At 42.6% G+C, this 72,089-nt stretch overlaps 2 protein-coding genes across 2 annotated transcripts; both read right to left on the bottom strand.

Moving 5' to 3' along the window:
• Nucleotides 1-970: 970 nt before the first annotated feature.
• On the bottom strand, nucleotides 971-11,696 carry LOC145342599 (uncharacterized). Its single transcript, XM_080188145.1, has 3 exons — nucleotides 11,404-11,696; nucleotides 9,749-9,868; nucleotides 971-2,135 (listed from the first exon to the last, which is right to left on the bottom strand). The coding sequence occupies exons 1-3, from the start codon at nucleotides 11,669-11,671 to the stop codon at nucleotides 1,933-1,935; spliced, it is 591 nt and encodes a 196-aa protein (XP_080044271.1). The 5' UTR covers nucleotides 11,672-11,696; the 3' UTR covers nucleotides 971-1,932.
• An 18,771-nt stretch (nucleotides 11,697-30,467) lies between these two features.
• ogfod1 (2-oxoglutarate and iron-dependent oxygenase domain containing 1) lies at nucleotides 30,468-64,719 on the bottom strand. Its single transcript, XM_080187203.1, has 13 exons — nucleotides 64,512-64,719; nucleotides 62,634-62,782; nucleotides 61,529-61,575; nucleotides 59,810-59,910; nucleotides 55,808-55,924; nucleotides 54,903-54,994; nucleotides 54,521-54,649; nucleotides 51,611-51,724; nucleotides 47,303-47,382; nucleotides 45,646-45,956; nucleotides 42,015-42,143; nucleotides 33,323-33,381; nucleotides 30,468-30,973 (listed from the first exon to the last, which is right to left on the bottom strand). Exons 1-13 carry the CDS (start codon nucleotides 64,663-64,665, stop codon nucleotides 30,812-30,814), a joined length of 1,644 nt encoding a protein of 547 aa, XP_080043329.1. The 5' UTR covers nucleotides 64,666-64,719; the 3' UTR covers nucleotides 30,468-30,811.
• Between the last annotated feature and the right edge of the window lie 7,370 nt (nucleotides 64,720-72,089).

Genomic DNA, 72,089 nt, shown 5'->3' with positions numbered 1-72,089 from the left:
TTCCAATGGCATGAGATAAAATGGAAATAGCAGGCAGGATTTTTCACCCTCACTGCCCATGTGACGCACCCCCCCCCCCCAACCACCACCCCACCCCACCCCACAAGGCATGTTTTCTAGTGGCAGAGATGAGTCACCATTGGCCACCAGTGGAATTGTTTTGCATGGCTCCCCCTTCCTGTTGCTGGGGAACCTGTCGTGGGGGTTGCCTTCAATGGAACCAGTAGATCTCACCAGCAGGAAGAGTTGGAAAATCCAGCCAACTAAAAATAGTGCTTAATATAGGTTTTCATCGGGCATGTTTCAAATTTGAAGGCGGCTTTTCTTTTTGTATAAATTATAGGTTGATAAGTTATTGATGGACTCTTAGTACCAGGCCAATATTCCAAAATAAATAGTGGCAAAAGCTTCTAGGGATACTTAATGCAATCAATAAACTAGTGTGACCTTTTGTACTGTACTTCACCATTTGTACATTTTTAAAACAAAGAAGTAAGTTGTATTTTTATTATATTTTAGCTCAATTATCATAACAGTATCTGACAGGTGCAACACAATCCTTTATAACAAATGATATATAGTGCAGGATAATAGTATAAATAACTTACTACTGATAGTCACTGAAATATGAAATTAACAAAATAGAATCACAGAAAATGTACAGCACAGAAGGAGGTCATTCAGCCTATTTTGCCTATGTCAGTCACTGAAGACATATTTAACCTAATCTCACCTTCCTGCATTTGTCCTGTATCCCTGCAGGTCACATCTCTTCAAGTAGACATTCAAATAATTTTTAAATGTGGTGTTAGTTTTTGCCTCTATCACCCTTTCAGGCAGTGATTGTCACACTCCTAGAACACTCTGGGTTAAAAAATACTTCCTGATCTCCCTCCTAATCTTTCTACCAATTACTTTATATCCATGCTCCCTGGTTTTTGATCCCTTTTTTTAATCTATATCCATTCAAAGTCTCAACCAATGAGACATTACAGATCCAAGCTGACAAGACAGGCAAGCCTCTCCCTATCTTGGCCTTGATCTACATGATCCAAGCTGATAGGAGCAGGCATTGCACCCCCTCCAGTGCTTGATCTCATTTGCACTTAGCCAAAAGGCCGAGATGCCATTTTTTAAAAATTGCTTCAAATGAAGCCTCAGTGTAACCTCATTGACTTCTATCAAGTGCAGGACTGCCAATACTACGCTTGATTTTAGCCAAAAGGTGGTTTTTGATCCCTATGCTGAAGTAAATATGTTGCCTCTACTTACTCCAACTAGGCCTCTTGTGGTTTTAAAATGTACTTAGTTCCTCCTCAACTGCTACTACTTTTAAGTTAGTATGCTTTTATAACTTGATTTGCATAACAATATAAGCACATGTATATTGTAAATTTAGAATGTAATTAATGTGGTGAAGTATTGATAGTAATTATAATGGAAATTAGATATAAATATATATATGTTATATATACACATATAAACTGGCTGTCAATGGTGAACTCAAATTCCGTAGGTATATGAATGGGGCAATTTATTTTATAAACTGTAAGTGAACAGATGCGAAAATTCCAGAGTGGCTGGAGGACTGGAATTGGGTTAAATTTGTGCATATCACATTTTCCTACTATGGGAATCGTTCAGAAATTAATTCACTCACAACAATCCTCAGTGAAATATGAACATCCTTCCAAAGACCCTGCCAGAACTGTCAAAAGCACTCAGAGATAAGCATATTGTTGATTCAGAAACATTAATTCACAGAAATAATGATTTAGTGAGTTAACAAATACAGTTAAATACAATCATTTTATGATGCCAAGTCTTGTTGGAATTCTCCAGTTGGCTCATTTACAAAGTATGTAATGACGGTATTCTTTAAAGACAACCTATGGTTGTTACAAAATACTCTTCAGATTTGTTTTCCCACCATCAGGCACATGTGGGGTTCCGATCTCGTTTGTGGTGTTTCTTGCGCTTTGGTGAGGTTTCATTAGCTTTTTCAGCTTTGCTCACGTTCCTCTGTGGTGTCTGAGTATTGTCTTTGTTCACTCCTTGTTCATTGCATTTAAGATTTTTTGTTACTGGCTCAGAGCAGCGAACACAACGCCTCATTTGAATGTTGCCTTCATGAGCTGTGAGAAAAACAACATGAAAACTAAGAGATAGAAAATGTTAGACACCGCAGATGAGTCAGCAACTTTATTACTTGACAACATTGACCAGGAAGTTTCCACTTGTCAAATTATTGAGTTAATCTATTGTCTAAGAAGAAGGCAGCATGTTTATGGAATACTTTTCATAAAATCCCAAAGCATTTCACACAAATATATTATGAATTGTATCTTAAGAAACAGTCAATTTGCCAACAGCATTGCTTCCTGAACAACAATGAGATAATGATCAGTTTATCTGTTTTAGTGATGTTGCTCAAGTCTCTTTCTACTTGATCATGATACAACATGTGAAAACTGGATTATTATAAAGCTATACATTAGGGAATCACATATTACAATAAAGCATATTTGATGCATAATATGAAATTGAAATAATGTTGCAAGAGGAATGCCATAAACCCACAATAGGCTGATACAGTATATTGTAAATCAGAAAATCTGGCCAATTCATTCCTTAGTCTACAAACCAGATATCAATACTTAGGCTGTAAAAGGGGGGGACATTTTTATTTTACATTCAGACTTGGGCAAATAAGTGGCAAGTAACATTGATGCCAGGCAATGACCATTACAAGAAAGAGTGTAGCCATGTCCCTTTGACATTCAACATTTCAGCATTAGCATTTCTGGATGCCCCACCATCCTCGGGGTTATGATTGACGAGAAACTGAACTGGACCAGCACTATACATACTATCGCTGCAAGTAACAGAACAGAGGTAAGGAAATCTGTGGCAAGTAACTCACCTCCTATCTCCTCAAAGCCTGTTCAGCATCTACAAGGTACAAGACAGGAGTGCGATGGAATACCCTCATCTTGCTTGGACGAGTGCAGTTCCATCTTCACTCAAAAAGTCTAACATCATCCAGGACAAATAATTCCACTTGATCGGTTGCCATCCAACACCTTAAACAGTAACTCCCTCCTGTACTGACACACACTGACAGCAATGTGTACCATTTAGAAGATGCACTGCAGAAGCTCAATAGCACCTTCCAAACCTGCAATTTCTACAATTTCTAAGGACAAGGGCAGCAAAGGCATGAACATCACCAACAGGGAGTTCTCCTCCAATCTACACACCATCCTGACGTGTAACTACATTGCTGTCACTGGGTCAAAATCCTGGAATTCTTTTCTTAACAATACTGTGGGTGTACCTACAACAGATGGACTGCAGTGGTACAAGAAGGCAACCCACAACCATTTCTCAATGGCAACTACAGATGAACAAGAAAGACTGATCTTGCCAGTGATGGTTGCATCCCATGGAAAAATTTTAGGCAATAATGTTACGTGTATTTAAAATAATCTATTATTTAAAAGTTTGTACTTTTGCTTCTAATGTATTTTAGAGCAATAAAATGTCCATAAATTTGAATCAAGGATAACGGGGTTAACTCCTCTGAGGTTCACCATTACAACTGCTATTTTGTGTGATAGGATAGGTTTGACATGTGATATCTAATCTGATTATCTATTTGGTGGCCTCCTGAGATGTCAGATGGTGAACACACCAAAGTGGGAAGGTTGATGTCTCATGTTCCATAAGCTGTGATGCATGGACACAATTGAACTTTGAGTCAACCTCCTGGTCCACTTTCAAACCAGGTAGCTGGATCATCCATGCCCAGTGCAGTCACTTGATCCCCATGAAGAAAATAAACACCAGGGACATCTTGATGACTATCTACATGTGGTCTTCCTGTGCTAGTTCATTGATAACTTACCAATCAATTTCATCATGAAGACTAAAGAGAATGACCTCCCAGTTTGAAAAGCATGAAAATAACAAAATGTTCTCTCACTTAGCCACTGTAACTTCAGCAGAAGAGCAGTGGCAACTCTGGCAAAACTTTTTAACCAGCATTTCCATGGTAATGCAATGCATGCTACAGCTACACATGGGGAAAAACACACAGAAATGTTTCCCTCCCCCGTCAACTTAATCAGGTAGCTCTTAGTTTAAGACTAGTTTAAACTGCTAAAATGTAACAGAACATTAATTCTATTCACTGATAACATGCCATAATTCCTTCATTAGCAACAACCATAACTCCAAAATGAAGTCCTGGAAGGTGCAATAGAATCAAAAGTAAAAAATGCAAAAATCATACTTAAACACTGAATCAGCACTTCTGAATAAAATTGAGACTTTTGAGGCTATTGGCCAAAGACACGTGGAATATCGGATATTTGTGATGTGACCAGATGCTGACTGAAATGAATTTACAGCTGCAGTGATAGACAACCTCGGGATCTGTTTTCCATTTTTACTCACTTTAGACAAATGCCTACAAAGCAATTTTTGTTTCAAATATGGAAAATATAAAATATAATTCATAACTATATTCTGAGACTAGGCAGACCTCTTTACAAATTGAGGAAACTAAATTATAGACCAGGGCTGAGCTTGAAGAGAACAGAAGGGAAAATGTGTATTCAAAGAAGTAGTAATCAGCAAATGACAAGATTGGCTTCCAGTTACCCACAGATTTTTAGAGGGAATGGGGACTGACAGATATAGGGAGTTCTGCAATTAGTGGCTCTCATGAGTCTTTGTTTCAATAAAGTGGGGTTATAAGAGGAAGTACAATGTGTATGATGACTTATTTGGAACATTGTTAAAATAAGAGTGGAAAATTCACTCGATAAATGACCTTGTGATATTTTTAAGATAAAGAGAGATGACACAAGGTGAGAAATGTTGCAGACTAGAAAAAACAGAAGGCTGCATTAAGAGGTAGGACTTTAAGATTGGTCATAGCAAACATAGAAAACAGAAGCAGGAGTAGGCCATTCAACCCTTCAGCCTGCTCCATCATTCAACATGATCATGGCTAATCTTCTATCACGACACCATACATCCACTATTCTCCCCATACCTCTTGATGCCTTTAAAATCACGTAGATGAAGACACAGAGTAATGTATCTAAATTTGCTGATGATACGAAGCAGGGTGGAAAGGTAATCAATGGTGACTGCAAAGATATAGAGTGAGTGAGCAAAAGATGGCAGATGGAGTATATGTGGAGAAGTTTGGCCATAAGAACAGAAAAGCAGGATACTTTCTGAAGGGTAAAAAAACACAAGTGTTTTTTTGAGAGATTTGGCTGTGCTCGTCAAAGGATTGCAGAAAGTTAGCGCATCTTAAACTCTATGAAAACTCATAGCATCAGGAGAAACCCGAACAAGTAAACCTACTGCCGATTATCACATACTGCATCCCTTCAGCTAATAAATCTATACTTCTCCATGTTAAATACAACTTGGAGAAAGCACAGAGGGTGGAAAGGGTTCAGACGGTACTCTTCGTGGGGAACTTTAATATCAAACACCAAGAATGAGTTGGTAGCACTGCTGCTTTTCAGGCTGGTTGAGTCCTAAAGGACACAGCGACTAGACTGAGCAGGTGGAGAGTGAATCAAGAAGGAAATATGTACTTAACTTCATCCTCATCAACTTACTTACCACAGATGTATCTGTCCATGAAAGGAGTGGTAGGGATGATGAGCTATCTTGTTCTTTTGGAGACAAAGTTGAATCTTCACATTAAGGAAAAGCTCCTTGTATTGTGTGACTCTACCACCATGCTAAATGGGATAAATTTTGAACGGATCTAGCATCTCAAGACCAGGCAACCATGGGCCATCAGCAGCAGCAGAATTGTATTCAAACACAATCAGTGACTTCATTGCCCAGCATATCCCCAATTCTACATTATCACCAAGCCAGGGGATCAACCTCGGGTCACTGAAGAGTGCGGGGAGGCATGCCACGAGCAACAGCAGGCATACCTTAAAATAACTTTCCAATGTGGTGAAGCTACAACACAGGACTACATCCATGCCAAACAGCATAAACAGCAAGTGATAGATAGAGCTAAGTAATTGCACAACCAATAGATCCTGCAGTGAACAAGTCATCTCTTGACTCCACAAAGCCTGTCCATAATCTACAAGGCACAAGTCAGGAATAGTTTCCCCCAGCCTCAAGATAAAGGGGGGGCGGTTTAGAACGGAGTTGAGGAGGAACTTCTTCACTCAAAGGGTGGTGAATCTCTGGAATTCTCTGCCCGTTGAAGTGGTGGAGGCTACCTCGCTAAATATTTTTAAGAAGCGGGTTGATGGGTTCTTGATAAGAGAGGGGATTAAGGGTTATGGGGAGAGGGCGGGAAAGTGGAACTGAGCCGCGACAGATCAGCCATGATCTTGTTGAATGGCGGGGCAGGCTCGAAGGGCCAGATGGCCTACTCCTGCTCCTATTTCTTATGTTCTTATGTTCTTATGTTCTTACCTGGATAGGTGCAACTCTAACAAAATAAAGGGCAAATTAAACAGAAATTCCAAAGTGTTTTATAAATATATTAAGGGCAGAGGGTAACCAGGGAAAACATAGGACCAAAGTGGTAATATATATATGGAACCAAAACATGTAGATGAGGTATTAAATTAGTATTTTGAATTTGTGTTCAGTATAGAGAAGGATATTGTACATTTAGAAAGCAGAGATGGGGACTGTGATATAATTGAACAGATTAGCAATGAGAGGGAGGTGGTAGCAGACTTAAAATGAATAAATCTCCAGGCCCATATAAGATGTATGCTATGCTACTTGTGAGGCAAGAAAGGAGATTGCACAGGCTCCTTGGCTAATTTTCAGATCCTCTCTGGCTGCAGAAAAGGTAGTAAAAAGTCTGACAACACCAGGTTTTAGTCCAACCTATTTATTTGATAATATTCTCACAAGCTTTCGAGGGGTTACCCTCTTCGTCAGGTGAAAGAGGGTAACCCCTCGAAAGCTTGTGAGAATATTATCAAATAAATAGGTTGGACTAAAACCTGGTGTTGTCAGACTTTTTACTGTGTTTACGCCAGTCCAACGCCAGCATACCCACATGCAGAAAAGGTGCCACAGTACAGGAGGACAGCCCATGTGGTAGCACAGGTAATTACAGGCCAATGTCTCTAAAATCAGTGGCAGGGAAATAATTGAAAAAAACTGAAAGACAGAATTAATTGCCACTTGGAGATGCAAAGATTATCAAGGGTATTCTGCAGTTTTGATCTCCATTTAGGAAGATTTGGAGACGTTACAAGGAATGTTCACAAAATTGGTCCCTGAAAATAAAGGAGCATACTAAGGGGGTGAGTGATTTAGGCCTATCTTCTCTGACGCATGGAAGAATGCAAGATGATTCATTGTAATATACAAAAACTGAAGGGGTTTGATAGGATAGATGCATCAAGATTGTTTCTACTGCTTGGGGAATGTAAGACACTGCGACACAATCTCAGTATAAGAGAAAGGAGAAATTAATTCACACAAGTTAATTCACACAAAGTGTTATGACTCTTTGGAATTCTGTAATCCAGAGGATTGAGGCTGCTCCACCATTGAATACCTTTAAGGCTGGGATAGACAGATTTTTGGTCTCTAAGTGGATCAAGAGATATATGGAGCCGGCAAGAAAGTAAATTTGAAGCCCAAGATCAGGCACAATCATATTGAGTGATGGTGCAGACTCAAAGGGGTCGAAGGTCTACTCCTGCTCCTGTTCCCTGTTATCTTAATTGCTACCCTGCAGGGTGCCGGTTTCTCCCGCCCTCACCCTCACTTTGAATACTGGAACAAACTTGGGAGGATCTTAACGACTAACATGCCTGACCCCCACTCTCTGCCTCCTATTTGACAACCAATCCTCTATCCACGCTAACACCCTACCCCCAACTCCATGTCCCCTGACCTTCTGCAATAACCTCTTGTGAGGTACCTTGTCAAACGCCTTCTGAAAATCCAGAAAGACCACATCCACCGGCTCTCCTCTATCAACTGCCCTAGACACATCCTCATAGAACTCCAGTAAGTTTGTCAGACACAACTTCCCTTTAATGAAACCGTGTTGCGTCTGCTCTATCAAGCAATTCCCTTCAAGATGCCTCGCAATTTCCTCCTTAATGACGGATTCTAACATTTTACCTACCACAGACGTTAAACTAACCGGCCTATAATTCCCCACCTTTTGCCTGGCACCCTTCTTAAACAGCGGCGTAACATTAGCCGTTTTCCAATCTTCCGGCACTTCCCCGGAATCCAGCGACGTCTGTAAAATAACCACCAAGGCATCTACTATCACCTCCGCCATTTCTTTCAGAACCCTCGGATGCATTCCATCCGGTCCTGGGGACTTGTCCACAATCAGCCCCTCCAGTCTGTCGAGCACCGCCTCTCTAGTAACAGTAATGTCATTAAGACCCTCCAGTCCTACCACCTTTCCATCGCAAACACCCGGCAAATTATTCACGTCCTCCTCCGTGAAGACAGAAACAAAAAAGTTATTCAAGACCTTAGCCATATCCCCATCCCCTACCACTAGGTCCCCTTTCTCATCCTCTAAAGGACCAACGTTCACCCTAGCCAGCCTCTTCCTTTTTATATATTTATAAAAACTCTTGCTATCCTTTTTTATATTAAGCGCTAGCCCAGCTTCATAGCTTCTCCTACCCTCCTTTATCAACTTCTTTGTCAATCTTTGTTGACATTTAAACCTTTCCCAATCCTCTTCTCGCCCACTACTCTTAGCTACTCTAAATTCCTCCGCTTTTAATTTAACACTTTCCTTCACCTCCTTCATTATCCACAGCTTATTACCTCTCCTCCTACGGTCCTTTTTGACCATCGGAATAAATTTCTGCTGAGCACCAAGAAAGATCTCCTTAAAGATCCTCCACTGCTCCTCAGCAGACCTACCTTCCAACGTGCTCCCCCAGTCCACATTCGCCAATTCTTCTCTCATCCTACCATACTCCCCTCTATTCAAACAAAGGACGCGTGTCCGGGAACCCACTTTCTCCTCCTCCATCTGCAACAGAAACTCCACCATACAATGATCACTCTCTCCAAGAGGATCCTTCACCGCCAGGCCCTAATTCTCTGGAATTCTCTGCCTGTTGAAGTGGTGGAGGCTGCCTCGCTAAATATTTTTAAGAAGCGGGTTGATGGGTTTTTGATAAGAGAGGGGATTAAGGGTTATGGGGAGAGGGCGGGAAAGTGGAACTGAGCCACGACAGATCAGCCATGATCTTATTGAATGGCGGGGCAGGCTCGAAGGGCTAGATGGCCTACTCCTGCTCCTATTTCTTATGTTCTTATGTTAGAAGTATAATTTTCAAAGCGCATCCACACCCAATCTTGTTCCTCAGGGGAGATTGAAAATCCAATGCCCTGAAGTGTATTATATTTCTGTGCAGCATAGGAGGAACTTAACTCTGACTTTAAATATGCTGTACCGAATCTGGAAGATTTTAGTGCAGAGAAGGGAAGTGTTCCAAACTAAAAATTATCATACTTCACCTTGCTGAGCTCACAAATAAATTGCCTAAAATACTATATAAGAAGTGAATTAGTATTTTTCATCCTAATGTTTTGTTATTGCAGCTTAATAAGGTTAATTCACATGTCAATTCAATTTGTTATCATTTCTGTATTTTTATAATTGATGAATATTAAATCTATGATGAATATTAAATCTAGCAGTCCAACCATTAATGGAATAAGATTCTCCCCTTACCTTTAGGTTTTTTGCAACAACAGAATTTACAACAAAGCACCACTGCAATAATCAGAAGCAGTAAAGCTATGGCTCCAGAGAGGTAGACCCACCAAGGAAAAAGCCAGCTGGAATCAATGCCTGCAAGTTACATACAGAACGAAAAGTAACCTTTCATTTTCAGAAGAATGACAGTACAGGACAGATAATAATATGAATTTAAGCTTCCTGCACAAATATAAATACATAGTGTTCCAAACCCATAAAATTATAACTCATGAGCGTTACGATTAATGATTGTGTGAATTTCTGTCTCGTTCCGGCTTGGTGTGGGCCAAAACTGTCCAAGATTCAGTTCAGATTAGCAATAATAGTTTTTTTTTCATTTAAACTATCCAAAAGGAGTGAAAAAAAATGGTATCATTACAGTTGATGGATTTAAGAGCACTTACTGTGGATCTTAATTGGGTAAAATTAAAGTCCAAGATCAGTCTTGATCATTTTGAATAGGAACACAGGCTCAACAGGTTGTAATGTCTACTCTTGCCCCAATTTTATGTGTGTTTGTGTTTTTAATTGGACTTGAAAATATTTAAAGCTCAAACAAAGAAAATGTTCTGCACAGCACTTGCTTTGGTTCAGATCAAAATAAAACTCCCCAAAGCATAAATCAGAAATTAAACATGATCAAGATAAAGCAGCAATAAAAGTCTGATACACAGGGAAAATGCATTTACTATAATTTAGCAACAACTTCATAAACATTTAGAAACACTTTGTAAATATGATAGTAAAGAACACAACAGCGATTTCATTAATAGACCTTTTCCACACGCCTGACAAAGGAACAGCGATTCCAAAAGCTTGTGGGTTTACTGTCAAATAAACTTGTTGGACTTTAACTTGGTGTTGTGAGACTTCTTACTGTCCTTCAGAACAGGAACAGGAAAGGTCGGAAAAATGGAATGCTACTGCCAATGAAAATTCATTCCATTTTCTAACTCCTAGGTTATCTTCTCTAAGTTCCCTTTGTCCAGAAGCCGCTGTCAGCAAAGTATCATTGCTAATCGCTCATATAACTGTGATGCGTGAAAGGCAGATTTCTGCATTCATACTAAAACTCATAAAGGACCATCATCCATTAACATCTCTAACAAGTGACTTGGAAACAGCTGATGGCATTGTGTTTCTGAGTTACTCTCACTAGATAATTTAAGCCTTCATAATTAGAGAAGTAACCCAATGATGGCCTAATGATCCAGAGATGTAACACCACCACAGAAGCCGGAGAAAATAAATTCATTTAACTGATTAAATCTAAAATTAATGTATATGTGTGTGTGTGCATCCTGATTATACATGAAGGACATGCAATTAAGTAAGATTTAAGTCAGCACGACTCAATGCACTCTGGAAAGGAAAAAAAAGAGATAACAAGGGAAAACATTGAATAAAAGTAAGCTTCAAAAGTTGTGTAAAATGAAATCACTGAGGTCTGTAGCTGCAGCTTGTCCACTTCACCATCATTAACCAGCTCTGCTGAGTTCACAATTTCTGAAAAATCCCCAGCACTGCACTCATTTCCTTTCTGGCATTATTTTAGTGAAAATATTTCCATCAATTGCAGCGAATATACAATATACAACAATTCACAACTAAATAGGTTTTGTTCCTACCTGCAAATTGAACAGTGTAGTTGACCGAAGTTGGAACTTTAAGGGTCAAGTGAGATACCTCACAGATATAAACAGTGCCAGGTGGCCCTGCCTGTGGCTCTTTCAAATAACTGGTAACTTTATGCAGTCCTTTAGCATTCTTCTTCATGGATGTCTTAACTCCAGCCGTAACTTTGTTACCATTTTTACGCCAAACAATGGTGTACTTATCAGGATAGAACTCAGACGTTTCACACAAATATGTTAGAGAGCCATTCACAGAAAACATTGGCGAAATCTTCAGAGGAGCTGGAGAAACTATAAAAAAATTTAAAGAAACAAACACATTTCTTAATTTCCAAGTAGGTATGATTTCCTAATACATGACTTTGGGCATCATTTAACGATATTGAGGATCTACTTTATGAATATTGATTAGATTAAAGAAACTGCTTCCTAGTTGTTAATTATATTTTGAGACACTGACAGTCAAGTATAATCTTCCACAAGCAAAAAAAAAGGAGAAACTTGGTGTGTTCATGATGCATTGTTATGCAATAATGCTGCGTACAAAAATGTATATTATCCAAGTAATCACTGAGTGAATATGTTGTTTGTTGGTCCAACCTCTGACCTGCCCTAGATTAACCAGCGTCATCTTCATGATGGCTCAGCAGAGATAGGTAGTGAAAATTAAATCAAGTCATCTTTCAAATTGCAACTCAACAAACATCTGTGGAAATGACCACTGAGAACATGCATCCAGGATATAATTGGGCTTAATTACAATGTTTCATGAAACTCATTGTCCATTAAACTGGATATTTAATTAGGATTGCTGTTCAACTAATAAAGGAATCATAATGCTAAATGAAGTAAACTACTTGTGTACAATATGACATTTAACTTGTAAGAAATGAATACAGAGCTGCAAGAAAGAGCAGGGGAGTGGAAGTTGCTTTTGTAGAGAGCTGACAGAGACATGAAGGATTGAATGATGTCCTTTTGTGTCATAATAATTTTATGATTCCATTCTGTTGTTATAAACTTTAATTAGCTGAGATATTTCCAAAATATTGTTTCAACAAGGATAGTAGCTCAATTTCAAAATGTGGTGCATGTTGCTACAGGTAACATCCCAGTAGAAAACCCAATATTAGAAGGTACAACACAGAAACAGGTTATTCACCCAAACGAGTCAATGCTGATGCTTTTATGCCACACTTTCAACCTGCCTTACATCCCTCCATTTTCTTCTTCATGTGTGCATCGACCCTTCCTTAAAAGTTGACGATGCTTGCTTCTTCAAAGATAGATTTAACTGTTACAAGGCTATGGAGGAAGAAACTGCTTGCTGCTCTGTATAGCAACATTGTAATTGCATTAATTTGGAGCCATTTCAATTAAGTAATTTACACACTATCCAATAACATGGATTCAGTGGCCATAAGAAATAGGAGCAGGAGACAGATAGTTCTATTAATGGCAGAGCAAGCAGGAGAGACCAATGTTAACATGATTTCAATTCCACTTTCTAGACTGTTCCCTATGATCCTTGACTTCCTGTAGTTCATAAATTTGTCTGCCTCAGCCTTGAATATATCCAATAGGTGGGATTTTATGGCCTCGCTTGTCCCGAAACCATAAAATCCCACCTGAGGTCAACAGGCTTTGCCATATTCCGCCCTTTGCCCGTTCCAATTCCCGTGGCAGGCAGGGTGGAAAAATTTCAGCAAATGACTCAGCTTCCTTGGTTCTCTCATGTGGAAATTCCAACAGTTGGCAACTCTCTTAATAGAAATATGTGCCCTCATCTTTGTCTTAAATGGTCAACCTCTGTTAGGGAAACTCTACCTTTAAATCTAAATTCTCCTTTGAAGGGAAATACGTTTCTTGGCAAAAGTTTCTCATAAAATTCTAAGTATATAATTTCCTATTTCCCAAGAATTTAACAATGACAGGAAACCTTTATGAATCTGTTTATCTGGAACACAAAGAAAAAGTAATTTTCATTCCTGCCAATTGCTTTAGCAAATATTTGAGTATTTAAAATGGAACTCAGGCAGTTTTCCTGAGCTATTCCCTTATCATATTTATTTTATCTTTCAGCTTCACATCACGTTGTGTCCAAGGACATGCAAACATAATTAAAATACAAACATTTAAGTTCATTTTGATGTAAACACTTTCACAAACTGGTGATAAATAACCTTGTACCAGATCAAAAGATGGAATTTTAACTTCCACTGCCTAAGTGAAACTGCAGTTGGCTATCCTGCATTTGATCTGGGAGGTGCATCCCTCTCAGATGGAGATAGGCAAAGCTAACACTAGGTGCCTTAAATGGTAAGTTTTACATTCTGCAGATTTTTTTTAAAAATCACAAAAAAAGTGCTGTAATGTTACATATTATCAGGAGCTAATGCACTAACACATTTGCATCTGACCGTGTCCCTTTGTCAGATGAAATGCACATCACTATCAAAATTGAACTTCCATTTACTTAGCCTCTTTCACAATGCTCCAAAGCACTTTGCAGCCAACAAACTATACAGCAACCTGGCTGGCCACAGAAAGTTCCCATAAACAAGAAGATAATTTTTTAAATGACTTTGGTTGAAGTGTACAGTTGACCAGGACACTGGGACAACATGCTTGCTCTTCTTCCTGGAAATAGGTAGGAAATAGGCAGCAGGTGGTCAGGAAGGCGAATGGGATGCTGGCCTTCATAGCGAGGGGGATTGAATATAAAAGTAGGGAGGTCTTGCTGAGGCTATATAGGGCATTGGTGAGGCCGCAGCTGGAGTACTGTGTGCAGTTTTGGGCGCTGTACTTACGCAAGGATATTTTGGCCTTGGAGGGAGTGCAGAGGAGGTTTACTAGGCTGATGCCGGAGTTGAGGGGGTTGAGCTATGAGGAGAGGCTGAATAAACTAGGCTTGTACTCGTTAGAGTTTAGAAGAATGAGGGGAGATCTCATTGAGACGTATAAGATGATGAATGGGATGGATAGGATAGAGGTGGAGAGACTCTTCCCGCTCAGAAAGGACAGTAGGACTAGGGGGCACAGCCTCAAGATAAAGGGGGGGCAGTTTAGAACGGAGTTGAGGAAAAACTTCTTCACTCAAAGGGTGGTGAATCTCTGGAATTCTCTGCCCGTTGAAGTGGTGGAGGCTACCTCGCTAAATATTTTTAAGAAGCGGGTTGATGGGTTTTTGATAAGAGAGGGGATTAAGGGTTATGGGGAGAGGGCGGGAATGTGGAACTGAGCCACGACAGATCAGCCATGATCTTATTGAATGGCGGGGCAGGCTCGAAGGGCCAGATGGCCTACTCCTGCTCCTATTTCTTTTGTTCTTATGTTCTTATATTATATTTTCATCCAAGTAGACAGTCATGCACTTGGTTACTGTATTATCTGGATTCAAAATCAAGGGTGCGGCTACTGAACCACATCCATTAAATAACAATGCCCCAATCTACAATTAAAGCAAAAATATGAAATTAAAATAAATTAGTCTAGAACCAAGGAATAAAGATTCTTGATTGAATTAGAAAGGTTTAAAACAAAGGACAGAAAAAACAAATTCATAGGTTAGATTGAATAGCTATTAAAAAGATGTGATTAAGAAGTTGGCAACTAAATAGAGACGATGCTTCATTTTCAGGAGATAGGCAAACTGGAAAAGGAGGAAGGGTGACCCTGATAATAAAGGAAGAAGTGAAGTCAGTGGAAAAAATGGATCTTAGCTCCACCCAAATTGATTCTACCTCTTGATTTCTTCTGAGCTAAGAACATGAAATGCTCATCAAACAGGTTAATTATCAGCCTGCGAATTCTTCTGATATGTCTGAAAGTAGACAGTAAAACTGAGAGTTTCCCAGTTAGCCATACTGCTGAAAGAAACCATTGCAAAACTTTGCCAAGCAAAATCAAAGACCAAACCAATGCAAGTCCATGGTCACCACAAGCAGAGTATCTGAAGGAAGAACAGGAGCTAAGATACAACCAGGGGCATAAAATATTGTTGTGAGTTGTTTATAGGCCACCTTCATTTAGTTGTCGTGTACAACACAGTGTGTAAATCAGAAAAGTAGAGGTGTATGTAACAAAGATAATAGTGACGGGACGGGGGAGGGTCTTTAACCTTTATATGGGCTAGGCAAGTTAAAATGCAGTAATGGTGTGGAAAAGAAAGATCCTGGAATGTGTAGAAAATAGTTTTATAAATCAGAATGGTGTGCATTCAACCAGGGAGCAGGCTATTTTAGATATAGGTGGCATGGTGGCACTGGTGATCAGCACTGCTGCCTCACAGCACCAGGCACCCAGGTTCGATTCCCAGCTTGGTCACTGTCTGTGTGGAGTTTGCTCATTCTCCCCATGTCTATGTGGGTTTCCTCCGGGTGTTCCAGTTTCCTCCCATGGTCCAAATGTGCTAAATTGCCCCTTAATGTCAGGGACTGGCTAGGGTAAATGTATGGGGTTATTGGGATGGGGCCTGGGTGGGATTGCGGTCCATGCAGACTCCTTCTACACTGTAGGATTCTATGATTCTATATAGTATTGGGCAATAAGAAAGAGATAATAAACAAGCTTTTAGCAAAGGGGCCTTAGGGAAAAGATGGTTATTGAATTTGAAAGTTAACTCTGAATCTAGGGTCTTTAATCATAACATAAATTATGCATCATAGAACACCTAAAGTGCAAAAAGAGGCCCTTTGGCCCATCGAGTCTCCACTGACTCTCCAATAGAGTATTTTACCCAAGCCTTATCTCCCTAACCCCACATATTTACCCCTTAATCCCCCTAATTTATACATCCTGGGACCATTAAGGGGAAATTTAGCATGGCTAATCAACCTAATCTGCACAACATTGCAATATGAGAATGTGGAAGGAAACCAGAACATTTATAGGAAATCCATGCATCCACAGAGCGAACATGAAAATCCACAAAGACAACCAAGCATGTCTGTGATTGAATCCAGGTCCCTGGTGTTGTGAGGCAGCATTGTGTCACCATGCTGCCTATGTAGTTCTGGATAAATTGGGAAACTACATTTAAAGTTATGACAGTGGGCAAGCAATGCCTTATATTTCAGAGTTAAAACATGGGTTGCAACAACTATGAATTCCTTCACAGCACAAAAATCCAGAGAAAAAGTGCTCCAACTCTGGTGGACAACAGAAGTCAGAGATAATAAAGGATCAAAGGAAGAAACTTACAATGTTGTAAATGAGCAGAAAGCCTGAGAATGGGAAGAGTATTAGAATTCAGAAAAGAAGGGCCAGGAAAAGGAAAGAGAAAAGAGACTATTAAATTTATTTTAAAAGATTGTAAATTCTTCTATTACTTTGCAAATGGAATGTGATTAGTGAAAGTAAATTTGGGCCCATAAGAGGCAGAGAAAAGTGAAATTACAATGAAGAATATGGAAATGACAGGGACATTAAACAGATACCTTGGATCTATTTTCACAGTAGGAAACAGAAAAAAAATTTTGTAAATGATGGGCAAACAAATATTTTGCAAAAAGTGGAATTTGAAAATCAATATAAGTAAAAAAGAATTGGGGACATTAATGGGATGAAATGGCTACAAATCCCTTCCAGCCTGACAAACTGCATCCTCAGTTTTAAATGAGGTAGCCAGTGATAATTAATGCATTTTTGATTTTCCAGAATTCCTTATATTTTAAAACATTTCCTAAGGATTGGAAAGTAGCAAACATAAACTCTGTATTTAATAAATGAGGAAAAGATAAAACTGGAAAATTTGAGCCAATTATTCTAACAGTGGTAGGCAAAATAGAGAATCTGTTCTTGGGAGCATGGTAACAGGGCATTAGAAAATTGTAATATGATTAAGCAGAGGTAACATGGATTTATATAAGAACACAAAGTGGTGGAAAATGTCAGCAGGTATGATAGTGCCGGTGGAGAGAGAATAGAGCCAACATTTGAAGTCAGGATGACCCTTCATCAGAGCTGAAGACAAAGAAAATCATACAAAATTTATACTGAGAGTGAGGAGGGGTTTGGAGAGCTGTTATTGAGAGGAATGGCAAAGACAAAAAGGCCAAGGGAATGTAAATAGTGATGATGAAGGCTGAGAATTATGTTAGGAGCATCCATTAGGAGACGAGAATGTGTAAATGGCAGAACAAAGAACATAACAACATAAGAACATAAGAACATAAGAAATAGGAGCAGGAGTAGGCCATCCAGCCCTTCGAGCCTGCCCCGCCATTCAATAAGATCATGGCTGATCTGTCGCTGCTCAGTTCCACTTTCCCGCCCTCTCCCCATAACCCTTAATCCCCTCTCCTATCAAAAACCATCAACCCGTGTCTTAAAAATATTTAGCGAGGCAGCCTCCACCACTTCAACGGGCAGAGAATTCCAGAGATTCACCACCCTTTGAGTGAAGAAGTTCCTCCTCAACTCTGTTCTAAACCGCCCCCCTTTTATCTTGAGGCTGTGCCCCCTAGTCCTATTGTCTTTTTTGAGCGGGAAGAGTCTTTCCACCTCTATCCTATCCATCCCATTCATCATCTTATACGTCTCAATAAGATCTCCTCTCATTCTTCTAAACTCTAACGAGTACAAGCCCAGTTTATTCAGCCTCTCCTCATAGCTCAACCCCCTCAACTCCGGTATCAGCCTAGTAAACCTCCTCTGCACTCCCTCCAAGGCCAAAATATCTTTGCGCAGGTGCGGCGCCCAAAAATGCACACAGTACTCCAGTTGCGGCCTCACCAATGCCCTATACAGCTGCAGCAAGACCTCCCTACTTTTATATTCAATCCCCTTCGCTATGAAGGCCAGCATCCCATTCGCCTTCCTGACCACCTGCTGCACCTGCAAGCTGGGTTTTTGCGACTCATGCACAAGGACCCCGAGGTCCCTCTGCACCGTCGCCTGCTGCAGTTTTTCGCCTCGTAAGTAATAGTCCTTCCTATCATTTTTCCTACCAAAGTGGACCACCTCACACTTGCCAACATTAAATTCCATTTGCCATTTGCTGGCCCATTCGCCCAGCCTATCTAGATCCTTCTGCAGACTCTCCACACCCTCCGCACAATTTGCCGTTCCCCCAATCTTGGTGTCATCAGCAAATTTCGACACTCTACACTCGGTTCCCTCCTCCAGATCATCTATATAAATGATAAAAAGCTGAGGCCCCAGCACCGACCCCTGGGGCACTCCATTAGTCACCATCCGCCAATCCGAATAGCACCCGTTGACCCCCACTCTCTGCCTCCTATTTGACAACCAATCTTCTATCCACGCTAACACCTTACCCCCAACTCCATGTCCCTCGACCTTCTGCAATAACCTCTTGTGAGGCACTTTGTCAAACGCTTTCTGAAAATCTAGAAAGACCACATCCACCGGCTCTCCTCTATCCACTGCCCTAGACACATCCTCATAGAACTCCAGTAAATTTGTCAGACACGACTTCCCTTTAATGAAACCGTGCTGCGTCTGCTCTATCAAGCAATTCCCTTCAAGATGCCTCGCAATTTCCTCCTTGATGACAGATTCTAACATTTTACCTACCACAGATGTTAAACTAACCGGCCTATAATTCCCCGCCTTTTGCCTGGCACCCTTCTTAAACAACGGCGTAACATTAGCCGTTTTCCAATCATCCGGCACTTCCCCGGAATCCAGCGACATTTGGAGAATAACCACCAAGGCATCCACTATCACCTCCGCCATTTCTTTCAGAACCCTCGGATGCATTCCATCCGGTCCTGGGGACTTGTCCACAATCAGCCCCTCCAGTCTGTCGAGCACCGCCTTTCTAGTAACAGTAATGTCATTAAGACCCTCCAGTCCTACCACCTTTCTATCGCTAACACCCGGCAAATTATTCACGTCCTCCTCCGTGAAGACAGAAAAAAAAGATTATTCAATACCTTAGCCATATCCCCATCTCCTACCACTAGGTCCCCTTTCTCATCCTCTAAAGGGCCAACATTCACCCTAGCCAGCCTCTTCCTTTTTATATATTTATAAAAACTCTTGCTATCCTTTTTTATATTAAGCGCTAGCCCAGCTTCATAGTTTCTCCTACCCTTCCTTATCAACTTCTTTGTCAATCTTTGTTGACATTTAAACCTCTCCCAATCCTCTTCTCGCCCACTACTCTTAGCTACTCTAAATTCCTCCGCTTTTAGTTTAACACTTTCCTTCACCTCCTTTGTTGTCCACGGCTTATTACCTCTCCTCCTACTATCCTTTTTGACCATCGGAATAAATTTCCGTTGAGCACCAAGAAAGATCTCCTTAAAGATCCTCCACTGCTCCTTAACAGACCCTCCCTCCAACGTGCTCTCCCAGTCCACATTCGCCAATTCTTCTCTCATCCTACCGTATTTCCCTCTATTCAAACAAAGGACGCGTGTCCGGGAACCCACTTTCTCCTTTTTTTTTCTTTTTTTTCCTTTCACAAAGGTGCAGAGTGTCAAAGGAAAACCTGAGAAATGTGGCAGTGGACTGGATGGGTCAAACTACCTATTCTCCTAAGGAAACCCTATGCTGTAAATAATTTATTTTCAGTAAAATGGAGCATTGATTAAACAATAGCTTGGTCCTGAGGTCTAAATTGTTGGGTTGAAGCCTAGACTACTAATTATCATTGAAGCGAATTGTAGACTCCCTACAGTGCAGAAAGCGGCTGTTTGGCCTATCAAACCTGCACCAATGACAATCTCACCCAGGTCCTATCCCTTAACCCCATATACCGTAGACACCAAGGGGGAATTCAGCATGGTCAATGAACCTAACCCACACATCTTTGGAATGAGGGAAGAAACCAAAACACCCAAAGGAAACCCACAGAGACATAGGGAGAACATGCAAACTCCACAAACAGTGACCTGAGGCTGGTGTGGAGCCTGGATCCCTGGTGCTCTGAGGCAGCTTTGCTAACCATTGCGCCACCTTATCCATTTTAAACCTTGTCATAAATTCTTGCCAGGAGGAATTGTTTCTCAAAGGGTGGTGAATTTGTGGAATGCAGTACCCCAGAGAGTGGTGAATTCTGGGACATTGAGTAAATTTAAGGAAGAGGTGGACAGACTTTTAATTAGTAAGGGTTTGAAGGGCTATATTGAACGGGGAGGAGGTGGAGTTGAGACAGGGAAGAGATCAGCTATGATCGTGTTAAAAAGGAGGGGTGGTTCGAGGGAACAGTTGCCTCCTCCTGTTCCTAGTTTTTAGCAAAAACAGGAATGCTGAAGAATACGACTGGATAAAAGTGGTTACACTCTTTGCATTTACAATGACAGGCGTGTGGAAGAGCAGTCGAACTTTCGGCCGTGACAGTATTTTTAATCTATAACCAACATCCCAATTTCTATTGAGAGTGAGAAATTATTGCTGTTAGCCAAGTTAATAAATTACGGGGCATAGCGTGTGCCACAAATTAAATCCCAAGCATAGTCTTGGTTCAAAGAACGATTAAAGAAAGACTCGTCTCAGAATCAAACCTTTCGTTTTCTTCCTCAAATATTGCTTCGAGCACATCGTAGTTTCGGACGCCAAACGCGAAGTAAATGGTCGGGTTGAACTCACTGAATTGACAATTAACAACTTGAGAAGAACATACATTTGACACGAAGCTGAATAAATCTTAACATTTAACAAACGTTTGGGGTTGAATATTATTATTAATTTTCAGGGACAGAAAAAGTTTATGTAGATTTTCGATGAATCTACTGGGAATTTCCACTTAGACCAGAGGAACACACACTAGATAGGGGGGCTCAAATGCTGGAGGATTTTTTCTCGTGTGAAATTCGGTGATTTTAATTTGGAAATTTAACTGCGATTCTTTATATGTGACCCTTGAGTTTCAAGCAGAATGATCAGTTAACTCAGGGTTTGGACAGCTGGTGAGTTGCAGTTTGTTTTAATAACTGAGAACGATAGTTAAGGGTGACTCGGAGCGATTTGTCAACGTACTAAACGGGCGATATCAATAGGGAATAAAACTTGAAAGAGATATAATATCAAATCTCTTATTCCAGCGACGAACCTCTGACTACAGAAAGTAATTTAATTTTGCACTAATGTGTAAAATGGACGATGTTGGGTCGAGCGGATTTTATAACCGAATCAGAACATTTTTAAACACATTCAACAAAGACAAAGTACGCTCAAGAATCGATCAGTAACTCGGCTGAATACAACAATCCGGTTCGCTCTACCTCTAGGAACTTTCTGATCCCACTGGATCCGACTTTGGAAAAATCTACTGTTTGGATAACTGGAGCAAACTGGTTTTTGAAAAATAACCACTTCGCTCCAGATACCCATTGGGAGAAGATTTCCACTGGTGTCTAACGCCGATCTTGCAAGACAAATCCTACCAGACATCACTTAACGCGAATGATTATTCTCCCTGCCGTGAACAAGAATTTTCGTGTTATTCAGACCTGTTTTCATTCAGTTCCGCTGACAATGCCTCCAAATTATCCTGGCCAAGAACACTGGAGATCTCAGTAAACTTCCGAAGCAGAGCCATATTCCATTCTAATTCTGTTTCTCCCACCACAAACACTGCCGGACTTTCTGAATACTTTATGGTTGAAAGATTTCGACCCTCACTTTTGGCCGAGATTTACGTTTCTGTGTTGACAATTCTGCGATTTTCATTTCAGAAAAGGGGGTAACAAACAGTGAAAGGGTTTAAAACGCATTTAAACTAGTGGATTTCGTTCTAAACATAAACCATTCAAGACCGGAGGATAAATTAGCGATATTATTGGACAGGAGGTGATCGCTTATTGCCAACGCTTGTTACATTTCGCTTCTTGTAACTATTAGAGGAGATTGTGAAATGTATATTTTAAATGAATGTTATTTTCTGCAACAAATTATTTCGAAATAGCAGTTAAAGCGGGGGGCGCAATAAACAAATGCCGAGGTGGGATCCGAATTGTGCAATAGTCGGCATTCGGCTTTCTGCGCTGAAATTTCACCAACAAAAACTCCGACCTCCCGTGGCCGTGTTTCTCATTCTGTCAGCTTCTAATCGCCGGCGCAATGGTCGGCTGTGAATGTGCCATAATGAAGGGTGGCAAATGAGAAATTAATGTCGATTCGCTGCATCCGTCCCGGCCGTTTTCTCAAGCCATACCTCTGCCCTACATCACTGGGCCCGATTGCTATTATTGTAAATTTAATTGTTGTGTTTCCCACAATCGCTGTGAAGAATCACTCACCTTTTACACCCAGCTCTATGCCAGTTCCGTTTCCATTATATTCACCCTTCACTCCACAATAATAAACTCCGGCGTCTTCAAAACGCACCTTGGCAATGCGCAAAATGGCACTCGCTTTGGTCTCAATCATGAAACTTCTCCTGGAATCTTGCTGCTGTTGTAAGAATTCTCGTTCGCCGTCTCTCCACCAGTGCACTACGATCTTATGAATATCCCTGAACAGTGGGAATGTGCAGTGAAAAGTCACCGTCTGTCCCGCGACCGCATTTGTCACATCAAGCATTTGCTGTACTTTGCTGCCGGCTTCTATTACAAAAAACAAAAAAAATTTACTTATGAGAGGGAGAGGGTGAGTGGAATATTTCTAGCAGAAAAAGGGCCGACAATAAGCTTTTATCATTGAATTCCAAATATCGTCTTTACTGAATATAGGGCGGCCAGAGGAACTCCAGAAGGTACAATAGAAAATTACCCCAGCCCTGAATTGTAATATAATTTACATATTTTCTGATGATTTTAGTCAGCTTAATTTACAGTCTTTCCTATATCGGTATTAAACTTAAGAAACGTACCTGTGAGACAAAGGGCCAGGATAAGGATGGGTTGAAACGAGGTTCTTCCAGGCATACTGACATTTGGAGCTGAATAGCGGCTAGGAACCAGAGCCTCGGCCAGCGGGGGGAGGGGGCGGGGTGGTAGATAGGGGAGGAAGGTAACTTTTGTTTCCAGCTAACACAATGTGCAATATCAGACTTGCAATCTTGCGGTTATCATGTTAGGTGTACTCGGTAGTTAAGGTCTGAAAACCACGCTGTGAGCTAAAAATTGCGCTGGTGCAACTCAAACTAAGCTTTAAAAATATTTAATCTGAAGCTAAAATCAAAGGTCACGTCATTCGAGAGAACAAGTGTGAATGTTGATCTGAGAATCGGAAAGTTGAATGAAATGTGTTGTCCATTTGGTTTCCTCTCGAGGTCCGTGTTCCGCTCTATCTGGCCATCAACATAACAGAGTGGGTAAGTGTTGGAAGATATTTTGAGAGACAGGATCTATAAGAATTTAGAGATACAAGGACTGATTAGGGACAGTCAGCATGGTTTGTGAGTGGAAAATCATGTCTCACAAATTTGGTTGCGATTTTTGAAGGGGTAACCAAGAAGGGAGATGAGGGCAGTGTAGTTGACGTTGTCTACATAGACTTTGACAAGGCCTTTGCCAAGGTACCACATGATAGGTTGTCGCATAAGGTTAAATCTCACAGGATCCAGGGTGAGGTATCTAAATGGATACAAAATTGGCTTCTTGACAGAAGCCAGAAGGTGGTCCTAGAGGGTTGTTTTTCAAACTGGAGACCTATGACCTCAGGGGTCAGTGCTGGGTCCACTGTTATTTGTCATTTATATTAATGATTTGGATTAGAATATGGTTAGTAAGTTTGCAGATGACACCAAAATTTGGCATAGTGGACAGTGAAGAAAGTTATCTCCAATTGCAACAGGATCTTGATCAATTGTGCCAGTGGGATGACAAATGGCAGATGGAGTTTAATTTAGACAAATGTGAGGTGACGCATTTTGAATCGAGGGCAGGACTCGCTCAGTTAATGGTAGGGTATTGGAGAGAGTTACAGAACAAAGATCTAGAGGTACACATTCAAAGCTCCTTGAAAGTGGAGTCACAGGTGGACAGAGTGGTAAAGAAGGCATTTGGCATGCTTGGTTTCATCGTTCAGAACATTGAATACAGGAGTTGGGATGTCTTGTTGAAGTTGTACAAGGCATTGGTAAGGCCACACTTGGAACACTGTGTGCAGTTCTGGTCACCCTATTATAGAAAGGATATGATTAAACTAGAAAGAGTGCAGAAAGGATTTAGTAAGATGCTACTGGGACTTGATGGTTTGAATTAAAAGGAGAGGCTTGATAGACTGGGACTTATTTCTCTGGCGCATAGGGGGCCCAACTTGTCTATGCTGCCTTTTTTAAAAAAAAACCCTAAATTAATCCCAATTGCCCACATTTGGCCCATATCCCTCAATATACATCTTATTCATAGAAGTCTACAAAATAATGAGGGGCACAGATCGGCTAGATAGTCAATATCTTTTCCCAAAGATAGGAGAGTCTAAAACTAGAGGGCATAGGTTTAAGGTGAGAAGGGAGAGACACAAAAGTGTCCAGAGGTGCAATTTTTTCAGTAATCTGTAAACTGTCTGTGCTTTGTATGCTCTGTCTGAGGCCAGAACTCTCCATTCACCTGACAAAGAGGGTAAACTCAAAGGCTAGTGAGTTTACTATCAAATAAATCAGTTGGACTTAAACCTGGTGTTGTCAGACTTTTTACTGCAATTTTTTCACACAGAAGGTGGTGGCTGGAACAAGCAGCCAGACACAGTAGTAGAGGTGGGTACAATTTTGTCTTTTAAAAAGCATTTAGATAGTTACATGGATAAGATGGGTATAGCGGGTATGGGCCAAATGTGGGCAATTGGGATTAGCTTAGAGGTTTAATAAAAGGACAGCATGAACAAGTTGGGCCAAAGGGCCTGTTTCCATGCTGTAAACCTCTATGACTCTATGATCACACACACAAACTTGGCTGCTACACTCACAGCTCCATACAAGCTAAATGCAAAAGAGGCCCCTCTACCCATCTCACTTCCTTAATAACTCCGGAACTCGCGCTGCGAGCATTCCTGTGATGGAGGGGTTAATCATTAACGAGACAGAGTACACCAACCACTCCATGCCCCAATGCTCCTGCCCCAACCCCATAGCAAGCCAAATGTATTTCATTTGTTCATTTAAAGATTCCCCCAATAGGGGTATTTCAGGGAGAGGAATTCTCAGATTTATCTATAATCTTACTACATTAATGGTTTCAGTGCCTTGGCCATGACAATTCAGAAACAGGTCCTTCAGCACAGAAGTAGCTGGCAGAGTCTGATCGCCCTCCGTTCCCCTCCTATTAAACTGAAAGGCATGGGCTCATTTCTCGCCCAACTTTCCTGCTCAGGCCAGGTTAGAGAAATGCAGTGCAGCCGTTCAGGGATCCTCTCAGTCTGGGGCATGGGCAGGAGACACTCAGCCTTCTCAATAGCCCCAGGCAATTCAATGTTCACTGTTTGGTAAATGAACAAAAATAATTTGTATTACATAGCATGTCAATCAGTAATCAGAAAAGCTGGGAAGTAATTCTATTGGAAATGGGTTGGAAGAGAAGCCTCGGCAAAAAAAAAGAGGAGATACACAATAAAATTCATCACGATTATAAATGCCTGTTATAGGGAGTCAGTTCATAGGTTAAAAAGTCTGCATACCCGGTTACTGGGAACAGCTGAAAAATAAGAGGTGAAATAGGAGGATAAACATCAAACTTATTTTTCATTTTCAGTGTTCACTGATTTATCCATTATTTCCTGTGCTCTTCCTCCGGTTTTCAAACAATTGCAGTTGCTTGCTACTTTAAGGCCAGTGTTGGAGTTGATTAGTGTGAATATGTTAGGAGAGAATGTTGGAAGACAAACCATAATCTCCTTTCATTTTTACCTTCTCAATTTCCTAGCCTCCCTTATCCAAGATAATTCATGGCCATTCTTCATCTGAGCAGAAACTAAATGGGAAAACTCAAACCTATGTAAAGATTACTGTTAACGTGAAGCTAGATAATTATGAGGGAAGAAGAAAAAGGAGGATCTGGTGATGGGGTGCTGGTGAGATGAAGGAAGCTGAGAAGGAGATTCACATGTGCAACACAATAGATCTATTGGACAAAATGGCATGTTCCTGTGGTGTAAATTCTATGTCATACTAAGGTGGAGCAAACAGTGAGAGGGAGTTAGATATTCAGCCAGTACTTGGAATGGTCAGTTCTCTCCAGGTAGCATTGTCTTTAGTGCACAGTTGGCACCATCAGAGTCTATCACAATAAGATGTGTTGCTAACTAAGCAATGTCAACTCCAATGCTTCTTATCAGATCAAAAGAAAACAATGCACCAAAAAAATGAGAGAAATAGATGTAAATATGAGCAGGGCAACACATGGGGAAAAAAATTCCTGAAATTCTTCCCCCCTCTATGCTCCAGGAAATAATAACAAACACGAAATACATTACCCAGCATTTGTGATATATCACAGTCTCTCAGCATGGTTCCAATTCAAAGCAGAGATTTTTTCATTCAAATTAAAATAGAAAGGAGGAAATTAGGTACATAATAAGAAAGGCCTTTAACCTTTAAGTACCCTATTTGACCTACATAAGGTGATGGGGTCATTGTAATACAATTTTAAAGATAAAGATAGCTTGTAAACTTAATTTCTGCAATTATAATGCAACTCTGAGTTCAAAGCACAAACTACCCAAACATTGTTTAGATACTCTAAGAGAATAAAATAGTGCTCTTGGAAAAATAAATGCTGTTCACAAGCTAGATACAGAAAGTTGAATAATTTGGTCCATCTTAGCTTAACCATCCAAAAAGGTGCTACCACCCTCCAATCAAATCAACCAACTGATTCTTAAATTAATCTAAGATTTCAGCCTATGTTATTTATACCATTCTTTATGTGATTCTTTTTTAAAATGCATGTTAATGCAGATTTATCATCCAAAGGATATAACAAAGCACCTTATATGAATTACTTTTTGAAGTTTATTTACAGTTGTTATGCAGGCAAACATGGCAGTCAAGACATACTCTGCAAGGTCCTACAAATCATAATTAGGTGACCAGATAATCTGTTATAGGTCATTTTAATTGGTTGAAGGATAAATATTAGCAAAGACACGGGGAGAACCCTCACGTCCACCCCCCTCCAATCACTTTTTAACATTTTAAATTTTGCAACAAAATTCCTTATGTCTACCTGAATAGGTAGATGGAGTCTCTTTTTAGCAACACATCCAAAAGTCAGTAGCTGCAAAATTCCACTCTAAAACATCTGTTTTTGCAGAACTACTGGTGCCATTTTGATCATACCTCATGTTTATTTCCAGTACAACCCATGTCAGGCACCATTTTGGTGATACCATCACTGTAGGCTTTCAGTGGTGACATGGTGGTACAGTGGTTAGCACTGCTGCCTCTCAGTGTCAGGGATCCAGTTCGATTCCCAGCTTGGGTCACTGTGTGTTTTAAGTCTGCATGCTCTCTTCATGTCTGTGTGCATTTTCTCCGGGTGCTCTGGTTTCCTCCCACAGTCTGAAAGGCGTGCTGATTAGGAGAACTGGCCATGCTAAATTCTCCCTCAGTGTAACCAAACAGGCGTCAAAGTGGTGACTGGAGAACTTCCACAATAACTTCATTGCAGTGTTAATGTAAGCCTACTTATGACACTAATAAATAACCTTTAAACTTATCAAGTACCTGAAGCAGTGTCCGCAGATCTTAACTTCAATCGATGCGTATAATTTTTGACAAAGGTCTATGTAGGTCTATTTTTACATTACAATTGAACACATATTTAGCAATAGGAAGGACCCCCTACCAGAACTCAACGATTTTCAGGCTAGTTGTTGATCAATTTCTTCAGATTGTTACTGACTCTATGGTGTGTTTGGGTGATTTGTACTGTTGCTTAAAGTTGGTGAAGTCTGTAGAACAAGGTCTGGCACAGGGTGAAGACCTTGATTCTCACTTCAATTGCTCTGTTCAGATCACTTGCTTCCAACATGACAAGGAAAATCAGCAGATATTACGGAGGACAAGCTGCTCAAATAAATAGATTGAATAGAAGGGATAAACGTGTGGAGTTTTCAGGGAATACATCTTTTGCCTCAACCTCACTAAAGGACAGTATGTGCAATGTTGCCATTTTGTGAAGGAGGTGCTCAGAGGAATACATTGCCTCATGCAAGTAGACCTGAAATTTCAAAATGGATGATGAAAGTACTACTACTGGCTATGAAGGTGACCACAGCCCTGAATATCATGAATCCGGATCATTTCAAGCTAGTGCTGGTGAAAGCTCTAACAACTGCCCAGGTATATCCTGCACACAAGAAATAAGACAAAGCTAACCTGGCCAATTACTGCCCCATCAGTCCACTCTCAATCATCAGCAAAGTGATGGAAGGGGTCATCAACAGTACTATCAGGCAGCACTTATTCAGCAATAATTTGCTCACAGACACTCAGTTTTGGTTCTATCAGGGTCACTCAGCTCCTGACCATTACAGCCTTGGTTCAAACATGGACAAGAACTGAATACTAGAGGTGAACTGAAAGTGACCACGCTTGTTATCAAGAGTGTGGCATCAAGGAGCCCTAGCAAAACTGGAGTCAAAGGGAATTGGGGAAAAGCCTTTACTGATTGGAGTCATACCTGGCACAAAGGAAAATGGTTGTGGTTGTTGGAGGTCAATCATCTCAGCACCAGGACATCACTTCAGGAGTTCCTCAGGAAAGTGTCCTAGGTCCAACCATCTTTAGCTGCTTCATCAATGACCTTTCTTACATCATCAAGTCAGAATTGGGGATGTTTGCTCATAACTGCACAATGTTCACCATTCGCGATTCCTGAGCAATCCATGTCCAAATGCAGCAAGGCCTAACAATATCTAGGCTTGGGGTCGTCAAGTGGCAGGTAACATTCATGCCACACAATGCCAGGCAATGACCATCTCCAACAAGAGAGGATCTAATGCCCCTTGACATTCAATAGCATTACTCCCACAACATCCTGGGGGTTAGCATTGACTAGAAACTGAACTGGACTGGCCATATAAATACTATGGCTACCAGAGCAGGTCATAGGCTTGGAATTCTGCAGACTTCTGACTCCCCAGAGCCTGTACAACATCTACAAAGTACAAGTCAAGAATGTAATGTAATACTCTCCACTTGCCTGGATGACTGCAGTTCCAACAACACTCGTGAAACTTGACACATCCAGGGCAAAGCAGCTTGCTTTATTGCTACCCCTTCCACAAACATTCAATTCCTCTACCACAGCAAAGAGTGGCAGCCATGTGTATCATCTACAATATGTGCTGCAGGAACTCACCAAGTTTCCTTGGCAACACCTTCAAAACCCACAACCACTACCATCTGGAAGGACAAGAGCAGCAGAAAACATGGGCACACCACCACCTGGAGCTCCCCTCCAAATTACTCACCATCTTGACTTGGAAACATATTGCTGTTCCTTCATTGTCACTGGGTAAAAATCCACTCCCTCCCTAACAGCACTATGGGTGTACCTACAGTCAGGGACTGTAGTAGTTCAAGAAGGCAGCTCATCACCACCTTCTCAAAGACAATTCAGGGTGGGCAATAAATGCTGGTCCAACCAGCAACGTCTAAATCCCATAAATGAATAAACAAAAAAAATGCATCCTGGGACAGGCAAATTATTTTTTCTACAATATGGTTTGATGCAGATAACTCCTTTTGCTTATATTTCCCACACCAATTATCTTTCCTCTTCCCTGAATGAGACCATCAATTTCACTATAATAAATGCCTAAAATCTGATGTAGAATAAATCAAAGAAGCAGTTGTTGCCTCAGCTATCTCTATACCTGCCAGCAGCCCAATTCCAAGCAAAATTGGCAGGCTGGCAGTAGGGTCATCTACCAACATCTCAGCCAAGGATTCACATACCAGAAATTCTCAGACAGAAAATATAAATTGGAGGGAACACCAACAGAAAATACTGCCCAAAAAATCGTAAGATTACAAATTAAACACATTAGTGTATCACTACAAAAGTTGTAAAAGGCAGTAGAGTACTATCAAATTCACCCTGCGAAATGCTTGAAATTTAGAAGGTACCACTATGAGAAACTTGTAGCAGGCACGATGAAGACAGATGATTGTAAAGGGGGACCAAATATAAACAGACAAGCAAAATTAAAGATTTGATTCACAATTATTACAAAAATGTTTTTAATTCAAAAATTAAAACTGTTCCAAAAATATTTTAATTAGTATTACCATACACTTTATGGCAATTGCAAATTTAACACCAAGATCTCACAAACTAAGTAAGTCTTTCTTCAAATGTATAAACATCTGGCACAGCCAAAAGCAGCCCAGGTGAAATGCAATGAGGATCTAACTGCCACCATCATATATCTGATCTTAAAAGATGCACATACCACATAAGCCTCAATATCAGCAAGAACACATCATTCAACATTTTGATGTTTCATCCCATATCAGTTATTACACAAAGCAGATGTGCCATCACTCATTATACACAAACGAAAAGTCCCAGAACCCTTTTCTCTCTTGTGTCTTCTTACGCTGACTGATGCTTCGCTGGTTAATGTGTTTCACAAACTTCAGTGTTTCTTTATCTCGGTAGATCAAGGCCAAGGAGTTATCTTCTGGACAAAGAGTAAGTAACTGAAATAAAATACAAGGCATTAAAATGTTTTCATTATAGTGAATTAATCACTTGCTTCTTCCTTTCCAAACCCCTACTTACACTTTATCTTTGGTTATTTTATGGATGGCACATGATATCTCAAAAGCCTCAGGTCTTTAGCTTAGTAAGGCTGTCTTGGGTGATTTACAATCCTTATTTTAAGCCTTTTCTCATACTGGAGTACGAGACTTGCATTTAGTTTCTCCTTAGGACGACATGGCCCCATTTTCAGTGAGCTTGCTAAATCTAGGAATTCAATGTATGGAATATTTTAGAATCTTCCTACACTACTGCAGACACCAATTAAGGACTTGGTGCATTTAAGTGCACTACACTGCTACGCCAAAAGATTATTGCATCATTAATATGTAGAGCCTTTCCTTTCAGTCTTCATGCTAATCCAAATTCTCCACTTAGGAAGAATGGGTTTGTTGCCAGTAGTCACTGTTAGTGCTAGTGCTGCCTGACAGTCCCCAACTCAAATGGAAAAACTCTTAGTTTTAGTCTCCTAGTATGCGTCACACCAAAGCTACACATGGGTTTGCTTTTGGAATGCCTGCTGTTATTGAACAAGACACTACCAGGCATTTCTGAACATGAAATTCATAATGCTTTGACTGAAAGTAAGTGATATTTGCTGATGACACCAAGATTGGTGGAACGGCAAATTGTGCGGAGGGTGTGGAGAGTCTACAGAAGGATCTAGATAGGCTGGGCGAATGGGCCAGGAAATGGCAAATGGAATTTAATGTTGGCAAGTGTGAGGTGGTCCACTTTGGTAGGAATAATGGTAGGAAGGATTATTACTTACGTGGAGAAAAACTGCAGCAGGCGACGGTGCAGAGGGACCTCGGGGTCCTTGTGCATGAGTCACAAAAACCAAGCTTGCAGGTGCAGCAGATGGTCAGGAAGGCGAATGGGATGCTGGCCTTCATAGCGAGGGGGATTGAATATAAAAGTAGGGAGGTCTTGCTGCGGCTGTATAGGGCATTGGTGAGGCCGCAGCTGGAGTACTGTGTGCAGTTTTGGGCGCCGTACTTACGCAAGGATATTTTGGCCTTGGAGGGAGTGCAAAGGAGGTTTACTAGGCCGATGCTGGAGTTGAGGGGGTTGAGCTATGAGGAGAGGCTGAATAAATTAGGCTTGTACTCGTTAGAGTTTAGAAGAATGAGGGGAGATCTCATTGAGACATATAAAAGATGATGAATGGGATGGATAGGATAGAGGTGGAGAGACTCTTCCCGCTCAGAAAGCATAGTAGGACTAGGGGGCACAGCCTCAAGATAAAGGGGGGGCGGTTTAGAACGGAGTTGAGGAGGAACTTCTTCACTCAAAGGGTGGTGAATCTCTGGAATTCTCTGCCCGTTGAAGTGGTGGAGGCTACCTCACTAAATATTTTTAAGACGCGGGTTGATGGGTTTTTGATAAGAGAGGGGATTAAGGGTTATGGGGAGAAGGCGGGAATGTGGAACTGAGCCACAACAGATCAGCCATGATCTTATTGAATGGCGGGGCAGGCTCGAAGGGCTAGATGGCCTACTCCTGCTCCTATTTCTTATGTTCTTACGTTCTTATGATATTGCACTTGGATTACCAGGTTGCTTGAGATTATTAATTTCCTTTCGATTACAAAATAATACATGAGAAAGACACTAAAAGAACACATGGCCCTTAAATTTCATGCTTTTGGGCCTCCACATCACCAGGTTAGCATTTGACTGTATTTTAAGTGTTCCAAAATCTTCATGACCATTATATGAATTTAAATATTAATAATTTTGATCAAGACTTTTTTCTTTCGACCTACTTTAAATGTGGTATTTCCTAATTTAAATTTACGCTGTTCAATCCTACTGTCCTGACTTGCCTTGGACTGGTTTCTTTATCATTTGACACTTCAAATATCCTCATCAAGTTTACTACTTAAAGTCATTACCTGAATCAGAGGTACCCCAGGCAGACACATGATTGCAATACTTAGGGATGCTGCTTCATGAGTCCAACAACCTTTGCAGCTGGACGTAAAAGATCACGTTGCACAACTTTGAAAAATATCAAGGAAGTTCTCCCGAGTGTCCCAGTCAATATTTACCCCTCAATCAAAATTACCAATTAAAATTTCTGGCCATTATCACTGCTATTTTTGGGAGTTTGTGTGCCCAGATTGACTGCTGAGTTTCCTAAATTACACTAGTGATTAGCCTTAAGAATTACTTCATTAACTGTAAAGTGTGTTAGGGTGTCCTAAGATGTTGAAAGGCGCCTTATAAATGCAAATTATTTATTTTTTGGACTTCAAATTGAACTTCAGTAAACAAGAAGCATACCTCTTCATCTTCTTCCTTTGCGACGTATGAAGTAATGCCACCAAATTCATCACTCCAGTCTGAAACAGAGGAAAAATATATATTTGACTTTCCTAATCCTCTTCCTTTCTGTTGCTTGCTGATAAAATATTTTCCTCTACCACACAGGAAGTCAGCCTTTGTCAGCATTCTTTCTGGTTGTATCACAGCTTAGTATGGTTCCTGGTCTGCCCAAGACCACAAGGAAGTACAAAAGGTCATGAATGTAGCCCAATCCATCACACAAACCAGCCTCCCATTCATTGACTGTCTACACAGCATAGCAGTCAGCATAGATAAGGACCCCACATACCCTGGACATTCTCTCTTCCACCTTCTTCCGTCGGGAAAAAGATACAAAAGTCTGAGGTCATGTACTAACTGACTCGAGGACAGCTTCTTCCCCTGCTGCTATCAGACTTTTGAATGGACTTACCTTGCATTAAGTTGATCCTTCTTTACACCCTAGCTATGACTGTTACACTACATTCTGCACTCTCTCGTTTCCTTCTCTATGGACGATATGTTTTGTCTGTACAGCATGCAAGAAACAATACTTTCCACTGTATGTTAAATAGACGTCGCTGGATTCCGGGAAAGTGCTGGAAGATTGGAAAACGGCTAATGTTACGCCGTTGTTTAAGAAGGGTGCCAGGCAAAAGGCAGGGAATTATAGGCCGGTTAGTTTAACGTCTGTTGTAGGTAAAATGTTAGAATCCGTCATCAAGGAGGAAATAGCGAGGCATCTTGAGAGGAATTGCTTGATAGAGCAGACGCAGCACGGTTTCGTTAAAGGGAAGTCATGTCTGACAAATTTACTGGAGTTCTATGAGGATGTGTCTAGGGCGGTGGATAGAGGAGAGCTGGTGGATGTGGTCTTTCTGGATTTTCAGAAGGCATTTGACAAGGTACCTCACAAGAGGTTATTGCAGAAGGTCAGGGGACATGGAGTTGGGGGTAGGGTGTTAGCGTGGATAGAGGATTGGTTGTCAAATAGGAGGCAGAGAGTGAGGGTCAATGGGTGCTATTCGGATTGGCGGATGATGACTAGTGGAGTGCCCCAGGGGTCGGTGCTGGGGCCTCAGCTATTTACCATTTATATAGATGATCTGGAGGAGGGAACCGAGTGTAGGATGTCGAAATTTGCTGATGACACCAAGATTGGTGGAACGGCAAATTGCGTGGAGGGTGTGGAGAGTCTACAGAAGGATCTAGATAGGCTGGGCGAATGGGCCAGGAAATGGCAAATGGAATTTAATGTTGGCAAGTGTAAGGTGGTCCACTTTGGTAGGAATAATGGTAGGAAGGATTATTACTTACGTGGAGAAAAACTGCAGCAGGCGACGGTGCAGAGGGACCTCGGGGTCCTAGTGCATGAGTCGCAAAAACCCAGCCTGCAGGTGCAGCAGGTGGTCAGGAAGGCGAATGGGATGCTGGCCTTCATAGCGAGGGGGATTGAATATAAAAGTAGGGAGGTCTTGCTGCGGCTGTATAGGGCATTGGTGAGGCCGCAGCTGGAGTACTGTGTGCAGTTTTCGGCACCGTACTTACGCAAGGATATTTTGGCCTTGGAGGGAGTGCAAAGGAGGTTTACTAGGTTGATGCCGGAGTTGAGGGGGTTGAGCTATGAGGAGAGGCTGAATAAATTAGGCTTGTACTCGTTAGAGTTCAGAAGAATGAGGGGAGATCTCATTGAGACGTACAAGATGATGAATGGGATGGATAGGATAGAGGTGGAGAGACTCTTCCCGCTCAGAAAGGATAGTAGGACTAGGGGGCACAGCCTCAAGATAAAGGGGGGGCGGTTTAGAACGGAGTTGAGGAGGAACTTCTTCACTCAAAGGGCGGTGAATCTCTGGAATTCTCTGCCTGTTGAAGTGGTGGAGGCTACCTCGCTAAATATTTTTAAGACGCGGGTTGATGGGTTTTTGATAAGCGAGGGGATTAAGGGTTATGGGGAGAGGGCGGGAATGTGGAACTGAGCCACGACAGATCAGCCATGATCTTATTGAATGGCGGGGCAGGCTCGAAGGGCTAGATGGCCTACTCCTGCTCCTATTTCTTATGTTCTTATGTACATATGACAATAATAAATCAAAATCAAACAAGGACATCCCATGATAATTAGATGGAATACTAGATGGGAAGTGCAGGCCCATAGATTTATTCACTTTCACTATTAAGCACATCACACAACGACGCAAATGACCTTGTTTCCTAGAACAACACATTGTGGAACCAACTAAGGAAAAAGTTATTTTAGATCTAATATTGTGCAATAAGGCAGGTTTAATTGGCAAAAGATTGTTTGGAAAAATGTGATCATGATAAAATTAAATTCCAGATTAAGTTTGAAAGAACCATTCTCCAGTCCCAATCAAGAATCGTAGGCAGAATTTTACCATCCCATTGCACCCATTTTTGGATGCGAGGAAGTGCTGAAGTCGGGCGTGTGGGTTCCTGAGGACGTAAGTGCCTACCATCGGACAGCTCCATGCTGCTCACAGGGGGTCCTTTTGTGGTGGCCATGTGGTGTTTCGGGACAGGAAAGGGTCTGTGAGTGTATGGGGTGGGGGGGCGGGGGTGGTGGGGGGAGGGCTGCAGCTGATCACAGTGCCCGATATCTGATTTTCAGCATGGACCTAGATCTCAGCACTGGCTTCGGGGGGTGCTGCTGGGTCCTAGTGCATGCAACACTGTTCCAGGTTTTGGGGGGCTGGGGTGGTGCTGGAAAACCTTTGACTTTTCAAGCAGCAGTATATGTGGTCACTACTGCATGAGTTCTGAATGTGTGTTACTGGGAGAAGGATGGAGGGTCTGAGTCCCATCTTGGGGGGAATCGGGTGGTGGTGGACAGTATGGGCAGTGTGTGTTGTTGGGCTAGGGGTAATCAGTGTTCCTTAACTTCTCCATCTGTCCCTCCTCTTCTCCAAATCTATACCTCCCCTCCCCTACCTTCACATTGACAAGATGGTTTTTGCGAAGCAATCAATTGATCTTGCAGCTGGAGCTGGAGGAGGAAGAGCAAAAGGATGAATTGCGGGCAGAGGAGGCCCAGGCCTTACCACTCGCATGAGTAGAGAGAGACAGCAACCAGAGGTAGGATGTGGCCACCATTCATCCAGAGAGAAGGGGTGTAGGAGAAGAAGGGAGTGGAGACCCCAACAGTTCCCAAGTTTCGTTTGAACAAACATCAGACATTGCCTGCTGCCAATGGCTCCAGCAACGAAAAGAGTCAGTGCAAAACCTGTGTCACTTGTTGCAGGACCTGGCACCTCGGGGTAGGTTGGGGGTGGGAGGGGTTTGGTGGTGTGGGGAGGGTACTCACTCTCGCTGGCATTGAAATCGACGGCTGCATTAAACTTTTATGCTATCAGGTCCTTCCATACCACCAGTGGAGATGTACGTGTAATTTCCCATTCAGCTGTCCACAACTGTGTGAAATAGGTCACGGATGCCCTGTATGCACGGGCTGGTCAGTACATCAAATTTCACTTGGGCCAGGCCCAACAGGAAGCCCGGGCTGCAGGATTCACAGTCATCGCAGGGATGTAACATGCAGGGGGCTATAGACTGCACCTACATTGCCTTCTAGGCCCCACTTCGCAATCCATGACAATTCAAGAATAGAAGGGGTTTCATTCCCTAAATGTGCAATTGGTTTATGACCAAAAGGTAAACATCATGCACATTTGCACAGACACCCTGGCAGCATGCATGACAGCTTGATACTGAGGAGCACAGACATACTGGAGGTCCTGAGGAGGAGCCTAAACTATGGGGATGGCTCATGGGCGAGAGCTGGTACCCACTTCGGACTTGGCTGACGACGCCTGTGCAGAGGCCTGATACTGATGCGGAGACCCAGTATAATGAGACTCACGTTGCCATCTGTTCAATAGTGGAGAGATGCACAGGGCTCCGCAAAATGTGGTTCAGGTTTCTGGACCACTCTGGTGGTGCCCTACAATATAGTCCCCTGATTTCTTCTTGCATTGTGGTGGAGTGCTGTGCTTTTCACAACTTGGCACAACAGCAAGGAGACCCTTTTGAAGGAAGCGGGTGGTGTGGAGGCCAATCGGCCAGATGTCACTGGGGAGGAGAACGCCCAGCAGGATGAGGAGGAGGAAGAGAATGACAAGGCCGAGCACGCCACCCAGGCGCTGGAGGGCTGACAGCAAGAGTCAGGCATGCAATGTCTGTGAGGAGACTCTGATCATCAGACACTTTGTTCACTAGCGGCCCGTATTTCCGCACATGGATTCCATCCTCCCTCCTCCACAAAGTCCTACTATCTCCTGCAACACTAACACCAGAATAGTGGGCCTGGGTAGGAGGGTGTTGACGATGCACCATTATGATGATGTCCTGATGCAATCTAGTCTGACTCCTACCTAAGCTCCGTATGCAAGCTGATACCTGGACTCACATCTGTGTAGTGGATAAGGGATCTGTAAACCCCCATATGGAGCCCCAGGGTCAGTGGAGTGAGGTGGGGGAGGGGAGATAATCTCTCCAGGGTTCTGGGATACCAATGCCTGCATTTTCTTATTGAAATAACATTGAGGGGCCTCCCCAACTGACATCAACATGAAACATCACACTGGCAACCCTCAAGGGTGGAGGATTTCAAAAGAGTCAAATCTGAGACAAATTAGTCACAGGTGGTGAAAAAAACATGTATTGTTGACAATAAAAGTGTCTAAATAATAAGTGCCAATATAAAAACATGTGAACAGAAAACATTAAAGTGCTTAAATATCTATCTAACTAGTGGTGCCCTTCACCCATGTCATCTTTGTGCAACTGCAACTTCCTAACATTGCGTGGCCCACCATTATGTCTTGGTGCTCCCCCAGAATGTACATCGGAGGTAGAAGGGGTCAGCTGCCTACCATGGCCCTTGGCCTGTGATGCGGTTCCTCTGAAGGGCCTGAACCTTGAGGGCCTGGCTGGCTCCCAGGTGTCTGGGATGTAATATAAAAGTAGGGAGGTCTTGCTGCGGCTGTATAGGGCATTGGTGAGGCCGCAGCTGGAGTACTGTGTGCAGTTTTGGGCGCCGTACTTACGCAAGGATATTTTGGCCTTGGAGGGAGTGCAGAGGAGGTTTACTGGGCTGATACCGGAGTTGAGGGGGTTGAGCTATGACGAGAGGCTGAATAAACTAGGCTTGTACTCGTTGGAGTTTAGAAGAATGAGGGGAGATCTCATTGAGACGTATAAGATGATGAATGGGATGGATAGGATAGAGGTGGAGAGGCTCTTCCCGCTCAGAAAGGACAGTAGGACTAGGGGACACAGCCTCAAGATAAAGGGGGGGGGGGGGGGGGGTGCGGTTTAGAACGGAGTTGAGGAGGAACTTCTTCACTCAAAGGGTGGTGAATCTCTGGAATTCTCTGCCCGATGAGGTGGTGGAGGCTGCCTCGCTGAATATTTTTAAGACGCGGGTTGATGGGTTTTTGATAAGCGAGGGGATTAAGGGTTATGGGGAGAGGGCGGGACTGTGGAACTGAGACACGACAGATCAGCCATGATCTTATTGAATGGCGGGGCAGGCTCGAAGGGCTAGATGGCCTACTCCTGCTCCTATTTCTTATGTTTTTATGACACCTTCATCCCGCTGCGCCTCAGATGCCCTGGTATCTGGAAGGGGGGAATCAGAAGGTGTAGCCACAGCCACAGTCTCCTGGCTGGAAAGCCTGGGCTTGAGTCCTTCCTGCTCCCTTGGAGTCCCCGGGTCACTTCATGCGATGGCAGTGCTTCTGCAGTGAGTTCCAGAAGCTCCAGCATCAGCCAGCCCTACCAGTCCTGGAGGACCATCTGCATTTTACCCCTGGTGGTCAAGTTCTCTGTGATCACCACCTGAGTTATGAGCCACCTATCAACGGTAGCAAGTGGCCTCTGAGACTGGGCCACACTCTGCAGCCCCTCAGCCTTGGCCCTCTGTGACCGGACCATATTTTCAAGCGCTGCTGCCATAGCCGCTGTGACTCAGCATTGTCCTGCTGGGTCTCACGCAAACCCCCAAGCCTCTCAGTCATGGACTGCAGAACCTTGAGAAGCCTGTTGAGTTTCTCAGCTGTGACTCACTGTGACTCAGCCGTGGTCCTCTGGGACTCCGCTGTGGCCTGCTGTGATTTAGCCATCACCTGGAACCTGCCACTCATGGTGAGGATTCTCTGTCCCAGGCTTTCCACCGCAGATGCCAGTGTTAGCCTGGGAACCTCGCAATAACTGGTCCACCTGAAAGCTTTGAGACTCCTCCCAACAGCCTCACAGTTGGTCCAGTGTGGCTGTCAGCCCCTTCTGAGCCCCTGGCTCTATGGCTGCGATGTGGAGATGCTGGCATTGGACTGGGGTAAACACAGTAAGAAGTCTCACAACACCAGGTTAAAGTCCAACGGGTTTATTTGTAGCAAATGCCACTAGCTTTCGGAACTGGCTGTTCCTTTTGTGTCTTTACATGCCCTGTTTGTGATCAGAACTCCCACCCACCTGACGAAGGAACAACCAGTTCCAAAAGCTAGTGACGTTTGCTACAAATAAACCTGTGGAATTTAAACTGATATTGTGAGACTTCTTACTCTGTTGCTGCATCCCCAGCAGCTGAGAAAGAAGTGATCTCAGAGGCCCAGCATGTAGACTGGGGCCAAATGAGTCCTCGCCTCCAGCAGGTCCCCTGTCCCAGAGGCCTCCCACATTCCCTCCACCATCCAATGTACGTTATTAGATGTATTGTGCTCACCAGAGAGTGACCCAGAAACCTCACCACTAACTGGACCAACCAAAGTGAGAGTATTTGAGAAGCTGAGTTGTGAGGTGGAAGCTGACGCCAAAAGGGTGCCACCCTTGGAGGTCCCTTCACCCGCATCCTCTGAGGAGTCATCCGAGATGTCAGGAGCAAGATGGGTGGGACCACAGTGGGAGCTGTGATGCCAGATGGCATCATGCTGCTCCTGAATAGGGGAGAAAATGTATACCCATCATGATCTGTACACCCATTTTGCTTCCTTTCATTTAGCTGGTTTTAATTATACACTCATTTTTCTTTTGCTTTTATGTTAGCTCTTTTCAGCATTCTGCCATTCACACTTCTATAGGCACATCTTTCTTTAAAGCTTGTTCCATTATCACTCCCTAAGTCATTCTGACCACACCCCTGCTGCTCAAGTATTCTGCCACCTCCTGCTTAGTTTGGCCAAGTAGCCTTGCACTACCAACTCTTTTGGCAATTTATCACTTCTATTTTCCAACCTATCACAGACTATCCCTTTTGTTATTTTTCTACCTCTCCTCTTTCACTCATTTTAAACACATTACATTTCCAGTAACTTCCAGTTCAAGTGAAAAGTCACTGACCTGAAAATGTTAACTTTATCTCTCTCCACAGATGAAACTGACTTGCTGAATATTTACTGCATTTTCTTTTTTAGTTTTTCAGCATCTTTAGTATTTGGTTTTTGATGCTCTTTCCTAATGAGTTGCACATTCACCAGTTATAGAAATCACACAGCTGATGAAGGCCACTTGAACCACCTTAATTCATAGATTCATTCCTGAGATGGTGGGACTGACACGAGGAGAGATTGATTAGGGTTGTAATCACTAGATTTCAGAAGAATGAGGTGAATTCTCATAAAAACATTTAAAATTCTACCAGGACTAGCCACCGAAGTAAGGAGGACGTTCCTCATGGTGAGGGTGTCCAGAACCACAGGTCACAGTCTGAGGATACAGAGTATACCGTTAGGACAGAGATAAGGAGAAATCTTTTCACCCAGACAGTGGTCAGCCTGTGGAATTTACTACCACAGAAAGTAATTGAGGCCAAAACATTGAATGTTCTAAGCAGTTAGATAGAGCGCTTGAGATGAAGGGGATCGAAGAATATAGGGGGAAGGTGGGATCAGGCTATTGAGTTGGATGATCAGCAATGAATGGCAGAGCAGGCTCAAAGGACCGAATAGCCTCCTCCTGCTCCTATTTTCTATGTTTCTATGATGCTAAATTTTCCCAGTTCAGCATTCAATACGTTCTTAAAATATTCCAGAGTTTTCAGTTCCATTTCCCTGTGACAAGAGTAAGATGCTCCTGAAATCAGTCCTAAATTTGTATCACATTTGTTGCTTTGATATTAAAAACATTGAGAAGATTATAATCACATTAAATGTATGGCTGGTCTGAGTACGGTTCACTTTTCTCTTAATAGTAACATTGATTTAAATCCTGAGCCGCAATTTGCTATATTCTTCTACCCAGTAGTCAAGGAGCTCATCAACACAGGATTTATGTGGAGTACATTGACGAGGACTTTTGGTTCAGTCTGAGTTTCACTATGTTCATTCACATATTGAAATTGCACAGACATCTGATTCATAAAAAATGGAAAGTTTGCGAATAATAACAACCAGTCATACAAAATCCAAGGTAAATATGCACGTTAAACCATCAAAAAAATACAAATCTACAAATGGGTCAACTGAAATATAATAAAATCCACTTGGATCAGCAATACCTCAAGAGAAGTGAAATGGACTATTGATTATTCTTTAATCCAATTTGTTTCTACTTTTGCCAACTTTATTCCACCTCTCACAATTCAAATATCCTTCTTTACAGCTCCTTAAGTGGGTTAAGAATTCACTTCTGTCAGAATAAAACTGTCAGCTCATACCTTCACATCCACAGCACAACAGCAGATCCAGAGCAAACTCCGCATTTTCTACATTGGTATCATGAATAAGTGTGTAGAATCCATTTCTCCAGTGTCGCAATTCCCCTCGGCAAACAGGAACACTAGGGCCTGTGATGAACAAACATAAAAGTATATTCACAGTCTTTAACCTATTACTTTTGAGTTTCTGAAGAACTAAACATTGCTTTGGCCTGTTATTTTTAATTATAGTATCTTATCTTTTTATGTAGCTTCATTGGAACATTCAACAATTGACATTCAGGTGACTTGTCTCAATACTCAGACTTGTTACTCACACATACATAAGTGATTTAGAGCAACATATTCCAGATTATTTGTTTAATTCCAGAACGCTAGTGTGGGACTCCACTTTCTCACCCCCAAAATGAATTTTGAATTCTATCATACTATGGTCACTGCTCCCTAGAAGATCATTAACCTTGCATTGTATACAAATTCTAACCAAGCCAACACAATAAATTAGCAGATAGGCTGTCTGCCCCAACGCGCTACGGACAAAGTCAGCGGTTTGTGACTCCTAGGCCCTGATTTTACTGACACTGCTGCCCCGAAATCCAGGTGAGCAACACTCGCAGAACAGCATTCTCTGTTGGCCTTGGGCACAATCTTACAAGACTTGGGCAGCCGTGCCAATAAAATCAGGGCCCAAATCTCCTCTGTGGTGCTGATAGCCTCATTTTACTTGGAACCTATAATGTTTTGGCACAACCAGAACTTCATTAGCCAAACAATTCAACCCAAAACCGCCCTGCCAGGTGACCGAGACTTAAGAAATAGGAGCAGGAGTAGGCCATCTGGCCCTTCGAGCCTGCCCCGCCATTCAATAAGATCATGGCTGATCTGTCGTGGCTCAGTTCCACTTTCCCGCCCTCTCCCCATAACCCTTAATCCCCTCTCTTATCAAGAACCCATCAACCCGCTTCTTAAAAATATTTAGCGAGGCAGCCTCCACCACTTCAACGGGCAGAGAATTCCAGAGATTCACCACCCTTTGAGTGAAGAAGTTCCTCCTCAACTCCGTTCTAAACCGCCCCCCCTTTATCTTGAGGCTGTGCCCCCTAGTCCTACTGTCTTTTTTGAGCGGGAAGAGTCTCTCCACCTCTATCCTATCCATCCCATTCATCATCTTATACGTCTCAATGAGATCTCCCCTCATTCTTCTAAACTCTAACGAGTACAAGCCTAGTTTATTCAGCCTCTCCTCATAGCTCAATCCCCTCAACTCCGGTATCAGCCTAGTAAACCTCCTCTGCACTCCCTCCAGGGCCAAAATATCCTTGCGCAGGTGCGGCGCCCAAAACTGCACACAGTACTCCAGCTGCGGCCTCACCAATGCCCTATACAGCTGCAGCAAGACCTCCCTACTTTTATATTCAATCCCCCTCGCTATGAAGGCCAGCATCCCATTCGCCTTCCTGACCACCTGCTGCACCTGCAGGCTGGGTTTTTGCGACTCATGCACAAGGACCCCGAGGTCCCTCTGCACCGTCGCCTGCTGCAGTTTTTCGCCACGTAAGTAATAGTCCTTCCTACCATTCTTCCTACCAAAGTGGACCACCTCACACTTGCCAACATTAAATTCCATTTGCCATTTCCTGGCCCATTCGCCCAGCCTATCTAGATCCTTCTGCAGACTCTCCACACCCTCCGCACAATTTGCCTTTCCCCCAATCTTGGTGTCATCAGCAAATTTCGACACCCTACACTCGGTTCCCTCCTCCAGATCATCTATATAAATGGTAAATAGCTGAGGCCCCAGCACCAACCCCTGGGGCACCCCACTAGTCACCAACCGCCAATCCGAATAGCACCCATTGACCCCCACTCTCTGCCTTCTATCTTAACTCATGTTGTTGTACAGCTTTTGAATTTTATCTAGTTACTTCTTGACCTCAGAATAGAAGCAGGACTCCACGCAAGCAACTTATCTCTGTTGCCTATTTACCATTTAAATAGTAAATATTTACTATTGGAGCAGGGTCATCCTGACTCGAAACAGTAGCTCTTTTCTCTCTCCACAGATGCTAACAGGTGTGCTGCGATTTTCCAGCGTTTTGTTTTTGTTCCAATTCATCTCTACGTGCCTTCTTCCATCATGACAATCCTCCCTTCTGGGAGGACATATCACCCTGCAACAGCCAGCCTGCTATGCTCTGAAGGAAAGCACCATTAGGTGTTTGATTCTGGATTCTGCACTCATGTATAACCGTACCTCTAATTTTATCTGGGTCTTGCACTGTACCCCTTTCTTTCCTTTATCCCTTCTTTATTGCATGAGTACAAAAGGGATGGACATTTTAAAACCCTTTTCTCATGCTTTGTGTGTGTACATAAAACAAACTAACCTTCTTATTTTATCTTATCTTGATTTTGCTGCAAGGTTATTAATAGGGGATTCGAAGGTTCCAAAATCAGGGGTTGGGGAAAATATGCTGCCATTCATAAAGGGGAAAACAAAAACAACAGGGGCAAATCTCCCATCCTACTACGCTGTTTTTTTAGCGCAGCAGGCCAGGAGATTCAAGCGCCAGCCAATTGCGCAATTCATGCAGGGCATCCAGGCCTGAGTGCATCTCCCAGTGCCAGATTTCTGACGCCATCAGCTCCATGCCAGAAATCAGCGTGGAACTGCATTAGAAATTCACACAATCATTCCAATATTATTTGAATAAAATTAGCGAATCTGGGACTGAAGTCTCCAGGTCCGCTAGTCTCCCCCACCCCAGCCCGGAGTATTTCACTCCAGCAGGCTTTACAATAGCTCTCCACTAACAAAAAGTTGGCGGCCCAGCCCCACTAGAGTGAAGGAGGGGGTGCAATCGAGGACCTCCAGAGGGTCAGGTGCTGGGCATTGGCACCTTGTCTGTGCCAGCTTGGGCCCTCCCAGGGGTATCTTGGAACTTCCAATTGGGCATAGAGTAGTGCCTAGGGAGCGAGCATAATGGGGAGGGGGAGGCCTCTGGGGGGTGTGGGGGTCCCCGCTGCTACTCTGCAGTCGGAATCAGTGGAAGAGGGAGGGAGGCCATTGATCAGGGCTGGCCATCAGGGTGGAGTGGGTGGGAGATCCAGGAGACCAGTGATTGGGCCATGGGGGGTGGGGTGGGAGGGGGAGTTGAGAGGGCCAATTTGTGGGATTGCGGGGCTGGCCAGCAATCGGAAGGCTGGCAGACAGGGGCAACTGTGCATGTGCTGACCTCAGTGCTGACAGATTGGCACGTGTGCAGTGGCCTGCTCAACACTGTGCTGCCAGCCTCCTCCTTGGGCTAGGCCTTGCCCACAGCTTTTCAATGCGATTCATGCTAGTGCTCTCTGCAGTACACAGTATGTGGGAGATTCTTTTCTAAAATGTAGCGTGATTTACTCCAGTTTTTATGCAAATTCAACACTTAGAATTTTTTGGGGAGAATTGCCCCCGACTTTTTTCCAGATGGGTAGTGAGATAAGAAATCAGGTCTGTTTAAATTAATCCCTCTCTTGTCTGTAACAATTAATATTATGGTTTTACTAGTCTCATTTCCAAATCAGTTCTGAACTCCTAAAAACAATCGTTCACCTATAGAGTTTTGGACGAGTTTTCTGTGAAGCTTACCTTTGGGACTCTTTCCTGGCATCTCAACTTCCTTTCGTCCAACCTTACCTCCCTTTCTTCTCTGATCATCTTCTGTTGAATCAGCTTTGCTTCCTTTTGCAGTGCTCGAACATGCTTGTTCGTGGCCATCAGACTCCTCCTCTTCACCCTCCTGCTCATCCTCATCATCATTACTATCTGAGGATGCGAGGAAATGGAGTTTTAAGCCAGTAAAATTGGATAGAAGCAGGAACATGGCCTCAGAATAAAACAGCTCCATACACTTGGCAAGAATGTCAGGGAGGCCATCTTTCTCTGCTTGATCATAGCATCTATAAAACAAAGAGGTAATATCACAGTGCCAGTCACATATCAGAAAAATAAATCGACCAGATACAGATATCTCAATACTGACATGTTTTGTCATTTATTTCAGTGTAACAGTGGGAACATCATATCTCTGAAGTCTGCAACAGACTTCAACATCAGCAGGGCTTCAGATATATCTCAGTACTAAAAGAATCTGTTTAATAACATAGCCTACTGATGTTGAATCAAGTATACTGAGGCAGAGAATGCAGGCTGAGGCTGGGTCTCCAGCTGACGTCTAATGAGGATGGGAATAAGGCACCAACCAGACCATGAACATGGCAGATTATAGTTTGGGGGAAGATAGATTCAAGTTAGGAGGAGAAGGTTGCCTCCAGTGTCAGGACGGAGCTGTAAGATCAAATGTGGACATTCCGAGGGTTCATGTGATTGGTCCCTGTTAATCACATAACCTATAATACCATATGACTATCATATACAAACTGGCAAGGTCTACAGGAACTCAAACATGAGCCAATGCAGCCACATATTCACAAAGTGATAGGATTTGAACAAAAAAAATGAAGAGATGAAAAACTTCCCCACCATAACCCGACTGCTTTAAACAGAGGTTTGAGTTTGTTTCCCATAGGATATGTTAAAGGGACAAAATGTTTTTGGAGAGAAGCAGTGTGTTATAGCAACAATGCATGATGTCACTGAGCAAAGCTAAAGATGCTCATTTGTACAGAGCTCATCATCCATATTGTTACGTAGAATGAAAAAATAGAAAGAGGCTCAGAGACAGGCCCATTATACAACCCACTAAATCTGCTAGCCATCTGTTTTGCATGTGGAAGAGAAAGAATTTGATAGAAAAACTGAAAAAAAGATTTAATATTTTTGCATCTATATACTATAGTGTAAATAACAGTTTTGTTTCCCTAAAACAATAAAGTTTATGTAACATAAAAGCAAAATACTGCAGATGCCAGATTCTGAAACAAAAACAGAAAATGCTGGAAAATCTCAGCAGGTCTGACAGCAACCGTGGGGAGATAATAGAGGCAACATTTCCAGTCTAGATGTCCTTTCATCAGCTCTGAGGAAGGGTCACCTAGACACAAAATGTTGGCTCTAATCTCTCCCACAGATGCTGTCAGACCTGCTGAGATTTTCCAAAGTTTATGTAACATTGTCATTCTCTTCTGCTCCAGGTTTAGGCTTCTTGGATTTTTTAAGCATGATGTACAGAAATTCCCTGCTGCATCTTCTCTGCGGGTGCGACTTCACAATGCATATCGCTGGTTAACTATATAGCTCTAATATTATAGGCTTCAATCTTTTCAGAGTTCTGATATCCATTTACCTCTTGTTGGCAGGCCCTCTTCTCTTCCATTCAATCCCTGGGCTGCGTAAAGCGTCACAAACCAGGTCAAACTTTTCTTTCTGCACAAGTGGAAGAAAATGTAGGTGTTAATGTTAGAATCCAGTATGCCAGCAGAGCAAGGCAATTCTATTTGCATGGTAGAAAAAACAAGCAATTTACTCCATGTACCATAGTACATGGTTTATATGTTTACTGGTACCAACTGAATACGCATTACATAGCTGCATGGCTCACATACATCTTGGTGTTAGCTTATTTGCATGTACAGTACACATGAAGTAAAATAACTGACTCCAAAATGGGACCATGTAGCATGTGCCTTGATGTTAAGTCTTCATCATTTACAGATAAAATGCAATATTGTGCTCCTAATACAGTACAGCTCATGTCTCAGAAATAAGTTCTGTACGACTATGATCTAAGCTAGTATATCAGAAATTATAGAAGTCCAGTCACTAATACGTTTAATGCAACAAGGTGCAACACAGGTTATTTAAGTTTCTTTGTTTCTTGCCAAAACCCAACCAAATTTTTCTAACCTTTTATGTTGAAGCGAACGATGCTGTTTGAATTTTTACCAACACTGAGGCATGGTTTCAGTCAGAGTGAAGAATGGAGTGAAACGGGCCTGTGCCCTAGCCCCCACTCTGTTTGGTGCCTAACATTTCTTTTAAATGTTCCTGACTTTCCTCTTCCCTTCAGAAATGAACAATGTCTATTTGTACACTAGATCAGGTGACAATGTACAATCTATCAAGACAATAGATTAAAAAAAATAGTGCCAAAGGAGTGAGAAAATAAGAGTTTCAAGCCTAGTTTTTGGGCGAGTTTGGAAGTGCAACCTTATGACACTCTGTCACTTCTTTGGAAAGAAGTGCAACTCTCACCAGCGGGGAAGTGCAAAGTCCAAGCTCACTGGGGAAGACAGTCGCAGACTGCTCAGGGCACCATCATTCAGGCATCCCAATCTTCCAGTGAACCAGGATATCTCCCGCCACCCACCATGGACATCACTATCACCCCTTCACCCCCACTGATTGCTCCATGCCAGTCCCTCACCCCTCCCCAATAATCACCTCAATCCACAGAGCACCCCCACGATCACATCCTGTCTTCACAGGTTCCCCTCGCGCCGATCACCCTCCGGAACATAAACACCTTTTCCCACCGATCACCCTTGTCTTAGACCCCCTCTCCCTGCCACCTATCACCATCCCTACAAAACATCCCTCTTGCAAAACTCACTCCCTTCATCACCCTGCCTCACCATGGGCACTGCCCAACCATCTCAACAGCTTTAACGGCTTCTAATCTCCTCCGGTGTGACCATCACATTTGGTCCCATTGGTGGCAGCCAGCAGTGATTCTCACTGACATGAGCTCTCGCCAACAATGGCAGCAAGAGGCCAGAAACGGTCATACTGGATGTGTTAATGGCATGTCATTAATATTTAAACTGGCTTCGTGCCCATTTTGGATGCAAGCCCACTGCGCTGTCAAAACAGAACCAGGAAGATAGCTTTCAGAGCAAGACTAGTTCATGCCCAGCGTGAAAGCTTCATGCGTTATCTTCCCAGCTTGCTGCATCAATCACCCCCAGTATGTTGGATCGGAAAGGTCTTCTACTCTGATGATGCTGCACTAGTCACCCACACTGAAACTCAGCGACCCAGATTCATAGACTGTGTCTGCCAGTCTGTAAATTGTTCACCTTGGCTATATGCATCAAGAGAACTGTGGAATAAGGAATTGCATCCCTATCCCTAATCACTTGAAATAACACCCCACTGGAATTGGTTACCAAATTCTGTTCACTTGGTCCACAGTGACAGACAATTTGTTCTTTGATGCAGAGCTTGAAATATGAATAGGGGAAGCAGCTATCACCTTTGGCCAATGCAAAGCGTGCAAGGGAAATACAGGAAGCTGATCCTTCAGGCCAAGCTGATGGCTTATAAAGCCTATGTTCTCAGCACCTGTGAAGCATGGGCATCTTAAAGCTACCAGGAAGGTAACCTCAATAATTTCCATCTTTGTTGCCTGTGGCAAAATCTTGAATGTATCAGCCCTCTCAAAGGCAGAGCTTCTAAATGTGTTGGTATTAATCAAAGGTAGCTTTGGTAGATTGGCCATGTCCATGGATGATGGACTGTTGCACATCCACAGATAGATTGCTGAAGCAATACAACTTATGCGATCCCAAGGCTCTGCATCAAGGCAGCTGGCACGCATGACACGATGGCCCTAAACAGAGACTACAATACCTGGGAGTGGGTAACTAGTGAAAGAGAGAAATAGTGATATCTCCTGTGGGCTAGTATCCACTATTAAAGCAACCACGATGACTATTGGCTGCAGCAGCTTAGCATTAGGTGCGAACAATGAAAACAACAACCCATGTCACTTAGCAGCATGATGCAAGGTGCTTGTTGACAGAACCCTTGTCACTCGAGGATTGGGCTTCACAGCATGAGCAAAAGTGCACCAAATGAAGACATACCCCCAAATTGCTGTGTTCCATCACTCGTGGATAGAAGAGTGCCAACACAAATTTCTCAGACAAGCTTTTCAAAAGTTTCCACAAGCAGAAAACAAATAACAAGCTAAAACTAGCCTCCATTACTTAGGCCAGGACCAATGGTGATGCTAAACTCCTTACTGAAGCTGGACGTCCACTCCAAGTCCTAGCAATCCAAAAAGTGGAAATGTTCACAGTACTTAAAAAAGAATTGCCTAAGCTAGTGCTCAGCTTTATTACAGTGTCAGCTTTGGCTCACGCTTAGCACGCTCATCTGAATGAGAAAGTTTCAAGACATGAGCACATAATCAAGGCTGACAGCCTGATGTGATATTAACAGAGCTTGGCAGTGTGCTGTCTTTCAAATGAAACATTAAATCAAGGCTCCATCTTCCCAGCCAAGTGAGTGGAAGAACAGCAGAGGGGTTCTCACGGTACCCTGGTTAAAATTTACCCATTGAACAGCATTACAAGATGGATTATCTTGTCATTACCCCGTTACTGTTTCTACAAGTTTGCTGTGTGCAAATTGGTGCCAAGTTTCATTATATAATGAGTACAATTCAAAAGTACTTCACTGGTTGTAAAGCACTTTAGGACTTCCTTGGATCATGAAAGTCACTGTGTAAACACAACTTCTTTCTAAGCTACTTTATTCAAAGAAGCAGAAGGTGAAAAATATAACCAGAACATTCAGTTGTTTGCTAAACTTCTAACAAAGATAACAGTTTAAAGTAGTTTTCTGTTCTTTAAACTTGTCATTCACGTAATACTGTCATAGCCACCTTGTCGTCATATCACTCCTGTATGTGGCCTGATTATCATATTTTTAGTGAGTTGAGTCACGCTATTCAATATCCATTTATATGATAGCAAGACACAGAGTTGTAGCAATAAAACCCTTGCATGTCTTTTGCATTTGTATTTCTTCAATCTTTCTGAAGGTGGACTGAGGGTTAAACTAGGTGAATTCCTAATCTTACCTGCACAATTCAGAGAAGTAGATTGTATGAAGCACTAGGTTGCATTCTCTAAATCACACAACACAAATTCATATAATGATATTAAAGAAATGAATGTTATTCCACATAGGTGAGTCTTTTGGCTTAATCTCAACAGAATAAGACATCTGCACACTACCCTATAATCCTGGCACAGGGTTCCTTTTGCTCAAGTATGTCAATCTCAGTTTAGCTGCCCTGATAGTTGGCTTCCAAGTGCCAGAGTAGCTTTCGGTGTCTATGTTTCTTTTCTTTCAAAACTGTCTGACTCTTGTGGTAATTATGACGTGGAGATGCTGGTGTTGAACAGAGGTAGGCACAATAGGAAGTTTCACAACACCAGGTTAACATCCAACAGGTTTATTTGGTATCATGAGCTTTTGGAGCACTGCTCCTTTATTAGGTGATGAAGGAGCAGCGCTCCAAAAGCTCGTGATACCAAATAAACCTGTTGGGCTTTAACCTGGTGTTGTGAGACTTCTTCTTGTGGCAATTGTTAGCCAGAAAATGGCAGCCCTCTCTTTCTCCACAAGAGCTGAATTCAACATCATATGTTATATCTGTATATGATAAACATCACAAAAAAATTAGCAGTGCATAAAAGAGGACACCTGATACCAACATTTGAGCAAAGAAATTGAAACACTTCATGGGCTTTCCCATTGCTGTTCTCACTGAAATACATCCAATCCCTGTTCGTGTTCCACAAACATTTTTTTAAAAGGGTTCTTGCCATTCAACTGAACTAATCCCCAACTGAGTTTTCACCTTGAAAAAGTTCTTCAGAAGTATCTCAGATTTCTCCTCAAACTCATTCTGGACTTGAACTTGAGTTGAAACATTCAAGTAAATTGGATTGATCCAGTCATAGAGAATTTCTTCCTGAAACATGATAAAAAGAAACAAATATATTTCATCTAATTACAACAATCGTAGTATTCAAGTAACAGCAAAGTATCAGCTTCCTGCTCTGTGCTTGGTATGGGACTGGTTCTATGCTCTAATTCGGTATTTATGTTACAGTTTGTTTATTAGTCACAAGTAGGTGTTACATTAACACTGCAATGAAGTTATTGTAAAAATCCCCTAGTCGCCACACTGCAGCACCTTTTTGGGTAAAGCGAGGGAGAAATAATCATAGCCAATGCACCTAACCATCACGTTTTCGGACTGTGGAAGGAAACCAGAGCTCCCAGGAAAACCCACGCAGACACCACACAGTGACCCAATTCAGGAATCGAACCCAGGACCCTGGCACTGTGAGGCATCAGTGCTAAACACTGTGCCTCCGTGCTGCCTACTTGCTACTAGCTTTGGAATTCTCCGCCTCTCTACTTGTTCTACTTCATTTAAAATACTTCTTAAAATATATCTGAGTGAGCTCTTGTTCATCTGCCCCAACGTCTCATTATACAGCTTAAAATCTAATTTTGTTACCTAATATGTCTGAAGAACCTTGGAGCATTTTATTATGATATTGGAAGTCCTTGTTACTGGATGTATTTTCTGCAACTACATATTAGCCTACTCCTGGTAAAGTTGGAAAATGTTTACTTAGAGAAAACAAAATAACACAGCAATAACACATGGTACTAAAAATGTTTTAATTATCTGATTAGACTGTATCCTGCTACTGAAATAATGGGCTGGATTTAATGGAGACTACCGGGGTCTCACCACCAGCTGACAAGCCAGTGAGAATCCAGCATCACCTCTTATAGCACCATGTTCTCACTTTGCTGTGTATTTATTTTTGGTAAATGAAAAATATTTCTTACCAGGAGTAAGCTATGGTATAGTGGCAGAAAGAGCATCCAGCAACGACAGATGAGGCCTTTCAGTAACCTCAATTGACGGCAAAGTAGCAAAACCAGCTACAAGCCTTCCCATAGGCTTACTCTGGGTGGATGCAGAAAAAAAATTGGGTCCCCCACCAAACTCAGCTCGTGGGAGGGAATTCAATTCTGGTCAATCATGCAGTGGCTTCTTGTGGTGGAAGTTAGGTATTGCACCACATTGTACTCAGTTCCCTGAGCTGTAGCCAGAAATGGAATGAACAAACCTGTCTGTAGGCTAATGGCTAGGATGCAGTATTTAGAAGACGTTTAGTCATAAAATGATTTTTGACACAGGAATTCCATCTTCTTTCTTCACAAAAAGAGTTACATTGAATAGTAAAATATAGTATTTAATATTGTTTTGTGTAATATTGATCCTCAGTGAATCTTCAAATTATAAACATAATACAAAAATCAACAACTATTCTAGGATCATATGTGAAACATGCTACTCAAGATCAAGCTGCATCACAAGCTCAAAAATTAGAACCTGTAATTCATGAAAAGATTATTAGCTTTACAGGATGAAATTATGGGGACAGGTTGCATAAATATGTCTTGTAGTCCCTGGAGAATAAAAGATTGAAGGGTGACCTAAATGAGATGCTTGAAACGTTAAACAATTAGAATAGGAATGAAACAAAACAAGTATTTCCTTTGAGAGGGATATCAAGAAGTGGGAAGTGGGGATATGTGGGGACATAATCTTTAAATTAGAGCTGGTCTATTTAGAAAACAGGAAGCAATTTTCACACAAAGGGAAGGTGATGGCTGGACTATTTACCCAGAAACTCAGCTCATGTCCTGGGGACCTGGGTTCGAATCCCGCCACAGCAGGTGGTGGAATTTGAATTCAATAAAAAATATTTGGAATTAAGAATCTACTGATGACCATGAAACGATTGTCGGAAAAACCCATCTGGGTCATTAATGTCCTTTAGGGAAGGAAATCTGCCGTTCTTATCCGATCTGGCCTACATGTGACTCCAGAGCCACAGCAATGTGGTTGACTCTTAACTGCCCTCAGGCAACAAGGGATGGGCAATAAATACTGGCCAGCCAGCGTTGCCCATGTCCCATGAAGGAATAAAAAAAACACAAAGGGAAATGAAATTCTGGAACTCTCTCCATCAAAAAGATATATTGTTGATGGGTAAATTGTAATTTTAAAGACAAAAGATATATTCTTGTTAGGTAAGGGTATCAAGTAAAATGGACAGACACCACTCAGATATTTTATTATGTTAAAGCTGCTGTAAAAATACAAGTTGTTGGTGTTATTCCTATGAGTTATTGGAATGGCAGAACAAAATCAAGAGGCTACAGATGGCCTATTGTTATTCTAATTTTTTAGAAATGTACTTTTGGTGAACTTTACATTGATTTCAGTGGTTTGGATAACCAGCATTGCCCTCAAGCACTCACAAATAAGACATAACTCAGGTTAGATACAGAGCAAAACTTTCTGTTCTCTGATCAACAACTCCACTCTGGGAGATCAATCTGTACTGTATCATTTATGATTCTTTCCATTTCCAATGCCAGCCATTTTTGGGGCCTTTCTGATGAATGCCACTTTGTGACAAATGATGTGCATATTGATACTGTACTTTACAGCCTAAGCTTATTTCAAATATTAAACAGCAGAAAAGAAAACGAGCCCTCTTTTGTCCCATCTGTCTTGGATTGGGTAGAAACCCAGGTCTTAGAAGTAAAAGGATTATATGAGATTTCACAACAGCACTCAGTTCCCATCCCCAAAAGCTAGTGGTTAATGATCTTAATCTAATCAAAACTTTGATATGCTAATTGTGGCTACGATGATAGGATCTGAACTTACATCACTTGCAAAATGTGGTAATCGAGGCGGAAAAGATTCAATGTAGCGAGGTGGCCTCTCCAATGATGGCCCATGGAACCAACCACTGACAGAAAGACGACATTTTCCCTCTGACAGAACTTCAGACACCTGAATTGGGAAAATATGTAGAGCAGCATTAAGCATTGAATTCAGCCAGAGAACAAGCTATTGATTGCTTTATTAAATCACATTTCAACAATAAATGTCTTTATAAATAGCAAACACCCACTCACAAAAAAAAACAAAGAATAGCAATGCCTAATATATTCTGCTACATGGCACAGAAACCAAATCAGTTCATAAGGTGCAGATACCACTTAATTTTTCAGCGCTATTTACAGAACATTCAGAATTTCTGTACCTGATGATAAGATACAGGGGAAACCTCAAAGAAAACTAATGTGTTCCAGGATGGAATTAGAGACTTGGCAATATGCTGAGGCTGATAATGTTCTGTAAAAGACAATTACGTTAGTTACATAATCATGAGTTTCAGAGTCATGCATGTAGGATAAATGTATGTAGTTTCTATTTATAAACTGCAATATTAAGTTGTGTTCATTTCATATTAAAATCATCAAATTAAAACCACTACCACCCCACATCCAAATTTGCCCTAACCTTGAACTACAGTTTGCAAATGAAAGAAACCTAACCACCTGCATTTTTCAGCTATATTGCATTATTGAGATTCAAACTGGACAGGGTTCTGAGCTAGTTTTTCACCCTTCCTACATTGAAAAGAGCAGACCTTAATCTTTCAAACCTCAGCTGGGTTAATAGTAGGACAGAACTAGAAGAAAAACAGGCTTCGGACACAATCCCATGCATAACAGACAGCAGCATTCTAATTTTCTACATGAGATTCCCTTACATCCAACAAGCAGTTTGTGTTTCCTCATTTTAACTTGGTCTGCCACAATAATAACTTTAATTCTGAGTTCCACCTTTAGACATTGGCTAGACTGTCAAGAGCCATTTACCCAGCTGTGGCCTCAGAGTTTGCAAACACCCAAATCCTACCAATAGTATTAATGTAAAGTGCTAGCATGTACACGGATGCATTGTGGTAACACAATAGTTATGCCCAGTATCTAATACTATACCAGGATATTCATAATGTTAATTGTCAAGAATTGTAGCTTCATGTTTGGCACAAAACTAATGCCCACAACTATGCTGAGTGTCAGAAAAACTCAATGCCTCTACGTGGATAGAGGCACTGAGTCACGGTTAATACGGTTATATATAGTTAATCCTACTCACCATCTGTTTCATAAAGGTCCAAAGTACCACCATCACCAGCTCCCCACTCAGGAACAAGATACAGGATGAATGCTATTCTCCGCCCTTCTAACTCATCATCATGACAGAGCAACACATCTGCAACAGCATTGGTTTAAATTTTAGTACAGTTTAAGTATTTAGTTTTCAGTTTAGCAATTTTGACTGGTTAATTTGTGCATTTTTAAAAAATGGATTCCTCCGGGGCTCTACTGATGACTTCGTGAGGAACATCCAAAATGTTACATGCCAAGCTACACAGGCAAAGAACATAAGAAATAGGAGCAGGAGTAGGCCATCTAGCCCTTCGAGCCTGCCCCGCCATTCAATAAGATCATGGCTGATCTGAAGTGGCTCAGTTCCACTTTCCTGCTTTCTCCCCATAACCCTTAATTCCCTTGCCTACCAAAAACCTATCTACCCGTGATTTAAATATATTTAGCGACGTAGCCTCCACCACATCAATGGGCAGAGAATTCCAGAGATTCACCACCCTTTGAGTGAAGAAGTTCCTCCTCAACTCTGTTCTAAACTGCGTCCCCCCACCTTATCTTGAGGCTATGCCCTCTAGTCCTGCTGTCCTTTCTGAGCAGTAAGAATCTCTCTACCTCTACCCTATCCATCCCCTTCATTATCTTATACATCTCTATAAGATCCCCCCTCATCCTTCTAAACTCCAACAAGTACAAACCCAGTCTATTCAGCCTCTCTTCATAGTCCAACCCCCTCATCTCCGGTATCAGCCTAGTGAACCTCCTCTGCACTCCCTCCAAGGCCAAAATTTTATATTCAATCCCCCTCGCTAAAAAGGCCAGCATCCCATTTGCCTTCCTGATCACCTGCTGCACCTGCAGACTGGGTTTTTGCGAATCATGCACAAGTACCCCCAGGTCCCTCTGCACCGTAGCATGCTGCAGCTTTTCGCCCTTTAAATAGTAATTCCTCCAACTATTATTCCTGCCAAAGTGGATAACCTCACATTTGCTAACATTGTACTCCATCTGCCAGGTCCTCGCCCACTCGCTTAGCCTATCTAGATCCCTCTGCAGACTTTCCACACCCTCCACACAATTTGCTTTTCCACTTATCATTGTGTCATCAGCAAATTTCGTCACCCTACACTCAGTCCCCTCCTCCAGATCATCTATATAAATGGTAAATAGCTGAGGCCCCAGCACCGATCCCTGGGGCACTCCACTAGTCACCAACCGCCAATCAGAATAGCACCCATTGATACCGACTCTCTGCTTCCTATTAGACAGCCAATCCTCTATCCACGCTAACACCTTTCCGCCAACTCCATGCCCCCTAACCTTCTGAAGCAACCTTTTGTGCGGCTCCTTATCAAACGCCTTCTGAAAATCGAGAAACACCACATCCACCGGTTCCCCTCTGTCTACCGCACTAATCACATCCTCATAGAATTCCAATAAATTCGTCAGACACGATTTCCCCTTAACGAATCTGTGCTGCGTCTGCTCTATCAAACAATCCTTCTCAAGGTGCCTTGTTATTTCTTCTTTGATAACGGATTCAAGCATTTTTCCCACAACAGACGTTAAACTAACCGGCCTATAATTCCCTGCCTTTTATCTGCTACCCTTTTTAAACAGCAGCGTAACATTAGCCGTTTTCCAATCTTCCGGCACTTCCCCAGAATCCAGCGAGGTTTGGAAAATAATCACTAAGGCATCAACTATCACCTCTGCCATTTCCTTCAGAACCCTAGGATGCATTCCATCCGGTCCTGGGGACTTGTCCACCATCAGTCCCGCTAGTCGATCAAGCAGGAAGTCCTACAATCCATCACTGATCTGTACTGAGTTTGCTGATCCTGGCAAATGTTGCTGTAGACAGACAAAAACAAATTGGCCTTTGCATATAATTCAACGGGCCGGGCTGCAGAGTGAACACGCAAAAGCACAATGAATTGTGATGGGCCAATGATCAAATATTCTGTTAATACAATGCATCCTGCCTCATGAGGAGAAACCTTTTGTGCAAATCACTGGACAGTTGTCAGCACTCACGTAACATCTTTGTCTGAATAAAAGCTGCTTCCTGATCAGCCTTCACAAGATTTCCCTGGAGAAGTATGGATTTCCTAACCCATATCAGCATAAGCTCTCTTTACCTGGCAGCACTTTTATCTATGATATAAATTATAAGAACAAGTCGCACTCTTAACAAAATTCATGCTGATATTCCAGTATCGCTTTGCAATGCTGCTGCATTGTCAAAAGTATATTCCTCTAGCAAAACTTCAAACAGAGGTCTGGCTCTGGGTTTAACAGACAACAAAGCAGAGAGTATGCACAGTGTCCTGGTCAGCTATTCCCACTTAACCAACAACAAAACCAAACTCACCAGTCATTCGTCTCACTGGTATGTGTAAAATAGTTATTGTATTTACATGCATGGAAATTCACTGCACTTCAAAGGTAAGTCATTCCATGCAAATTATTTTGTGACATTTCCGAGGGACACGATAGAAAGCTGTATAATCAAGACCATGGCCGCGATTCTCCCTTCCCTATCTGCTAATTTGTTGGCAGGTCTGGCCGGGAGAATCGCATGTGCACTGATACGTGCGTGCATTCCCAACACGCATGCACCTCCCAGCGATGGATATTTGCTGCATTCGGGACCACACTGGAAGCTGGCAGGAACAGCAGATAAGTTATTTTAATCTTATTTGAATGTAATTTTAATGTGATTATTGGGCCCAGGACTTAGGCCTCTGGGCCTGAAACTCCCATCTCGTCAGTCAAATTTCACTCCAGTGGGGTTTAGAGTCACTCCCCACTTTCAGAGAACTAGCGGGAGACTCAGCTGGAGCGAAGGGAGAGCAAGCGGGGCCCTCCAAGGGAGTTGGATGGATGGGGGGGTTGATGCCCCTGGACATGGGCACCCTACCAGTGCCAGCCTTTGCCCCCGGTACTGCCCAAGAGGCAAAGTGTCCATGTCCAGGGGCACCATCGCACTGCCAACCAGGCATGGAGTATTGCTGAGGGGACAAGGCCTAGGGGCAATAAGCAGCGGTGGGAGGTGTCGCTGCCATTCTGGATGGGGATCGGTTGGGACTGGAGAGAGGTCAGCGATCGAGGCAGGCTGGGGGTGGGCCTGGAGATCCAGGCCAGGGGAAGGTCAGGGTTGGCCCAGATATGCTTGTGGAGCCCATTTGTTGGCCAGCAATTGAGCTGGCCAGCAAATGGGAGATTAACAGTTTGGGGTGTCTGCTGGAACTGTCAGGCTCTGGCGTGAATAGGCCCTACCCCCCGAGCTTCTAATGATATTCATGATTGTAACCTCTGCAGTGCACAGAGCGTGGGAGATTCAAGTTTGAACTCCCACTGAAAAAACAATCCTGGTTTACATGAGTTTTCCCACAAATTCAGCACTTAAAACTTCTTTTGGGAGAATCGCTCTTCATATCTCTCAAAAAGATTTCTCAATCCTCTGGAATTCAATTATTTATAACCATCAAGAACACATTTAAACTGCATCAGATGTGGACTGTACTTTTCTTTAAACACATCTAATTCATTAAACATAGCATCCAAAATAAATTTGAAACTAGGAAAACAATTATAATATTAAAGACCACTTTTATGGCTAAGACAAATAATTCCATTGTCTGCAATATTTTTTGGGTTAACTTAAGAATATAATCTATTATCTTTTGAGTATACCATAGTTTTCATACACCAGGTATGCAACATTCCCGGGTATTTGACATTGCAAGTGTGATATCTGATATCATGATGAAGTATTTCCAATGTCTGTTTGTACAATAATGTCCCCTATGGCTACCATGATGCCTGTGAAATGTCACGTATGTAATCGCTCCAATATAAAACAAGTGCCAGGGTGATATCACAAGTGCAATGATACCAGTGTAATACAGTGCATACTGCACCCCAGTAAAATGGTATGCATGTAATATATCCAATGCATAAACATTTTTGAATTAATGTTGTATACCTGTGTATTCATATTTAGCACAGGACATATCCACTGTACTTTCCAGTTTTACACCAGCAATATCTGACAACCATGCACGAAAGTCTTCAAAGAGAACCTTCCTGGGAAGAGAAAATCAAGTGAATGACTGAATCATCATTAACCAAAATTAGATTACAAATTTTACAAAATTTAAACAGGGAGAAACATTCTACAGGAGAAATGTAGATACTATAATTGAAATACTTTACTTCACTGCATACCTAATTAGAACAAAGGTTTACACCAATATCGGCATCTCAGTGAAGTATGCTTTAATGCCCTTTTCATAAGAAATAAGAAATAGGAGCATGAGTAGGCCATCTAGCCCTTCGAGCCTGCCCCGCCATTCAACAAGATCATGGCTGATCTGAAGTGGATCAGTTCCACTTTCCCACTTTCTCCCCATAACCCTTAATTCCCTTGTCTATCAGAAATCTATCTACCCGTGACTTAAATATATTTATCGAGGTAGCCTCCACCACTTCAATGGGCAGAGAATTCCAGAGACTCACCACCCTTTGAGTGAAGAAGTTCCTCCTCAACTCTGATCTAAACTGCAGCCCTCCCCCCCCCACCTTATTTTGAGGCTGTGCCCTCTAGTTCTTCTATCCTAAGTGGGAAGAATCTCTCTATCTCTATCCTATCTAGCCCGTTCATTTTCAAACAAGAATACTGAGCAGCAAATTTTAAGTTCAACCAACTTCCCAACTTACATCCCCATAAATAAAGGGCAAAGTTTTTACAGCACATAAATGTTAGCAAATCCTGAATGAATATTGTGCAAAGTGGTCAAACTAAGCATTCATTCCATTTAAAGAGGCAGTAATTTTATGATCCCAATAAACAGAACAGAAGTCTCAAAAATGAACAATTTGGAAAGCGATTGATAATGCTCACATTTACCCTGCTGATTAGAGAGCTATTCCAAACCATCTACAATTCCCTATCTTGCCAAACTAAGAACTTGGTATGAAGCTAACTGTATTGTGCCATCTTTCTTTCTCAGTGATTTTAGGTTAACCAGTGGTTAGCATCACATGACGTGCTACATTTTCTCCCTGCTGAATGCATCAGGCAGGGCCAATGAAAGCTGCTGCTGCACATCTGGATGAAATATAATAGAAATAAGAGGGTCCATAAAGGAAAAATGAAGAAGAGGGTCTATCAATCATTAAAAGTATTAACAGCAATAAAGGCAAGGGTTAAACGAATCTGCATGATGAAGAAGAATTTAATTATAACCAGTCTCAGAAACAAAATACTAGAATGAGAGCAAACAAAAGGAGAAAACTTTTCCTTTAAAAAAGCAGGAAATATTTACATGGGATTCCCAGAGTTTACACAGAAGTAAATGTCAGCCTGAGAAGTCGTGAACTTAATAAAAACAATAAATATGCTTCCGCACAGCAAGATGGCTTAGTTGAGTTCAATCTTAAAAATTGAGTTCATTTTCTGCCAGTGAATCTTGCAACTCGCTTATTTCTATTACATTTCACCTAAGTATGCAGCAGCACCTTGCTTGCACCTTGTTCACCTCAACTGCTCAACATACACAAAGCACATTGGAAAAAAACTCAACTGAAAACCAGTGCTGCAACAAATTAAACATGCATGAAAATACAACATTTTTCAGTCCAATAATCTGGTTCAAATTTTGCCCTGAGCAAGCTCAGAGAAGATGGATTCACACAAACTCACCTTAATGCTGAGATATGATATCCTTTTTCCTTCTGCAGGTCATCAGACTGTGAAAAAGGGAAAAAAAACAATATCCATACTTAGAACCTCAATGTGTTAGCTCTGCCTAAAAATATACCTTTCCCTCATTAGCTCCATTTGATTACTGATGTCTAGAAACTCAATTATTCCTGAATATCACCCTCTGCCAGCTCAGTGTAAATATTTACTTCCATAATTACATCTCACTGGAGCTACAGATTTCATGTATCACAAAATGGAAGTTGGTTATTTTTCCCCCACTCCATCTCTGTTGACTACATCAATAAATACTCAGACATTAAAAGATGTGCGCAATCTATGGCCTATACCAAGAGACTTAAATTGACATTTGCAATTGTAGGTGGATTGACAAATAATTTACTTGTCCTATATCATTCTGGAAGGGTTCCTTCACAAGGGATCACATTATCTGGTGGCATTCAAATATGTTTACTGCACAAGAATCACCTCACCTGACATCTTTTCAGAATTGCTCCTGCACTAGGATCACTTCAAGCTGTGTCATTCCAAGAATTCTGCCGCATAAGAGCCTTCCTACATTACAACAGTGACAATATTTCAAAATTGCTTTAGTGGTAGTAAAAGATTTTGGGATGTTCTGGGATGTGAAAAGGCATCACATAAATGCAAGTTAACTTTTTCCCTCTTTCATCTAACTCTAGTGTGCCATTCCTCTCTGCTGCACAGTGATTCTCTTGCCCTATATCTCTCCCGTATATCTGATCCAGTTGCTGTACACAAATCCCCTAAGACTACTCCATTCAAAAATACCTGTTTGCATTTGTAGCATGATACCTGATCCTTTCATTCAATACAGTTTACAAACAATAGAACCAACAATTTTATTGATGTGCAGCTAACAAAATTTCCTGTTATCTCTCTCCACACAAACCTTCCCATTTAGTACTCGAGTACTCACATGGTGAGGGTTAGCAAGGGGTATGGGGGCTGGGATAAGGGGCTGAAGCTCTTGGAAGATTGGAAAGCAGCCAGTCAGATAATCCAAGGCCGAAGAAATAACTCCAGTGTAGTTTAGGTCAGTTGTTGGGCTTTGGTTTCTCACCTGCTTGAATTTATACAGATCGTTCGATTTTTCATGAAAGTTCAGCTGCAGAAGCTCAGTCTGAAGTCCTTTCAGGAATGTTTGATTCTGGATAAAATTTGATATTGAACAGTGTGTAAATGGCTGACTGCCCACCTGCAAATCTTTCTCTGTAGAGGGAAGAGGAAAAACATTGTTATTACCTTGGCAAGAAACACTTTTTCTACAATAAATTAGACACAGAATATTTTGCTTAGCATTCCACATCTTTGCAAAAACGAAAAGGGAGTTGAATTGTCAGATTCTAAAAATGACAAAGAAGAACTATCTGTATATTGCTACATGAATGAGAGAAGTACTCTCATTTATGCTACCCGGTTTGGTCTGAAATTCTTCTGACCAGATAATACTTCAGAATGTACAGAGCTGTCTTTTTGACCAATAATGTTTGAATGTATAGATTGTGCAAATCGGTCCATTCACAGCATATTTGCATTTGAATCAAAAATGCTGAAGCTTAAACATATATTTAAGAGGTCTTATAGAATTCCTGTACAATTTCAAAATTGCTTTCGTGGCAGTCAACGACTTTGGGATGGTCTGGGGTATGAAAAGGCATCACATAAATGCAAGTGAACTTTTTCCTTCTTCCATTGTACTCCAGGGTGCCCATTCCTCTCTGCTGCAGTGATTTTCTTGCCCTACATTTTTTTCAGTATATCTGGTCCATTTGCTGTACAGAAATCCCTTAAGACTACACCATTCAAAAGTGCCTGTTACATTTGCACCATGATGCCCAATACTTTCATTCAAAACAGTTTACAAACAATAGAACCAAAATTTCATTGATGTGCAGCTAGCAAAATTTCCTGTTATCTCTCCTCACACAAATGACCTTCGTAGCATAGTTACTATTGCTATGCAAACAGCATTTCCCACCATAAGCTCGCAAAAAGATTGCAGAGATGAACGGCCAGTTAAATTTGTTTTTAGTGGAATTGGTTGAGGGACTGCTGTGGTGTGAATTCCTGTCTTGCCGACCTCAGTCTGAATCTGATACTACATCAAGAGTATCTCCAAACATTCCAACATTAATGATTGCATTAAGCAGGGTAAGTGTCATTATCCAATCACAGTGGAGACTTACACTTACCATAGTGGATACTGTGATTGGATACTTATCACAAATAGCAAACTAGGGAGTGAAATGCAGTGATCAAAACTTTACGGAGCGCAAAATAAATGATTGGAACATAGGCATAGGATTTCGATAGAAACCGAAATATAATCAACATTTTCAATTTAAAATATTAATCATAAAAAAATTTAACGTTTCATAAATACAAAATCAGTTTCCACATTGTTCACAGTAATTTTGAGCTTAAAAAACCATAGAAGCTCCACTTACACGTCATTCAACAAGGTGTAAACGATTTTTTACAGCAAGATGAATCACAAAGAAGTACAAATCTGTCGATTCAGCGATTTCTATTTGATTACAGGCTCGGAAACTTCAACAGCGCACTCTATGGGTAAGTATGGAAACGGTAACAGCAACTCTTGGATTTCCAGATATAACTACACGTAAACGGATGTCAAATATTGCCGTTAATTTCAGAGACATGGTTTTTATTAATGCTGACAGTTTAGTTGCCGCTATTATCCCAAAAATCGGGCCAAGGTGCCTTCTGAATGGCGGTCCTCCGCCAATGCAGCGCTTCCTCGTTCCCGCACGGATTTGGCAGTAGATTGTGCGCTCTTTGATCTTCTGATTAACACAAGAGCCCAACAACTGATTTAAACTGACACTGGAATTATTTCTCCGGCCTTGGATTATCTGACTGGCCGCTTTCCAATCTTCCAAGAGCTTCAGCCCCCATACCCCTTGCTGACCCTCACCATGTGAGTACTCTAGCCTCCGGCTCCAGGCCTCGCTCACTCGCTCCTTCACTTCCAGCAGCAGCGGGTTGAGTTCTGCAAGCTCCTGCTGCTTTAGCGATCTCTTCCCACCAACTCCACTCTCCGGATCACTCCGTAACCTCTTGGAGCTCATTCCTACCCCGCAGCAGCCGTTCCAAACCCTGTGGCACCGCCAGCCTCTGCCTCACCTGGAACTACATTTCCCGGCAACACCCGGCTCACCACTGAAACTCCCGCAACAGCGCCATCTAAAGAAAAGCAAAGAATGTCAGGAAAAGGAGTGAAGATGGAGCGAGGGGTCACAGTTTACAATTCTTGAACTCAATGTTCAATCCTGAGTATAATAGAGTGCCTAGTTGGAAGATGTGATGCTCTTCTTCCAGCCTTTTCTTCTTCTGCTGTTTTCACTGTTCGAAATGCAATCTCCTTCACATTGGGGAAACTAAACACAGTCTGGGTGAACACCCAGGTGGCTTTGCAGAACACCTTTCTTGCTCAATCCTCAAGCATGACCCCAACCTTCCTGTTGTTCGCCATTGCAACTCAGATCCTTGCTGTCATACCCACTTGTCCATCACTGGCCTGCTGCAGTGCTCCAGTGAGGCCTAATGAAGCTGGAGTAGCAGCATCTCAGGATTCAATATTGAGCTCAACTTTATACTGTGACCTTTTTTCATTCATTTGTGGGACATAGACATCACTGGCTGAGACAGCATTTATTACCCATCCCTAGTCGCCCTTGATCTGAGTGGCTTGCTAGGACATTTCAGAAAGCAGCTCAGAGCGAACCACATTGCTGTGGCTCTGGAGTCACACTGGTAAGGATGGCAGATTTCCTTCCCTAAGGATGAATGGATTTTTCTGATAATCAGCTATGGTTTCATAGATTCTTAATTCCAGATACCTTTTATTGAATTCAAATTCCATCATCTACTGTGGCAGGATTTGAATATCGATCCCCAGGACATTAGCTGAGTTTCTGGATTAATAGTCCAGCAATAATATCACTAGGCCATCTCCTCTACCTTAATCTCTTTTTTTTCATCCCATATATCTCAATACAAAATGACTCTCTCCCCATTCCCCAGGCCTTACGTCTCTTGGTCTTAAATTTGCTACATTTTTATTGCAATCTCTCCCAGCTGTCACCCATCACTGTTCTAGCTATTCCACTCCTCTTTTACAGTATAATATCCAACACATTTTCCCTCCTTTTTAGTTCTGAAGAAGAGTCAAAAAGACTTGGAATGTTATTTCAGTTTTATCTCCCTATGGAAGTGACAAAACTACAAGTTTTTCTGACAATGTCTGTTTTTGTCTGAATGCCAGCATTTGTGGTATTTTGCTTTTATTTTAGCACCACCTAAAGTTCAGACTGGGACAGTGCTGCCACAGTTGGAGACCATAAATCATCACTGCAATGGCAACTGCACCACTTCCTCACTCAGACACAGGAGTGATGAGATGGTGCACTCCCAGTGGTCGCAAACGGGACTATAGTCACCACTTTGGTCTTTGCTACTATTAACAGTGATGTGGTGATGCCGGTGTTGGACTGGGGTAGGCACAGTATGAAGTTTCACAAAACCAGGTTAAAGTCCAACAGGTTTATTTGGTAGCAAAAGCTTTCAGAGTGTCTCTCCTTCTTCAGGTGAATAAAGAGTTGTGTTCACAAACAGGGCATACATAGACACAAATTCAATTTATAAGATGATGGTTGGAATATGAGTCTTTACAGGTATTCAAGTCTTTACAGGTACAGACAATGTGAGTGGAGAGAGGGTTAAGCACAGGTGAAAGAGGTGTGAATTGTTTCCAGCCAGGACAGTTAGTGAGACTTTGCAAGCCCAGGCAAGTCGTGGGGGTTACAGATAGTGTGACGTGAACCCAAGATCCCAGTTGAGGCCATCCTCATGTGCGAAACTTGGCTATAAGCTTTTGCTCGGCAATTCAACGTCGTGTGGTGCGAAGGCCATCTTGGAGAACGCTTCCCCGAAGATCAGAGGCTGAATGTCCATGACGGCTGAAGTGTTCCCCAACAGGAAGAGAACACTCCTGCCTGGTGATTGTTAAGCAGCGTTCATTCATCCATTGTCACAGTGATTCCATGGTCTCGCCAATGTACCATACCTCAGGACATCCTTTCCTGCAACATATCAGGTAGACAACATTGGCCAAGTCACAAGAGTATGTACCATGTACCTGGTGGATGGTGTTCTCATGTGAGGTGATGGCATCCATGTCAATGATTCGGTACGTCTTGTGTTCACTGTTGGCCTCTTGGGGTTGGAACACAATGAACCGGATCAGGCAATAGAGAGATCTGCGATGCAGCAACTGAAGAGTTAAGTTGGAGTCCTCTGGAAGGCCGCTGCTCTCGACTCAACATGTATGTCCAAGCTGTTAGGAGGTGCGTCAATGTCGGATTCATCAGCCACAGTCACAAGACAGCCCCAAATGTAACCCAAGCACAATGCAATGCCATCCAGGCTCTCAAGACCAACCACAACATTGATATCAAGCCAGCAGACAAAGGAGGAGTCACTGTTCTACTGAACAGAATGGATTACTGCAAAGAACTGTACCGACAACCGAACAACGAGGAACATTACAGACAGTTACTGGCAGATCCAATCAATGAACACACGCATCAACTCAACAGATTGATCAAGACCTTTGATCCAGACCTTCAGAGCGCCCTCTGTGCTCGCATGTACTCCCAGCACTGGAGATCTCTACTGTCTCCTGAAGATACACAAGGCTAACACAACCGGCCGTCCCTCTGTATCAGGCGATGGGACCCTGTGTGAGAACTTCTCAGGCTGCGTCGAGGGCATCCTGAAACCCATTGTACAAAGAACCCCCAGCTTCTGTCATGACACTACAGACTTCCTACAGAAACTCAGCATACATGGTGCAATTCAACCAGGAGCACTCCTTGTCACAATGGATGTCTCGGCACTCTACACCAGGAACCCCCACAATGACGGCATTGCTGCAACTGCCTCAGTACTCAACACTGACAAATGCCAATCTCCAGATGTAATTCTACAATTCATCTGTTTCATCCTGGATCACGTCTTCACTTTCATAAGAACATAAGAAATAGGAGCAGGAGTAGGCCATCTGGCCCTTCGAGCCTGCCCCGCCATTCAACAAGATCATGGCTGATCTGTCGCGGCTCAGTTCCACTTTCCCGCCCTCTCCCCATAACCCGTAATCCCCTCTCTTATCAAGAACCCATCAACCCGCTTCTTAAAAATATTTAGCGAGGCAGCCTCCACCACTTCAACGGGCAGAGAATTCCAGAGATTCACACGAGGCCAGCTCATCCACCTTGAGCTGGAGCTCCTCCAGCAACCTGCACTTACTGCAGACATGGTCACTGGGAAGGACCCTGGGGTCCACCAGTTCCCACATCATACAGAAACCACACATCACATGCCCCTCCATTATTCAATTTAATTTGTTATGGGAAAAAATTTTTTCCTTGTTTCTTGCTGTAGTAGTTTTGAAAAAAAAATTTTTTCCTTGTTTTTTCAACCTGGCCTTTTTACCTTCAAGCCCTTTTTGATATTAAGCCCTATTAGCTCACTCTGCTTCCCACTCACTCCGCTGCCCGCTCAGACGCTGCCCGCTATCTACACCAGGCCTCCTTTTAAATTTGGCGCTGATTTAAAGCTGATGGGCCACAACTGCCTGATAATCACTCCCTCACAATTCTTAAAGCAGTAAATACAATAAATAAATGCTTTAAACAGTTCTACAAAGAACAAAGTGCTTTAAACTTATTTTAAACAGGTTTTTAACAGGTAAAGTCTTAGCTTTCTCTCTGCTGCTCCTTCACTCGTCTGCTCCAGCAAACAATGTAAGGCTTTTTTATATTCAATCCCCCTCGCTATGAAGGCCAGCATCCCATTCGCCTTCCTGACCACCTGCTGCACCTGCAGGCTGGGTTTTTGCGACTCATGCACAAGGACCCCGAGGTCCCTCTGCACCGTCGCCTGCTGCAGTTTTTCGCCACGTAAGTAATAGTCCTTCCTACCATTCTTCCTACCAAAGTGGACCACCTCACACTTGCCAACATTAAATTCCATTTGCCATTTCCTGGCCCATTCGCCCAGCCTATCTAGATCCTTCTGCAGACTCTCCACACCCTCCGCACAATTTGCCTTTCCCCCAATCTTGGTGTCATCAGCAAATTTCGACACCCTACACTCGGTTCCCTCCTCCAGATCATCTATATAAATGGTAAATAGCTGAGGCCCCAGCACCGACCCCTGGGGCACCCCACTAGTCACCAACCGCCAATCCGAATAGCACCCATTGACCCCCACTCTCTGCCTCCTATTTGACAACCAATCCTCTATCCACGCTAACACCCTACCCCCAACTCCATGTCCCTTGACCTTCTGCAGTAACCTCTTGTGAGGTACCTTGTAAACTCTAACGAGTACAAGCCTAGTTTATTCAGCCTCTCCTCATAGCTCAACCCCCTCAACTCCGGTATCAGCCTAGTAAACCTCCTCTGCACTCCCTCCAAGGCCAAAATATCCTTGCGCAGGTGCGGCGCCCAAAACTGCACACAGTACTCCAGCTGCGGCCTCACCAATGCCCTATACAGCTGCAGCAAGACCTCCCTACTTTTATATTCAATCCCCCTCGCTAACCTCCCTACTTTTATATTCAATCCCCCTCGCTATGAAGGCCAGCATCCCATTCGCCTTCCTGACCACCTGCTGCACCTGCAGGCTGGGTTTTTGCGACTCATGCACAAGGACCCCGAGGTCCCTCTGCACCGTCGCCTGCTGCAGTTTTTCGCCACGTAAGTAACAGTCCTTCCTACCATTCTTCCTACCAAACGGATTCTAACATTTTACCTACCACAGACGTTAAACTAACCGGCCTATAATTCCCCGCCTTTTGCCTGGCACCCTTCTTAAACAACGGCGTAACATTAGCCGTTTTCCAATCTTCCGGCACTTCCCCGGAATCCAGCGACGTCTGGAAAATAACCATCAAGGCATCCACTATAACCTCCGCCATTTCTTTCAGAACCCTCGGATGCATTCCATCCGGTCCTGGGGACTTGTCCACAATCAGCCCCTCCAGTCTGTCGAGCACCACCTCTCTAGTAACAGTAATGTCATTAAGACCCTCCAGTCCTACCACCTTTCCATCGCTAACATCTGGCAAATTATTCACGTCCTCCTCCGTGAAGACAAAAACAAAAAAGTTATTCAAGACCTTAGCCATATCCCCATCCCCTACCACTAGGTCCCCTTTCTCATCCTCTAAGGGACCAACGTTCACCCTAGCCAGCCTCTTCCTTTTTATATATTTATAAAAACTCTTGCTATCCTTTTTTATATTAAGCACTAGCCCAGCTTCATAGCTTCTCCTACCCTCCTTTATCAACCTTTTTGTCAATCTTTGTTGACATTTAAACCTTTCCCAATCCTCTTCTCGCCCACTGCTCTTAGCTACTCTAAATTCCTCCGCTTTTAATTTAACACTTTCCTTCACCTCCTTCGTTATCCACGGCTTATTACCTCTCCTCCTACGGTCCTTTTCGACCATCGGAATAAATTTCCGCTGAGCACCAAGAAAGATCTCCTTAAAGATCCTCCACTGCTCCTCAGCAGACCTACCTTCCAATGCGCTCCCCCAGTCCACATTCGCCAATTCTTCTCTCATCCTACCATACTCCCCTCTATTCAAACAAAGGACGCGTGTCCGGGAACCCACTTTCTCCTCCTCCATCTGCAACAGAAACTCCACCATACAATGATCACTCTCTCCAAGAGGATCCTTCACCGCAAGGTCCCTAATTCTACCCGCCTCATTACATAGCACTAGATCCAAGATAGCTCGCTCCCTCGTCGGCTCCAACACACACTGTTCAAGGAAATTATCCCGGCAGCATTCCAAGAACTCCTCCTCGAGCCCACCTTGTCCAACATGGGTTGACCAATCAATATGCAGATTGAAATCCCCCATAACTACTGCCGTCCCATTCCTGCACGCCGCACTTATTTGCGCGTTAACAGCCCGCCCCACCTCCAGATCATTATTCGGGGGCCTATAGACGACACCCATCAGCGTCTTCCTCCCTTTGCTGTTCCTAATCTCCACCCACAACGATTCCACTTTCTGCTCTTTGGCTCCGATATCATCCCTTGCTACCACCTTGATGCTGTCCTTAATCAGCAGAGCTACGCCACCCCCTCTTTCCTCCTGCCTATCCTTCCTAAACACTTGATAGCCCTGTACATTCATCTCCCAGTCCCTGTCACCTTGCAGCCACGTCTCTGTAATGGCCACAACCAGTTTTTCATCCAGACACATGGAACAGCCATGGGCACCAAATTTGCACCTCAATATGCCAACATCTTCATGCACAGGTTCAAACAAGACCTCTTCTCTGCACAGGACTTTCAACCGACGCTATACACTAGATACATTGATGACATTTTCTTCCTTTGGACTCATGGCAAACAATCACTAAAACAACTATATGATGACATTAGCAAGTTCCATCCCACCATCAGACTCACCATGGATTACTCTTCAGAACCGGTTGCATTCTTGGACACATGCACCTCCATCAAGGATGGTCACCTCAACACTTCACTGTACCGCAAGCCCACAGATAACCTCACGATGCTGCACAGCTTACACCGTAAATACGTTAAAGGAGCCATTCCTAATGGACAAGCCCTCCATATACACAGGATCTTCTCAGATGAGGAGGATCACAGCAGACACCTACAGATGCTGAAAGACATCCTCATAAGAACAGGATATCGCACTCAGCTCATTGATCAACAATTCCAATGTGCCACAGCAAAATACCTCCTGCTCAGAAGACAAACACAGAACACGGCAGACAGCGTACCCTTCGTTGTCCAGTACTTCCCTGGAGCAGAGAAGCTACAATATCTTCTCCAGAGCCTTCAACATGTCATTGATGAAGACAAACATCTTGCCAAGGCCATCACCTCACCATCACTTCTTGCTTTCAAACAACTGCACAACCTCAAACAGACTATTGTCCGCAGCAAACTACCCAGCCTTCAGGAGAACAGTGACCATGACACCACACAACCCTGCCACAGCAACCCCTGCAAGATGTGCCGGATCATTGACATGGATGCCATCATCTTACATGAGAACAACATCCACCAGGTACTTGTACATACTCTTGCGACTCGGCCAACGTTGTCTACCTGATACGTTGCAGGAAAGGATGTCCCAAGGTATGGTACATTGGTGAGACCATGCAGATGCTATGACAATGGATGAATGAACACCACTCGACAATCACCAGGCAGGAGTGTTCTCTTCATGTCAGGGAACACTTCAGCAGTCACGGGCATTCAGCCTCTGATCTTCGGGTAAGCGTTCTCCAAGGCAGCCTTCACAACACACAACAACGCTGAATCGCTGAACAAAAACTAATAGCCAAGTTCCACACACATGAGGACGGCCCCAACTGGGATCTTGAGTTCATGTCACACTATCTGTAACCCCCACAACTTGCCTGGGCTTGCAAAA

The sequence above is a fragment of the Carcharhinus amblyrhynchos genome, chromosome 4, assembly GCF_965287045.1.
Source record: "Carcharhinus amblyrhynchos chromosome 4, sCarAmb.v2.hapA, whole genome shotgun sequence".
NCBI classification, from domain to species: domain Eukaryota; kingdom Metazoa; phylum Chordata; class Chondrichthyes; order Carcharhiniformes; family Carcharhinidae; genus Carcharhinus; species Carcharhinus amblyrhynchos.
Note: the sequence above shows the minus strand (reverse complement) of the source record. Positions and strands in the feature narration are given on the sequence as shown.

Excerpts from the sequence above, each read along its gene's own strand:
- LOC145342599 (XM_080188145.1), bottom strand. The coding sequence starts at position 11,671 with ATGTTTTCTGTGAATGGCTCTCTAACATATTTGTGTGAAACGTCTGAG. Across the intron at positions 9,869-11,403 it reads CTACACTGTTCAATTTGCAG|GCATTGATTCCAGCTGGCTT; the intron begins GTAGGAACAAAA and ends TGTAACTTGCAG. Across the intron at positions 2,136-9,748 it reads TTGTTGCAAAAAACCTAAAG|CTCATGAAGGCAACATTCAA; the intron begins GTAAGGGGAGAA and ends TTTTTCTCACAG.
- ogfod1 (XM_080187203.1), bottom strand. The coding sequence starts at position 64,665 with ATGAGCTCCAAGAGGTTACGGAGTGATCCGGAGAGTGGAGTTGGTGGG. Across the intron at positions 62,783-64,511 it reads GAGGCTAGAGTACTCACATG|AGAAAGATTTGCAGGTGGGC; the intron begins GTGAGGGTCAGC and ends TTCCCTCTACAG. Across the intron at positions 42,144-45,645 it reads GCCAGGAAAGAGTCCCAAAG|GCCCTAGTGTTCCTGTTTGC; the intron begins GTAAGCTTCACA and ends TGTTCATCACAG.